The 72,089-nt window shown below is 46.3% G+C and overlaps 2 long non-coding RNA genes across 4 annotated transcripts; one reads left to right on the top strand and one right to left on the bottom strand.

Moving 5' to 3' along the window:
• Positions 1-31,046: 31,046 nt before the first annotated feature.
• Positions 31,047-48,422, bottom strand: LOC140629170 (uncharacterized). Of its 2 annotated transcripts, XR_012027045.1 has the most exons (4): positions 48,204-48,422; positions 34,431-34,632; positions 32,488-32,676; positions 31,047-31,540 (listed from the first exon to the last, which is right to left on the bottom strand). It is a non-coding gene; the product is annotated as an uncharacterized lncRNA (long non-coding RNA). The 2 variants fall into 2 exon arrangements; XR_012027038.1 differs by having other exon boundaries at positions 31,047-32,676.
• A 134-nt stretch (positions 48,423-48,556) lies between these two features.
• Positions 48,557-52,607, top strand: LOC140610581 (uncharacterized). 2 transcript variants are annotated; one of them, XR_012012189.1, is made up of 3 exons: positions 48,557-48,809; positions 49,324-49,431; positions 50,489-52,607. It is a non-coding gene; the product is annotated as an uncharacterized lncRNA (long non-coding RNA). The 2 variants fall into 2 exon arrangements; XR_012012215.1 differs by lacking the exon at positions 50,489-52,607 and adding an exon at positions 49,526-49,660.
• Positions 52,608-72,089: the final 19,482 nt, after the last annotated feature.

The following is a 72,089-nucleotide window of genomic DNA, read 5'->3' as shown; positions in this document are numbered from 1 at the left end:
TGGTGCTACTTTGGGCTGGACCAGACATTTCGTCCATGATTTGGGAATTAAGAGGTGAGGGCTTAGGGAGCAGGTGAGGGAGGACATGGGACAGGGACAAAATCCTGAAACCACCATCATGGTGAGAATGGGAAGTGGGAGCTGATGAGGGAAGCTGGGGACCCTGAGTTAGCAATGGTCCTAACTTTGTGGACAAAGAAAATGGATTAATCCAGGCTGGGAGTTCTGCTAGAAGAACACGATTACAGGTCAGCGGGACTAAGAATTGTTGAGAATAGTTGCATAGACATGCAAAGGGCATGTCTTCCAATTGCCAGAACGATGTGTGCTAATTTTACTTTGAAAAGGATATGCATCATAACTGCAACCCCCACTGATTTTTCTGTAGTCATGATATTTAGGGCCTGCCACACCCATTGGAACATGCATTGGGGGAGACACGGAAGGGGGACAGAGTGCCACAGACCGCTAAAGGGTGAGGCACAGGACTGTGGCCACCTCTACTCCCTTGGATGCAAAGTGCGCATGAGGCCCAGCCGTGCCAACTGGTCTGCGGCCACATTCCCAACCCATTCAGCTGTGCGGAGACCCTGAGGGGATGTCCTCTGTGTGTCTGATTTGTCCCTAGAAGGACCTTGGGTCCCAGGCCTGCCGAAGGGTGCTTCCCGCATCTCCCATGATCCTGTATACAGGGCAGGTGTCCATAGATGTGTGTCGAATTCCACGGAGGGATGCTATCTCAGGTTCCTGGGGTTTTTCCCAGGGATGAGGGAGGAGTGCTCTGAGGTTGGAGCACCGAGGGGAGAGATTCTGGAAGGTCATGTAAGTAGACAAAGAAGCTGATGGAGGCTCCCGGGTCTGGCCTACTGGTGGAGTGTCCGTAGGGATGCGGCACCTGCTGCCCCCTCGTTCCTCTGAGGGCTGCGCCGTGTGTGTCTATTAAAGCATCAGAAAAGAAACAAGGCTTAGGGTTGATCTTCCAAAATAGGTTCTCCTTCTTCTCTGGTTGGCCGTGGGAGTGCTTCTGTTTCTAAAAACACTTGTAACATTGCCCCAATTGTTTGGGAATCAATTAGTTTTCTCCAGGGACACATGCGTATTCAACAGTTGTAACTCTCCACATGAATGCAGGTAAAAATCCACCTGCAGCTTAACTTAACCTAAACACATGGGCGAAGCAGCAGCTATCACATTTCCTATGAAACAGCTGACATTTCACAAGAAAGGAAAACCGCGCGAGATGGACCATTCTTCGCGGATCCCTGGAATCTCACGGCACAGAACAGCGAGGCAGGTGTAAGATTCGGAACAGAAATGGCTCAGCTCGTCTTTGTTTTAGTGGATTCAAAGGAATGATTTTTGAGGTGGAAATCTGAAGTCACCTTAGCCAGGGGTCATCTCCCTTTAGTGAGGGAGAGGCGGAATGATTCCCTGCGCTCTAGCCTTGGACACATCCCGGCTCGGCCTGTTCGCCCTCACCTGCCATGTGACCGTGTGGACCAGGAGCCGCGCTTACACGGACACAGATCCCTCAGGAGGTAGGAATCTTGTCAGGCAACAGGCATCAACCTGCCTCCTGCTACGATGGAAATGTGTCTTCTCCCCCGTGGAACTGAGAAATTCAATTCTTGGAGTGTGAAAAACAAAACAAAACAAAGACCAGCATCTCACAATACAGCTCCCCGAGAATCGTCTGAGATTTCCATTTCCAGATGCCTCCACGATTAGCACCAGCTTTGCCTTCGATGAAGAGTGAGATGCAGCCTATGCAGGACACAGACCATGATGGGTGAGGCCCGCTGGAAGCTCTGGGCACAATGGTCACCCCCTTCCTGCCAAAACCATAATTACTTGGAAAACTGTTTCACTAACATCTGGCCTTTGGGAACATGGATGCAGTGTGTTTTACGGTGAACTGTAATGCAGGCCAAGAATATTTCTAACTATTATTTAGGAATACATGAAAACATTTGTGCAAGATCTCTGCTAGTTGGAATAGGTACAAATTGAGAATTCAAGTTCTTACAGACAGCCAGTTGTCCACCATGGGTAGAGTGTATGTGTACCTGGCTTAATAAGTAAAAATAAGTGCAATGTCTATTTACTACGTGAAAATTTCTTTATTGCTAATGTAGAAAAATAGATCTTTAACCTTTCTCATTTAGACCATTAGTCACTGAAATTCTGTTTTTTAAATTTTTTTATTGGAGTTCAATTTACCAACATATAGCATAACACCCAGTGCTCATCCCAAGTGCCCCCCTCAGTGCCTGTAACCCAGTCACCCCAACCCCCGCCCACCTCCCCTTCCACTACCCTTTGTTCATTTCCCAGAGTTAGGTGTCGCTCATGTTTTGTCACCCTCAGTGATATTTCACTCATTTTCTCTCCTTTCCCTTTATTTCTTTTCACTAAATTTAGATTCCCCAAATGAATGAGACCATATAATATTTGTCCTTCTCCTATTGACTTATTTCACTCAGTATAATACTAAGCAGATCCTACCTTAGGCGTCTGACTACTTGTTATCGGGCATTTGCTCCTCGTGGTCGTCACCCGAAGGGATAGTGACAAGTGAAGCCAGAGGGTGGCAGTGGGAACTCCCGCCGAATGATTTTGTCCAATTTTCTTTCACGTATCATGCATCACTCACTGTGAATGAAGGCAGTGGAGCAAGCAGAAATGCTGGATAATCCCTGTCCTAAATGGACTGTAAAAGTCTTTCAAAATTGCAGAAGAAAATAATATGCTTCTTAACTGCAGTAAAGTGCAAGGAATTAAAAAACTTAGAATTCTCAGAAATCACACAATCCAGCTTCCTCGACATAGATGAACAACAGAGCCGTCTCTGGACAGAAAGCTCCTGGTTTCCTCAGTGCATCTGAAGGAGCAGAAGTTTCTACACTGGGGCCTTCTCAGGGGTCGGCTTCCTTGGCAGCAAGCCAACGTGGAGCTGTGCCCGGCGTGGGAGGCGCACGGCCTTGTCCCTCCCTGGGCTCAACAGGCGTGGGGGCTGCACGAGGACTGTCCCCCACCTCGGAGCACCTGCAGTCCAGGGTGGGTGAGCCTGCAGAGCCGGGGGCGGGATGGGGGTTGTGGGAGAGCGAGCACCAGCCCAAAGGAGCCTCTGGGGGGTGTGAGGGGAAACCTGCTGTGGGTTTCCAAGGAGAAATCCAACATTCCAGGGGGCCAGGGACGCAGTGCCATTTGCTGGGGTTCTGTTACGTTCCAGGTGCTGACCCAAGCTCCTCATTCATGTTGTATCACTTCATCTCTTCCATCGACTTTTGAAGTCAGGGCTATTCCCGTCTTGGAGCTGGAATTCAGGTTGGTTGGTCTGCGTCCACTGTGCTGCCATGAAGGAGAGAGAGGTTACTGACTTAGCAAATGTGGGGGCCAGACTCACCTGGGATGCAGCATGCAGCACAGGTCACTGGAAGGCAAATACACTGGATCATTACAAAATATAGTCATGCTTCTCCCGATGGGGAGTGGAAGGGGGGAGATGATGATTCCATCTACAGGTGGCCGAAAGTGTGGGGGTGTCATTCAGCAGCATTTGTAATAGACACCACCTGCGACGGGAATAGGTGAACCTTGCCTGAATGGGTGGAAGCCAGGACAAGCCAACGGGGAACAGAGAATCGGGTCGGTGGTTCTCCGCCTTGGCTCCCTGGAGAGCCCCCTGCAAACCTTTGGCTCTCCCCTCGGGGCCACCCTACAGGCCAGTCACTCAGAAGCTGTGCAGGAGGGAGCAGGTGGCCAGTGTTTCCCGGAGCTCCTGGGGTGACCGCAATGTGTCCCTGACCTTGAGGCTCACCGAGTTGGACGGGGAGGCCCCAGCACCAGCAGGGAAGCTGGGAATGTTTTGGGACAGAGGCAGGTACCCACATTCTCACATTCTCAGAGGTGAGTTCCCATAGGGGTATCCTGTGGTTCTTGCCAAATACACAGCCCGGGCTTTGCTCCGGAAGTTTCCAATGTGTGTTTTCAAGATGTAACTCAGTCTCTCGAGGATTAGGGACACTCACGTGGTTTTCACATGGGGTTCTTAGGAGCATGCCCAAAGAAAGCCAGCACGGTGGGATCTGGCCCCAGGTGCAGGGCAGACCCCTGGTGCACTCGGGCTTTTGGACGGGGCCACTCAGCGAGCCTGCCGAGTGTAGCTCTCCCCACAGGGATGCGCTGTGGTCAGAATACATAGGACACAGCTGGTTTGGGTGTCAAAGGTATGGAGAGGGACCGTGCCAAGGCCGAGGGGTGGCTTGTCCCTGCAGCTGACCTTCATGCTTACAGCCTGCCCTGGGGGACAGTGAGCGAAAGCCTCCAAAGAGGGAGGAGTAAGCTTCATGCTCCTTGCCAGTGAGAGCAGAGAGACCCCCATCCCATGAGGTCAGAGTGGGTGCAGGCCCTGGACTGTGGCTGGTGGGGTAGCCCCGTCTGCTTCCTAACTCCCTTCCCAGGCAAGCTGAGCAGAGAAGCCCAGAGCACCAGCCCTCGAGAAAGCACAGAAGTGAATTTGTCACCTCGTCAGGGAAGGTAACACGCCAGGAAGAAATCCCCTGATAGGGGTAAGTCAGGGGCTTCTAAGTCCAACAAAGGAGTTTGTGCTGGCTATGCCTTTTAAACAGCGAGTTCCGGGTTGGGACAGGAAGGGCTAAAAACACAGCTATGCCCATGGGGGTTGCGAAAGGTATGGTCATCGTCCAGCGGCCAGGAGAACCTCCGGTTAAGGGGCTGGGGGTCTGCGTGCGGACCACTCTGAGGATGTGGTGCTGGGACTGGTCCAGTTACATTGGCACAGGCTGTGGCCAAGCACGGCCTCCAGGGTGCATCTCCTAAGCAAGCCCTGGTGCGAATGGAGGATGCTCCTTGCACGAAGCTACCATGTTGCGGGGTCTCTGTGGGCTCCATCCTGGGACACACTTCTTGCATCTTTCAGACTCAGGCTGAAAATAACAGAGAATCAATACTTAAGGTCAAGGAAGCTTTGGGTTTCCTGATGTGATTTCTTTGCTGTTGGGACAGACAGATGCAGTTATTCAGGCCTCTGAGATTTTTCTGATTTAAAAAAAATTTTTTTGAAAGATTTTATTTATTGATTCACGAGACACACACACACACACACACACACACACACACACACACACAGGCAGAGACAAAGGCAGAGGGAGAAGCAGGCCCCATGCAGGGAGCCCGATGTGGGACTCAATCTCAGGACTCCAGGATCACACCCTGAACCAAAGGCAGGCGCTAAACTGCTGAGCCATCCAGGCATCCCCTAAAAATTTATTTTGCCCACCAATTCACTGAATTGCAGAAATGAAATTTCTGTGCATAGCTTTAGTAATGTGACCCAGAGTCTCAGCCAAGATGTACTAAATCCGACTTCATTCTTCATCTAGCCTGATGTCGGACATCAGTGAGGATTGTCCACACCAACCCGTGGAAGTGAACTCCAGGTAAAACCACGCCGCCCCGACAAGCAGCTTTCTTACTAAGAAACCCAAGGGGTCAGTATACAGTTTTGGAGGTGGCCCATCCTTCTGATTACTGACTGTTTTGTGCTTACGTTTGGTATGTGGATCAACTAATTGCTAAAGCTCTGGGACTTGAGAGAATGCCGCACTTTGCCTATTAAAATAATTCTCTTTGCAAACTTTATTGTTGGTCGAGGAAGAAAATAGTCCCCTTGAAGAAAGTGTGTGGGGAGATGAGAGCATGCCCGGTAAGGCAGGAAGAGAGAGTACGATGTCCTTAGGAGGCAGAGCTCTATCATCAGACATTGTTCCTTCTCCGCAAAGGCAAGCCCAGCCCTGTCCAGGTGGCTTCACTTGCCCTCTGTGAGGCTGCGGGTTTCCTGCCCCTTAGGGGCCCTGCCGGGTTCAGACACACCTGCGAATCCAGAGGGTTAACAAGAGAGAGGGAAACGGCTCTGTAAGCAGGCACCTCGCCTCCCTCCCCGCCTCCCTCCCCTCCCACAAAATGTGCCCAGGGCTGATCTGTGCCAGGGGTGGTCCCAGGGGAGGCCTCACCTTCTGGGTGTGTCGTGTTGGAGGTGACCTCACTTCTGAAACACGTCTTAAATTCAGATCTTCTGAGATGCCACAGAGCTGGGTCTGGTCTTTTAGTGTTTACCTCCATTTACTCATAATTGCACCTGGGGGATCAGTTTCCATTGTGTAAGTGGATGTGCTTCAGAACTCCTTGCTTTAATATGGCCTTAGTTGAGTCTGTTGGCTTGTCAGTAGGGAATCCTAACAACTGCACAGGGTAACGGCCTCTCGCACTCCATCAGCTGGACCTCTGCTTATTTGCCACTAATATATCTATATTTGTTTGAATTTCAAGAACTGGCACTAAGTATCAGCCACGTGTGATGTTCTCAGCTTGTTCTTGATCTTAACAGGGCCCTTTGTGCAGCATTTTGCAAATTGTGTTCTGGCGTACAGACATAACCCCCCAAATAAAACATACATATTCTTAGAAAAATATTTTTGGAATTTATGAAATGAAATGGTAAATATATTTAAATACATTATGTATAACATACATATTTGGTTAACATCCGTATCAGGTCAGTTGAGATGTAATTTGTATGTAGTAAGAATCACCATTTTTAAGTTTATGGGCTGAAGAGTGTTTACAGATTTGTAGAGTTGGGTATGTGGCACCAGAGTCGTGAGCCTAACCACTACCTTCACCACAAATTCCCTCGTCCTTCATCCATAACCCCGATAACCACTGGTCTGTTTGCTCTCCCAGTCATTTTGCCTAATCTAAAATTCCACATAAGAAGAAATCTGAGGGGCCCTTGGGTGGCTCAGTTGGTTAAGCATCTGACTTTTGATTTGGCTCAGGTCGTGATCTCAGGTTTGTACAATCGAGCCCTGAGTCGGGCTCCACCCATGGAGCCTGTTTGGATTCTCTTTCTCTTCCTCTCTAAATTAAAACAAAAAAAAAAGTGATATTTGGTCTTTGGATTCTTCACTTAGCTTCATACTCTCGAGATTCATCCATACTACTGTGAAGTTCAGCAGTCTATCTCTCTTGATCGCTGAAGAGGACTGCACTGTGTGGATACACCAGAAATTGTTTATTCAACCCCAGTTCTGGTTGTACTTTGTTTTTAACTATTCAGAATGAAGCTACTATAAGCATTTGTGTAGTAATTGTGTATATACGTTCCTTTTTTCTAGTAAATGCCGGTATTTTCTCTCCCGTATTCTCATTAAAAATGCATGAGAGTTCCTGTCGCTTCTATCCCCGTCCACCCTTTGCAGTGCTGCTGGCTGTCACTGCTGTCACTGCAGCCGTCCAGGAGGGTACGATGCCTCTTGTGGTTTCAGCTTACATCTCTTTGTTCAGTGGCATTGCTGAGACTGTTTTCCTGTCTTATTGGTGGGTCACATACCTTTTAGGGTAAAGAGTCTGTTCAAATATTTTGTCCACTTATATGTAGTTCATTGTCTTATCTTTTAGTTATAAAAATTCCTTATATATTTTGGAATCAATACCTTTATTAGGTAGTTGTTTGTAAATATTTTCTCCCATTGTGCAGATTATCTTTTCATGTATTTACTTAATTTTTGTTGTGAAGAAGGAGATGTTTCCAATGTACATAAAGAATAGAAAGTTGTATAACAGGCGGGTGTGTTTGCTGTATCTTTCCACCTGGCCCTGTCTCACTTCACGCCTGTGTTCCCTCTTCCAGGATGGCGAAAATACACATCATCAATTGTGATTTTGTCAATTCTTCATTTACTTGGACAATTTTTGTTTTATTTTTATTTATTTATTTTAAAGATTTTACTCATTTATTCATGAGAGAGAGAGAGAGAGAGAGAGAAGCAGAGACACAGAAGAGGGAGAAGCAGGCTCCATGCAGGGAGCCCGACGTGGGACTCAATCCCGGGATCAGGATCCAGATCAACCCCTCAGGATCAGGATCATGCTCTGGGCTGAAGGCAGACACTCAACTGCTGAGCCATCCAGGCATCCCAATTTTTGTTTTAGATAGTAGTGTTCTACTCTGGTGCATAAACGCTAATAAATTTTATATTCGTCACTAGCAATTTCCTTTATTAATGAACAGGAACCAGCATCTTTGCCACAGTTGATGGCTTTGCCTTCATACTGTTGTGTCCACACTCACATATATCAACAACTTTATTGGGGTTCTCCAACTTTCCCTTAGGATATTCCACTTTACAAACACTGAAGACAGGCTGAAGTAAATTCAGTGCCACACAAGTGAAAGCTGATCAAACTGTTTGTTTTGATGAAATTTTGAGTTTGCACTATTTCTCTAATAATATTAGATTCAACAGTTTCAACAGTTTTAAGAAGATATGATTAAGCAATTTGCTTTTTTCCCCTTATTTTTTCCTGGTTCTCTGTGAGTCCTTTTCATTTGCAATCTCAATATTTCCTCATTTAGATAGATTTTAATGTTATTTCCTTCTGTAGTGCTTTCCCTCACTGGCTTCTGATCCATTGCTGTTCTATGTTTATATCCACTGAGACTTGTGATTTTATGGCCACATTTTCATGATTTCACACATTTTCCATAATCCTTTATTATGTGGACCTCTCCCCTCTCATGAGCCCTCTCTGTTATTTGATAAGTGTTGTGTCTTCCTAGATACTGCAGAGGACATAGATCCAAACCATATGTCCTATTCTTACTGTAATGACATTTCATGACACTATGATTGTCCTGAGTCTATTGCTGGGCTGCGGGGTCACCTCTTCTGCAAGTGATTCCTCTCTGTGTGGCAGTTGGGGTTAGTTAAGGTTCACAGTATGGCAATCCTGACTCAGGTATCCTTTGAGGAAAATTCATGCCTCACAGTTGGCTGGTCACAGATGATGCTGCAGGCACAGGTGGGGGGTGGGAGGGCTGCCAGGTGTGAGCTGGGCCTCCTGGGGTGCCCTGAGCAGCTGCCATGGGAGCCTGCTCTTTGTTGCCATGGTGGGAGAAGTTGGGGAGGCAGAGCGGCTGGGGTCGGGTGGGGGTGATGCCGTGAGTTGTCTGCCTTCGGTTCCTCCCGCAGGGACTGTCAGGCCCAGGCCTCCTCACTGTCCTGCTGGTGGCCTGCTGTAGCCTTTGTCCCACATTTCAGACACAATAGGACATTTTCTGGCCTCATCTCTGCCCACCATCAGGAGGGCTCTTTCTGCTAATGAGGGGCCCATAGGCCATAGGCCTCCTGCTCTGTGACTGGGAGAAATTCCCAGAACTCTGAGGTGGGAATGATTCCACACCTAGATTTTGGGGCTACTGCATGTCTTCTCATTATGAAGTGTTTGGTCATTTTCGTGAGAGTCAAACATAAAGCAATTAAATTCTGAGGGCTTTTCTTCTCTCAATTTTATCTTGAGCTCCTTATAAGATTGCTCATTTGAAAGCAAGTCAAATGTAACCTCATTTATTTCTCTGTTGAGCAGAGTCAAATGCTGTATAAAGAGCTCATGTGCCATACCTTGGAAATAGTAGCGTGTGTGGTTGTCTAAATGTGATTTAATTATTTTTATTATAATTTGGGTGACACTCTGGCCTCCAGTCCCTTCCAGTGCTCAAACTCACTGTGCTTCTTATGAAGGCCTAGACTCTCAATGGCTGCTTCCAGTCTAAGAGTTATTCTGGAAAGAAAAATTCTCCCAGTCATACCAGTGTCTCCTGACTCACTGAGATTTGGGGGCCATGGATGTGACTGAGGAACTGTAGGAGCACAGGTCCCCAGGAGCAGCATGTCTTATCAACTTCCCTCCTTTTCCTACACTTTCTTTCTAACAGATGTTCTAGAATCATCACGACTTCAAGTATATTAAAAATGGATTAATCTTGAAACACGGTGCCTCAAAAGCATTGACAGCATCACCATTGACGTCTTGGTTAAATATGCTCATTATGTGATTATGCCAAACTTTCCATGTTTACTTGTATTTCTATAATTCATGCACTAGTGTTGCTGGCAAATCTGTGCTCATCCTGTTGAGGAATGAGGATTCATGGTCCCTGGGCTGAGAATAAGCTTGCTCTCTCCATCTCTCCATCTGCGTCATTCCTAAGACATGGCAGGGGTGTGGCAGCAAGCACAGAACCTCTTGTAAGTGAATAAAAATGCCAAAACTCACTTGAACCAAAGCAGGATGTAAAGCCATGGCTGGCCTCACATCTGGCTTTGTCTGTGGCCCCATCCTAGCCATGAGAGCACTAGGTCACCCTGCATGGTGAACCTGGATAAATCATGTTCAATCCAGAGTGAAATGTTAACAGGGAGCTGTCAGTAGAGCCAGGCCAGGGGCCAGAGGGAATGTGAGGGCTGTTCCTAACCAGAAAGAGAACTTGATAAAGCAAGTGGCATTAAGGGTGAGATTTTAGGACATATTTAGAGCTTTGTGGATGAGCAGAGAAGGGGTCTTGGCCTGTGGAAGGAGGCCATTGGGTGAATGAAGCTGGCATGTGGACGGGAAGGAGGGAGGTCCCAGAGGAGAGGATGTGTCTCCTGTGGGCCTATTCCCCTGGGCCCTAGGTTTTCCGTGCACCTCTGCCTTAGGTTCTAGGCTCCTAACCATGCTAACCTTCAAAAGAACCAAGAGGTGACGTGTTTCCTCTGCATATAACAAAATTTTATGCTTATTCTCTGCATGCCATTGTGCCTTGATGGGGAGAAGGCAGGAGGGCAGCAGTCCTCTCAGGGCTGTTGAGGGAACTGTAAAACAAACAAAGTGCTTTTCCTGTGCCTGGCTGTCAGAGTGGCTTTGATGTCAATGGTTCCTGTGACCTAGTAGAAATCATGCTCATCTGATTTCAACATAACCCAAGGTATCATGAAGATGCTAAGTCTATACCTGGATGATGTTCTATTTATTCTAACCATAACCACGACACTGTGTTCCAAGCATCTTGTGAATAGTAGAAGTAACTCTGATCCCTCAAAACAACCTTAGGAGGTCATTACCATCCGACCTGCCCTCTATCGATTCCGGGAAGTGAGGCACAGAGGGGTCAACCGCTCGCCCCGATCAAGCTGAGGGTGGCAACCAGGACTCAGCTCAGGCTTCCTGGCCTGATGAGTCATCCTCTATTATCCGGGTGGGTGCTTTACGAACAAGCTGAAGAGACACGGTCAGTCTGATGGAATGCACCCGCTTCCTTGGCAAGACTTCACGTTGGTCTCCCAGAGGACACGTCACACAGCCCAACTCCCAGGGTGATGAAGCAGTGAGCCACCCATTTCCACAGTCGTCCCTGTAACCTGTGCTCATGGGTCCTGATGTGCCCCCCTTGCCCCGTGCCCCCCGTGCCATCCAGGGAGCCAGGCGTAGAGGGGAAGGAAGCAGGAGGCAGGGCTTCATAGCCATTGCACTCCTGAGGGCTGGCTCTGGGGTGGAATTGTGGCTCCTTCTCCAGAGGATGCTCCTCTCCTCTCCTCTTGGCCTCTTTCCTTTCCATTCATCTTTTTGATTATTTGGAAGCTAAGTCCTAATTATTCATTGAACTCCTGTGTCTGTTTCCTATGAAGAGAAATGTTTTTGAACAAACTACAAGATTCGTGGAGGCGTGCAGCTGTGGGCAGTCTGGAAAGGAGGCCGGGTGGAGGCGGCTGCCCCTGAGCATCCCTCAGGTCTGTCCCTCCAGATGCGGCTGGTTCCCGACCCCCATCTCCACTCTTCCTTGTTTCCTGGGTGTAACTTTTTTTTTTTTTTCCCCTGGGTGTAACTGAAATGATCTGAGACAATCAAACTCAACTGCCCTCCCGAATTAAAAGACAACACAGGTGTAATAGCCGACAGAGAAATAGTACAGGGGCAGGGCGTGGACATTGTAATATTAATTTATTCACCAGGGTCAAAAGCTCTTGCTAATCAAATTCTCTTTTAAATCGAAGATGTCCTTCTCCCTTACTCTGCCCTTGCTCCATCCCGTCCTCTCCCTAGGTGAGGCACTGGGTGCGAGTCCCATTCATAGGATCCTCTTAGAGGACAGGAAGCTGGGCTCCCCTGAGAAGGACCCCCCCCACCATTCCTCTGCAGGGGTTCATCGGCGGGGGAAGAATCCAGGTAGAAGTCGCTGCTCCTGCTGCCCTCTCTGCAGGTGTGCTGTCCGGAGGTCACTTCTTGAGAGCCCAGACAACCAGGGAAGGGATGCATCCGGCCATCGGGCAGTTGCATTGGTGGTGTCACCCTTGGTTTGCCTTTTTCCTTTGCCTTTTGGGGGAAAACCCTAACTTTTCTGAGCATCAGTTTCCTTTTCTGTAAACAGAAGTAATTTATCCCTGCCTCTCATGTACACATGGGACTTCAATGGGAAATGTGTTCTAAACACTCCATAGTGCGTAGCCCATCAGGAGGGCTCAGTACAGAAACATTAATATGATCAGCTAAAGTGCATTTTATGAAAGGTGTGATTATTAGAAACTGCTGATTTTTTTGCCATCTTATCTCTTCAGCCAAAATTAACATTAAGTCTCTACATCTGACTGACTGGATGTGTGTCTCCCCAGATTCATATGTGGAAGCCCTAACCTCAAATGTGTTACTATTAAGGAGGGGGGTGTTTGAGAAGTAAGTAGGTCTAGATGAGGTCATGGTGATGAGCACATCCTTATGAAAAGAGACCCAAGCCCTTGCCCCCTACCTGTTCCTACCACATGAGGACCCAGGGAGGACTGTGCAGGCATGCCAGTCTCCCCGCCCCTGGGACGGCAGGGGGCTGAGCTCAGTCCCTATTTCTTTACCCATAGCCTGAGCTGGTTGGCGTGTCTGTGTGTTACTTTTGTCTGCATTTATCTTTTGAAGATTCCCAGGATGGTATCTGTTTAAAAGTCCACAAGTCTGAAATAGCACCTATGCAGGCCAGCAGGCCACGGGGAATGTGGAGGCGGCAAAAGTGAACTCCAAGTAAGGGTGCTTCTAGTTTGGACCAGGCACTGACAGAAACGTGGCCTCCCTGCAGGTGATCCGAGCTCCTGTGTGCAAGGAGCCGACCATGTGCGCTCAGGAGTCAGACTGCAGGCTGGGGAGGGCCAGCCTGGGCGAGGAGAGGGTGCGACTCTTCTCAGCCCTGCTGAGCCTCCCTGATGGGGGAAGGGCTGGGGACCTGGCTGCTACGGCCTCAGTGCCATGTGGACACTCACTCCCTGGAAGCCCTCATGGTAGCTTGGAGGGAGGCACACAAATTTGAGAACTGGTTGGGCTCAGAAATGCTTGAAAGGAACAAAAGGTACATGAAATGCTTGCAAGACAACCTCCCCTCATGTGAGCCCTGGGGTCTTCGAAGGGCATTGCTGCATCTTCCTGTCCACTCCCCACAGAGGCACCCCCCTCTGGGCGGCAGAGGCCTACCCACTCTGGTGGGGGATGCAGAAGATGAGCCAGCTTCACCATCCCTATGAGTACCCTCAGCTAGGATGCCGTCCCCGCCTCCCTGCACCTGTCGCACAGCCCCCTGAGACCAGAGCCCTCCCCCTCCTCCCCTTCCTCCTCGGAGAACATCTTCCTTAACTCAGAGCCTGTACAGGTGATTGCCATGCTAGCTCACCTTGCTCACCGTGTGGTGGTGTAGAGTATGCAATGGGCCTGAGACTCTGCAAACAACAGACAATACCAAAAATATCAATGATAAGCACATAGGTTGAATAATCGATTCCCATTTTAACTCTATACTTTGTTATTTTATATTATATTATTTCTCTTTCTTCAGTCTCATTGTTAGTGTATAGAAATGCCACTGACTTCTGGGCATTGATTTTGTATCCTGCCATGCTACCGAATTGCTGTATTAGTTCTAGCAATCTTGGAGTGGAGTCTTTTGGGTTTTCTAGGTACAGGAAGATATTTGTTAATGACCTATCAGATAAAGGGCTAGTATCCAAGATCTATAAAGAACTTATTAAACTCAACAGCAAAGAAACAAACAATCCAATCTTGAAATGGGCAAAAGACATGAACAGAAATTTCACCAAAGAAGACATAGACATGGCCAACAAGCACATGAGAACATGCTCCGCATCACTGGCCATCAGGGAAATACAAATCAAAACCACAACAAGATACCACCTCACACCAGTGAGAATGGGGAAAATTAACAAGGCAGGAAACAACAAATGTTGGAGAGGATGTGGAGAAAGGGGAACCCTCTTGCGCTGTTGGTGGGAATGTGAACTGGTGCAGCCGCTCTGGAAAACTGTGTGGAGGTTCCTCAAAGAGTTAAAAATAGACCTGCCCTACGACCCAGCAATTGCACTGTTGGGGATTTACCCCAAATACAGATGCAGTGAAACGGCAGGACACCTGCACCCCGATGTTTCTAGCAGCAAAGTCCACAATAGCCAAACTGTGGAAGGAGCCTCGGCATCCATCGAAAGATGAGTGGATAAAGAAGATGTGGTTTATGTATACAATGGAATATTCCTCAGCCATTAGAAACGACAAATACCCACCATTTGCTCGACGTGGATGGAACTGGAGGGTATTATGCTGAGTGAACTAAGTCAATTGGAGAAGGACAAACATTATATGGTCTCATTCATTTGGGGAATATAAAAATTAGTGAAAGGGAATAAAGGGAAAGGAGAGAAAATGAGTGAAAATATCAGTGAGGATGACATAACATGAGAGACTCCTAACTCTGGGAAATGAACAAGGGGTTCATGGAGGGAAGGTGGGCAGGAGTCTGGGGTGACTGGGTGATGGGCACTGAGGGTGGCACTTGGCAGGATGAGCACTGGGTGTTATGCTATATGTTGGTAAATTGAACTCCAAAAAAAAAAAATAAAAATAAATAAAATAAAATTTGACATATCCAAACCAACAAACAAGCAAATAGTGTGGAGGATGGTCGGAAAGCCAGCCATCCTCGACGTTCCCACGGTGGTTTGGGGGCACTCCTGAGAGCACTGGCCCCATCGCGTTGTGTGTTCTCGCTGATGCAGCCGAGCCTCATCCGTTTGTGAGTTGGTACGTGGGTCCCAGAAAACGTCCGAGGCTGTGCTTGCTTCGGTGCCTCCACTGTGCCTGGTGTGGAGCAGTGTTTCTCGGCTGAGCTGAGGCTCCCGTCGAGCAGGCCTGATGGAGTCCCTACACCAAGTATGCAGCGGTGTCGCCAGCAGCTGCGTCAGCAGGACTGGGTGGTCGGGCACACACCAGTAGCCGGGCATCTGCCAAGGCGGTTTCTTTGTGTTTTTCAGAGGGGTTACACATACATGAATTATACCTGTGAGTGTGGCCTCCAGAAGCCTTCCTTCTCTGGGAAAAAAGGAGTGTGGGGCCCCCCCCAACGGCACCTGTGGGCTGCCCTGAGCCCCACAGACCCCCACCCAGGGTCCCCCAAGGCCTCTCATTTTCCGGCCGCTGCAAGTGCGCCCACTGTCCCCCCGCCCCGGCTGCCTGGGCAGCGTTCGCAGGTGCAAGCAGCTTCTAAGCAATTTTCTTGTGTAGACGTGACGTTGATAGAAAGAAGCAACGTGTGGGAGGGCAAAATAGATTTCCTGTGCCTCTTCTTTTCTCTGTCACCGAAACAGTGAATCCAATATCCGTGTTATTCGCAAAGGTCATTGACTCATCTGGTTATTCAGCACCAGGAGGAACTCGTGGGACTTCCCCCAATTCTGACCCTTCAGGGGCCGCGGGGACTCCCGTCTGCCCTAGAGCTAAGCCTCATCCTCTGGAGGAGCCTTTATCACCCGTAAAGATGAAATTTTGGTCCATGAGTTTCCTATTTCTCGATTTGCTGAGAACTGTCTACTAGAAACGTCCAAGCTATGACAGCCATGTGTAAGATCATCTCCGGCTCAATTTCTGACAGTGGCACTTTGAGTACAAAGGTTAGCTTATGCCTACATTTTAAATCATTACATTTTTGAAAAGAGATACATTTTTTCTTCTCGGTAATTGCACTGAGTTGTCACCTGTTCTCAAAAAGTTTTAGAAGAGACATAAATTTTAAAAGATCAAAGCATTCTAGCATCTTATTAGGAAATTCTATTTCCAGTGAGAAGATCTCATTTCCATGCTAAATAAAATCAACAAAGATTTACTGAGCAGCTTATTTCTTCCTTTGTTATAAATTATACATTGTATATTGCAGTCATTGTGAAAATTCAAAGAAAATGCAAGAACGTTCCTACTGAGAAAAAGTTTAGGGTCGATTCTATGATACAAGATAGGAATACATGATGAGAAAAATAACAAAATAGTTCAACATCCCTTTTTAACTCATTGCCAGATGAAATCTCCCAATATTATTTGCTTTAGTGATTCAGATGGAGGGACTCTGGAAGGCATTGGGGAGGATGTAGGACCTGAGTCCGAGTTTTGAGAGAGCATCTAAGAGGACACAGAGAAGGTATAAAAGCTCCCGGGCAGGTGATGTGGCTAGTGTAGGGCCTGGAGGACACCGGGGGTGATGCCCTAAGGCCAGCAGATCAAGGCAGAGGCAGAGAGTGGACTTGTTTGCTTGCTTGTCTAAAGGCCTGGAAGGATCTGGAAAGGGTGCAGCCCAAACTCAAAACAATGACTTTCTGGACTGGAGCTGACCTGGGCTGGACATGTGAATAACTGGTGACAGACCCAAAATTTTCATCTCCAGACCATTGCCTGACAGTGTGTATCTGCAAACACCCATCCACCTGTCCTCACAGCCCCACCCCTGAGCGTTTGTGGCCATGAAATGGGGGCAGTTCTGGTGAAAGATGTCTCATGAGCCAGAAAGCACCGTGAGGTCTTAGCACGCAGAAGCTGAGCCATCGGTAACAGCAGCATAGGGGGATCTCCCTCTCCAGCCAGTGTGGGCTGAGAGGGGGGAATTTTTTTGGACCAGCAGAGAGGGGTTAGAAGCGTAATGGGATGCACACATTTTTTTCAGCCTGACAGTGTGTGTTCCCAAGAGCTAAATGTGTTATTGCAAGAATCAAAGATGCGGGAATGAAGTTCGGGGTGTGAAAATATTAGGACTGGAGAAGCCTAAAATATTAGGCCCCAGGGTGGAAGGCTTCCGATGACATGTCCCCAGCTTGTGGGCGTGGGGTTCAACAGCCCTGCTGGCAGTTCACCCCATGGCTCGCCTCTGACTGCAAGGAAAGTCAGAGTAAATTCTCCTGCTGTGAGGGTTTGCAAAACACTCTTCCAGAAATTTATTTTTATGGAATCACAGGTGATGGGCTTATGTATCGGTTTCTTCTCCTGGACTTCAGTGGTCGGTGGCAGAGGCCTGAGTTAGATTCTTTGCTCATGGCTCTGTCCACGGAGCCACCCTCACATGCTGTTACTCTGTTGTCTTGTCCTAAAATTTTCGTTCGGTTGCCTACAACTCCTGTTTCTTCCCAAAGGATTTTCATTTTTTGGCTGAAGCTTCTTGTTTTCATCCTTCATTTCATACATGTTTGTAATGGTTCCCTGAGCTGTGTTTCTGGCGGCTGCACCCTGGGCTTTGTCAGGTAACCCGGCATCCTGTCTCAGGTGTTGGCATTGACTGACTGTCTCATCCCTTCCACGTTGGCATCTCCCTGCTTCCTGGCATAAGGAGTGATCATTAGTGGAAAGCAGGGCACACTGGGGACCATTTTGCAAGATCCTGTTTTATTTACCTGTGTGCACCTGCTTCGGTGGCGCTAACTTGGCCCGTAACCGTGCACCCACTCCACCTCTGCTAATGGGACAGTCCTCTCTGTGGTGTGGCCGGAGGGGGGGATTGCTTCTGAAGTGTCGTTTTGGCTGGTGCCCTGTCCTGGCCCTTTATGCAGAGAGCTCGGCCTCTGTTGGGGTTTCTTGTTGGCACCTCCCGGCAGTTGCCAGGCGCTCCTGCTCTCGTCCTGGAACACACAGGGAACCACCGTGTGTCCCTTGGGTGCCCCGCTCCCCAGCCAGCCCCCCTTCTCTGGCATCGTCCTCTGTTCATTTTATACATTAAGTTCAAGGCTCTCAGTTGTCCTTAGAGGGTGGGAACAGGGAAAAGTGTGCCTGTACCATCCTCCCGGGAGAGGAGTCCCCTCCCGTTTCTTCCTCAATTACTTGCTCATGTTCCCTTCTATCACTTACGGATTGCCAGGATCTGGAAAGGGTGCAGCCCAAACTCAAAACACGGTCCTAGACAACTATGGCTCAAGGACCAGGAATGTCCAAGTAGGGAGTCAGTCCCTTTGCTGCGTCCACCTGAAAGCTGAGCGCAGGAGCATGACGTCCACAGGAGCCCCTGCCTGTTCCTGGGTCAGTGTGCCATCACCTCAGCTGAGTGTCCCAACCTGGACGACCAAGCTGAGAGAGCAATAAAGTCTAAGATTATTGGAATTATATAATTTGAAGTATTTGTTTTTTTAAAAATAAAAGTATTACATATTTGTGTGCATTAAAGCAAAATAAAAATGGCTTTTTACATGACTATTCGATAAGTAAAAATCACTTCAGCAGTCACGTTTCTTGTCATATATTCACTTAATTTTAAAAGTTCCTGGCTGTGTCTACACAGACACTGTGTCACTCCTATTTTCTTAAAAAAAATAGATACTTTTGTAGCTTCATCTTTTAATTCTTTTCTTCATAAAATACCTGATTCGTTTTCAAAGTCGCAAATTCCAGGGATGTGTGTGGACACTTTTCAATGAATTGAAATTGTGATAAATTGTGAATTGACTGTGATAAAATATGGTTACTCACGCCCTGGTTGTGGAAGTGCCAGGCCCACGTAGGGGCGAGGGTGCCATACCTGGGCCTTTCCCATCTACATGCCTTTGTAGTGAAATATGTAAATATTTTAGCCGAAATATTTGATGTCCAGATATGTTGCCCCCATGAAAAGTACCCTTTTTACCTTTGATTTTTATAAGAGAAAATGTTTCAGATTATTTGATGTCTGGTTATGCCTGTTCACTGTTTCATTAAATGTAGACATTGCAAAGTCACAGGCTTTCTCAATTTTGTCCCGCTTGGGACAGAAGAGACGTATCCCAAACCCAACTTTTCCAGCTGAGAATGGGAGCTGTCCTGTCCTCCCTGATGGTGTGGTATTCACCAGAGTGCTGCGTGTGACCCGTGGTGACCAGTGGTGACTGGTGGTGAGCACACCGGTCGTGGCCAGCACCGAGTCATGGGTAGGATTCTTGGATGCGTGTGCCGTATGCCTAAACTAACACAAACCCATGTGCTAATTATACTTTGATAAAAAGAAAAAAGTATTTAAAAATGGGGATCTATTAAAGATTCCACGTTGCTATGTGTCAAATCACAGTTACCGAATTTCAGAATTAAATCTCATCGAGAAGGAGCTGTCCTCGTTGAGCTTATTCTGTTTCTCCATCACTTTGAGGGGACAGACGTCCCTGTGATCCCATTTCCATGGAGAAATTTCCCGGCGAATCCTTTCAGAGAACTTTGGTGAAAAGCCTCCTGCTAATTTGAATGAAATGATAGCGCCCGTCAGGGGGAGCTCAAATACATAAATGTCCACAGTCACCACAGGACATAGGGGGCGGTTTTGCAAAGAGAAAACTTCAGGCACTCAGGCGTCGAGATCTGCCCGGGGCTGAGCAGCAGCCAGCGAGGCCCGCGCCAGGCCCCAGGCCGCGCTCCCCTTCCGTCTGCGGGGGCTTCGTCCCCAGAGCAGCGGGAGCCAGTGCCTGCGGATGCGATCTCTGACAACTGCGCCTTGTTCTACTAGAACTTTCCTGTCCTAGACTTCCTTATTACGCTTTCTGCTGGGTGCGGGTTGGCTTCGGGGAATGCGGCGGTGGAACGTTTGGGGAAGTAATACACAGTCGACTTTCTTTTCTTGGAGAGAAATAACAGTTTCTTGGACCCATTAGAGACTGACTCCATCTGCAGGTGGGGCTTTGGACCCTCTGTTGGGCCACCCGCCACGCAGCCCTGGGAACACCCGCCTGCTCCCCGATTTTGGCTCACCACCCCCCCAGCCCAGCCTGGCCCCTGAGGGCCCCGCTGCAAGGCCCCAGGGTCACGAGCCACCTCCCTGGGTGCCGGGTCCTGCCTGGGGGACTGGGGACATGCATCCCTCACCCAGAGTGGGGGCAGCTGCCGAACAACAGGGGTGGCTTCCCCAGGTCAGGCCCCCTGAGCGCAAAGTTCTGTGTTCAGGTGTTGGCAGTGGTGGCCCTGAGACAGGCCGGGCCACAGGCCAGTCCTCCCAGTGGGCCCGGTTTCCACCTCGACATCCCGGGGGCTCCTCGACCACGACGTGTCCCCCCGCACTCCGGGCTCCGCTCAGATGCTTGCTCCTGTGGCCTCCTTGGCCACCTGCCAGCGTGGTGCCCCGAGGCTGCCCTGTGGCGAGGCCAGACCGGGAGAGGGAGGCGACTGCCCGGCTGCACCCCCCATGGGGACCCAAGGTCCACCGCCTCACTCGATTCTGGAATATTGCCAGGAACCCGGAGCCCTTCAGGCAGTATTTGTTGAGCTGAATTTTGTTGGATTAAACTGAATTTAGTGTTTCATAGAACATAGAAATGTATTCCATTCATCTCTATTCTGATCGTTTCTCTTTACTCCTGCGGCAACTCTCTGTATGCGTTTATATACCTACTTCCTCCTAAATTTTGGGCCAGGGGAAGCCATCCAGCGTCACCCACCAGTGGGTCCATGAGTTCCGTGCTCCTGAGCCACCACCGGTTTGCTTGTGCGTGGAGCCCCTCACAGCAGGAACTCAGGCAGAGCTCTGCGGCTGTGCAGCAGGGCCCTCGCCCCTGGGCCACCGCTCCCCCGCCACCCTGCAGGGCCTCTACAGGCCCCCTGCTCTCTGCCGCCTGCTGGCAGCCAGGCTTCAGGGTTTGGACAGGAAATCTCCAATGAACTGGGAGAACCACCTGACGAGTGAGGTGCTGGGGTAAGGGACCCCTATTCCCTGTGGGGGAAAGGGCAGGCCTGGGAGGGGATAGGGGACCTCAGCTCCTCCATCAGGGGGAAGGGGCAGGTCTGGGGGACCCCAGCTCCCTGAGGGGGAGGGGCAGGCCTGGGAGGTGAAGTGTCAGGGTTTCTCCCTAGCTCCGATGCTCTGCCTACGGCATTATATGGCTCTGGTGGCTCAAGCTGCTCACTGGCCTGGACAAGCACGCATAGATATTGCTATTTCTACTTATGTTACATTCCTTTCTGCATTTTCACAGGAATTTTACTGAGAAGCTAGGAATCCATAAAATGAACTGTGCAGCCCAACTGAGAAGTTTCCATACTGATCCAGAATGCTCTACAGCAAGTGTTACAAGATTCCCCGATTTCATTACAAAGCCAACATTCCAGTCCTGTCCACATCAACCTCTAACTGTAGGTATAGAGTCATCAGTACACATGCATCCATGTGGGTTTAGAATTTGTACGCAGATCAGTGTCTCTCTGTTTCTAGGCATGTGGAGAAACTTTCTGTCTCCCCCCATGATCCAGTGTACTCTCTAATTGTCCGCGAGAACTCCCACTGGCTTGTGCTGCACCTGCACCGGGGTGATGATGAGTCCCTGGTGAGGCAAGCAGCCTCTCCCACAGGCCAGCTCTGCCCCCTGCTGCTCCCTCCAGAGAGCTTCCCTTTACCCACAGCTCGCAGGAGGCTGCTTTACAGGCCCCCAGGAACCTGAGCGGAGGCCTCTCTTGGTGACTTTTTTGCCTTCTGTTTTTGAGACCATATAGACTGAGTGAGGATTTGGGGGTTTATTTTTTTTTAATCTTTTTATTAGGGAGTATTGAAAATGACTTTGGCTTACATTTGATTTTTTTTTCTTCTTAATCAAAAGTGGCATTAGGAGCTACTTGCAAGGAGCGGCATGATGCCGTAGCCGGGACCATGGGGATTGACAGCAGACACAAGTCTGGTTCCATCACTGAGACCTGGGTCACCAAGCCCTCAAGGAGGCCTGGAAGATGCAGAATAAGGCCAAGATGAGTCAAAACATACTGAAACAAGAAGTTAACGCAGGTTTCAGGTTCTGCTCCTAGAAGCTGTGGAGAAGTCCTGGGGGTAGATGGGATTTCTCCACCTGGAGCACTGCATGCCCACAAGAAATACAAGAATCAGGTAGGTAGGTAAGTAGTGTGCTACTGGGTGCATCCTAAGTGGTCAGATAACAACATAACCATGCTATTTAAAAAACTAATAAACCTGCTTCCTTAACCGCATGCTTCCTGGGTGTAGCCTCTGGATTCTGGTTGGACAGGAGAGCAAGCGCTGTAACCAGGAGTAGCTAGTTCTCTGGGAATAAATCCCCATGACCTTCCCCCCCCCCCCTTGAAATGATGGTAACAGGACATATATGGAGGAGATCACGTTCAAACATCCCAAGGCAAAGAGAAGGAGCCTGAGTAGTTGCCATGACCCATGGCAGGTGCTGGACAGAGCCGAGCTTCGGACAGAAGGATCCTGGCCTCACCTTGGGGGGGACCTTGAGCAGCCACGTGACCATCCATGGCTCCTCCATAGTAAATAGGGGTTGTAGGTAGCATTTGTGTCCGTGCAGCGGGTCACTTCGAGAACATTATGTAGCCCTTGCAGGATTGTTTTAGTGCGTGGACAGTGCCACGGGCCTGTCTCAAGGGATACAAGTCCCGAATTAAATACAGATAATAAAATCCTAACAGTGTAAAGTAAAACAATGAGGGAAAATAAAGCAGATGTGGAATCAGCCATGGAATCATCAACACACACTTCCCAGTGTTTCATCAGGTGTGTTTTCAGTGTTTGCAAATATGAAATGAATATTTTCCTGACCTCGTGAAGCTCGGCTGCCCTCCCGCTGCAGCCCCGCGGTGGCCTGCCTCGCACACACGTTCCCAGAGCTTGGGTCTATGAGAAGAGCCGAGAAGGACAGGGTGACGAGGCCTGGCCTGGCCGTCACGGGGCTGTGAGCACCGCCCTGAGGGCCACCCTCCCTCAGCCTGTGGGTCAGGGTCTGGGCGGGAGAGCGAGACTCCACCGCTTATGAGCCCTACTGTGCTGTGGGGACCCAGGGTCCTCAGGGTCCAGCCTCACTGGTTTTGATGCTGTCTAATTTACTTTTTATAGAGGCTCAGAGGAGTCGGTATTTATCAGGGAACAAATGCGAAGCTGTCTTCACAGACTCATCCTTTACGCCGTGCTGAGGCTGGCCAACACTGACCATGTCACCTAAAATACATGTTGTTGGGACAATCTGTGTCCCCAGTCACCTCCCGTCAGCCTCTGAGAGGTCATGGGGCCTGCGGGGGGGTGAGGGGGTCTGAAGTGCTTTCCAAATGAGTCAGCCCTGCAGATCGGTGAGCTTTCCTTCGTCTTCCTCAGCTTCTGTGCATGAAAGAAGAGCTCCTGAAATGCAGCTCTGTGATCGCTACACCCCGAGGCCAGCCGGGTGTCCTGAGGCTGGGGTGCTGGTCCCCTGTGAGTGTCCTCCCCTCCGGCAGGTGGCGGAGCCCCCACGGGTGACCTTTTCGTCCTGGACCCAGAGTGGAGGTCGGACGGGCTCCGTGTGACCTGCTGTCCAGCGCATCCAATGAGCAAATCTGTTACAATGGACATGGACATGGTACTGCCTCGGTCTCGTGTGTGCGAGCCCACCTGCGTGGGGCGACAGGAGGTCAGCCTCCTGGGGTAGGGGGCTCCCTTTGCTTTCTCTGTTCACCCTTCTGTGCCTTGGCTGGCCTTAAATAGAAGATGTTCCCATTTAATCTGCAGGTTTGGGAGGAACCACCCAGGAGAGTGGATCAGAGGAGATGGAATTACAACCTGTCTCATGTTTTGTCTCCTGCCCGTGGAACACGATGAACTGCACACCTTAACTTTGAAAGAACTAGATTTCTGCTCCTTTATCTGTAAGATTTTTCCTTCCCTTTTCTATCACTGGGGTTAATTCTACCTTCCATGACTGGTTTCTGGAAGGAAAAGCACATGCCATTTTATAAGGAGGGCCGAATGTCTTGGAAGGAAAACACAATGAGGCACAGAGGAGAGAGCTCTGCAGAGCCGCTGCTGCCCAGCTGGTGCAGCCAAACAACGTGGATGAAAGGGCAGCGGCCAGATGCCAGGTGCTTCTCCCATCCTCTGTGGCTGTGGAAGGCTTTAGGAAAGATTCACACACACGTGCTGAAAGCCAAGAGCATCACATGAAGTGTAGTGTCCTCCAGAAGCATCTCGAGATGTTTTCTGGGCCTGGTCAGCAGAAGCAAGAGCTGAACACTGGGGGTGAAAACACATGGGCCGATGAGCCTCAGCATGTGCATTCCCCTGTGTGCAGGGGCTGGAGGCGGGGGGCATGAGGCTGGGGGCTGATCTCATGGACCATTTCTTCTTCTCCAGCTTTCCTTGGTGGCCCTGGATCTCGGGACACCTTCCAAATGGTAATCTTTCTATGTGTGAAATGCATCACCCCAAATAGAGAAGATTGAGAGGAATTGTTAATGTATGCTGATCACGGGGACGTAGATCAGCCCCTGGCTCCCAGCAGAGCCTTGCCTAGTGAACATTTTCACGGACCTGGGTCAGGATGGCGACTGTTTTCACAGGCTTGCCTTGGGCTCCCCGGGAAACAACTCTGACATGGAGGTTTCCTGAGGAGGACACGGCAGGAAAGTGGAGCTGTTAAGGCAGCAGGGGCTCTGCCAACGGCTGCCCAGAGATGCCCCACGGGAGGTGGGCATTTGTGCTCACACCCACCCGCTGTCACGTAGCCCAAGCACAGGAAGACACCTGCAAGGCCTAGCATCCCATTACAGAGAAGAGGCACTGGTTCCTACCCTAGAGACAGGAATTCAGCTGACTCGAAAAGCAGTGTATGTGACAATAAGGTCCTCACAGACCGCCTAAAGTCCACAGCGCCTGTGGGATGCTGGAGCTCAGAGCCACAATCCTGATCCTATAGCAGGAAATCTAGCCCTTGTTGGTCTTCCTGAGAGCCGCAGTGATGGTGACCACATGGAATGATGTCCTTAATGCCCATGACAGGCAAGCTGCCCATGACACAGAAAACATGCCAGACACCCGGGCTCACTGTCACTGCCATACCCCCGATGGCATCTGTGCTGTATTTATATTTTACTCTGAGTCGGTTACATGTTTTAAAGGATTTCTGGAATGCTGATGTAAATTCTATCACACATCCATAAATACTCATGACTGCCGAAATAAATGTACCCCAACAGTGCTTACATAAATTCTAACTTCATTGTTTTTGAAAGCCTTTGGAAATTCAAATTTATAATCCTGAAATGTAAGAATTACAAATTTTTATAATTAAATTGGCACAGAAATACCCAATGCATGATTCTAGACTCTGTCTTCTGGATGGCTCTCTCTTCATTTCCAAAGAGGATATTTTGATGTGTCGATCCTGCAGTAGGAATTGGTCACTGCAAAGGTTGCCAAGCAAACTCCCCCAGATGCTCAGGGGGTTGATCGTCTCAGTGGGTCTTGGGGTCATGCGGACCGCTGCTCTGTGCCGAACTCGTGGTGTGGCTCAAGCCCAAGTGCTAGGGGCAGAGGTGAGCCCTGCAGGTCCCCGTGGGCCTGTGGAGCACATGGTCCAGCAGGAGAAAAGCACAGGTGCAGATTCAGGCACACGAGCACTTCTCCAGCCACGTGTCTTGTCTCTCCCAGCAGGGCTGTCCTGGTAAAGCAAAGCACTGGCCAAGCCCAGTTAGGGGATAGGAGGATATCCCTCTCGGTCAGTGAGAGGCAGGACAAAGTGACACGCTAGCGAGCACGGACATGGGCAGAGGGGGTGGTTTGAGCTGCTGATGCACCCATCATGGCTACCAACCTGCCCCTGCCCGCGTGCACAACAAGCTGACCTCGCTCAGAAGGCCTTCCTCCTGCAGGTCGGTGCAGACCACGGGATCCTGCACCGGCTCGAGGGCCTCCGTGGCCCCACAGGCTGTTTGACACTTGCTGCGAAGTCACTCATTTTTTCTCTCCCCTTTGTTCACTTGCAGCTTCCATGTTTGTCTGAAATCGTCGTAAGCAATAGTCACTCTGAGATCAGTTTTGGGATATGTATTATGATCAAAACAGATTTACCACTTGCCGCTGAGAAGCCTGAAAAAAAATTCCCTTGGCCAGGGCCACAAGTTTTCTTGCTACATTGTGATTGAATTATAACAATAATAATCTCTGTATTAAGAAAACACAATGTTTCAAAATTGGACATGAAAGTCTTAAAGACTGGTTCATTGTGGTGTCCATTTTTCCAATTTCTTTTGGGAAAAACATATTTTAAGCATTTTAAAATATTTAAACATGTTTTATTCATGGTTTAAGTTACAGGATAATAATAACATATTTAATGAAGATCTACTTACATGGGTAAATTTTATGGAACACGATGAACTGGGCACCTTAACTTTGAAATAACTAGATTTCTGCTCCTTTATCTGTAAGATTTTTCCTTAATTAAGACTCCTGTTACTTATTGAAATTATGAACAGCTGGAGAAAGAATACTTATACCTAAATATATGGCTAAATTATTTCAAGCCTCCTCAAACCTTATCCAAAGCCGGGGAAGCCCTGAAGGTAACATCACGCCTGTGCACGGTGGCCAGGGTCAAGCTGCATTCACTGTCCGAGCACTGCTGGGGAGTGGGGAGGTGGGTCTGTTTGAACTCATGACCGGACAATCGAGGCCTGAGTCAAGATCAAGAGTAGGACCCTTAACGGGCTGAGCCATCCAGGCTCCTTGAGACTTTAAATTTTGAAGTTTTATTGTGTAATGTTTGAATAATGCAGTAGAGAGAAGGGTACAAATCAGAACACCTATGACTTATCCTTAATGATTGTCAATATTTTTCCAATATTATTTCATCTACAACTCCCCATATTTGGAAACAAGATAGATGTTTATTTTCCTGCCCTGTAACAAAACATGAGATGGTTTCCAGGACTAGTTCCAGCTTTACTGATATATCTGTGGGTGGTGCAGAAATGAACGCACATCTCAGAATCTATTTTGTTATTATTCACATAAAAGACATCTGTCCAGCCCCAGTGCAGTGCCCTCCGCAACCCCAGCCAGCTTCTCCCAGTGCCCTGAGGCCCGGAGTGGCCATGCCCATCTCTCACTGCTCTCATTGGGGTGTGAGCAAAGTGTGTGCCACCTTCGTCCAGCCCCTAAAAGAACCAGAGACATATGTTCCCTCTTCTTTCCTACTTGTTCTGGGCTGACAGCAACCGTCGTGCTGGATCTGCTTCTGACTCTGTGGCATTAACCGTGGAGACTAATGGCTAAGGGCTGTTGCTTACAAAGTCCATTGGCTGAACAACACGGAGCAAATTACGTGACCTGACACTAGTTTCCTTCACTTGTAAAATGGCCACAACAAGTGGTTGACGTCTTTTAAAACTCAAAGTAGGTACCTGGAAATATCTGGCTCATAATAGGGAGTGGCTTTCCCCCCAGATTACTGCTAAATATTGCATAATATACAAAAGCTACCTCAAAGATAGCATTAAGAATGGAGGAATCAAAATCAAATAGCCTGAAAAAATATCCCGGGTCATTTCTAGTAGCTGTTCTGGAAGACCAAGTACAGCGCGCTAATTACAGTGTAACAGGTGAAGTGAGTAAACTTTGAAGAAAAGGATCTCTTTCCCTTCCTCCGAAAGTAAACAGAAAACCATTGCAATTCATGTTTATTTGGTTGTTTCTGGGACAAATGATATGACCATAGAGTGCCCCCTTCTAAAGAAAATTGTAATGGCCTCTTGTTTAAGTAAGAATAATGTGTCCCACGATTATCAATCTGTCTTACCAGACACAACAATTGGGCATTCATGGACACATCCTTTAAACTTTATCTCCCAGTCTGTCCTTCCCATTCACACAGGGTTTTGGAAGAGATACCTAAATGGAGAGCCAAGACCCCTTAGTGACCAGAGGAAAGGAGACAGAGTAATCCTATCTCAGCATTGCCTCTAAGACAAGACTATTATCTGGGGGACAAAGCGATAAATCCAATCTGCTTTTCCATTAGCACTTTAAGTAGCTGTATTATAAGTACGGCGGTCCCATCAGTGGTCCTGGAAATGACACCATACATACTGTTCATAATGCTCTTCTGTCCACAGCACTCATCTGTAAATATTTTAGTTTCTCAGGTGAATTTTTAATGTTGAAGACTTTTTAAAATCATTTTTTCCCTAAAATTATTCTTCTTAAAGATAATTCAGTAGTAAATGAACCAATCAACCTGTAAAAATCCCTCAACATTGAAGGACTTCTTCTATATTATGGGCCAGCATTTGCTGTGCCAATTCTCCTACGTTTAATCTTAAACATCATCCTATTTTCCCAATACATTATGAATCAAAATGTGTTCTTTACTTTTATAATTTTCTGCTATTTTTCTTCACACTGAATGAAAAGAGAAGAAGCGAGCATGGACAACCAAATGGAAGATTGAAGTGAGAAACTCTTTTATTCTCTAAAATGGAATCAACATGAAGGAAAAGAAGTTCACCTGTCCAGGGACGTGCTGGGTAAGATGTGTCTCGGGGGCAATTATGTTCCGTATGTAGCACACCCTACAGAATGCCAGTGAGCCCCATTGATAGGGACAGGAATCGTCCCACGGAGCCTTAATGGGCTTAAGCAATTAGATTCAGTGTCTGGCTCCTGGGAAGTGCTGTGATGTGGCTAGAAGGGCAGAGGCCGCTGCAGACTGAGGGCTTCCTGAGGCTCTCCCAGCGGGGAAGGGACTCCACCCTGCAGCTCACTCTAGCCTCCTGTCCATCCCCAGAGGGAGAACACTGCAGGCAGCACGTGCAGGGCTCTCAGGGGAGCTGCTGCACAGGGGAGACAAAGACTAAGCTGCATGGCAAGGGTTCTGGTTGGAGAAGCCCTCGGCTTCCCGCCACCACAGGACTGAGACTTTATCAAGGGACCCTGGGAAACGCCCCCACCTCCAACCCTCGGTGATGCCTGCTGGGCCATGACCATGACAGTGGGAGCCGAGAAGGGTGGCCCTTGGGAAGCCCCGGGTCAGGATGGGAGGCAGACCCAACGGAGTGCCCACCAGGGATCTGAGGTCCCTGGCACCCAGCACCACAGCAGCCATGCCACACAACCCAGCTCACAGCCAGATGAACACAGAACCTCACACGGAAGCCCTATGACCCCCAGCTCCTGTCACCGTGCCTGGCTCGCAGCAAAAATGGCAAGGCGACCAAAGGCACGAAAGAGTGGGCTGGAAAGCGAGGTGGCATGGAAATCGGACTCAGGGAAGCAGGCCCCAGGTCTGCAGCCGATGCGCAGGCTGAGATCAGGGGCTCAGGAGCTGGCGGAGCAGCAGACGCCGCTGAGAGGGCGGAAACCCCAAGCATCTAAACAGGTGCTGGATTCAAATATGGTGGCGGGACTGGAGAGGGCCTTAGCCCCTGACAGCTGGCTGGCATGCCTCAGGGAAGAATCCTTGACCTTGACGGCCAGTCAGCAGAAACGTCCCCACTGGAAGGCTGAGACACAGGGGAGCATGCTGGTAGCACACACACAACAGGTGCTACAGCAGAGAGGCTGGCAGAGGGATCTCCGGGCACAGGCCTGCACTTCCCAGATCCACCCCCAGTGAGCCAGTGTGCAACCTGAGCTTCCGTCCCACACCCACCAACAGTGGGTCACATGGTGGGCAGCTCCCACCCACATCCTTCTCCGTGCTGGCCACCAGCCCTGGCAGAGCTCTCTCCTCGGTCGGAAAGGGCCTTTCACAAACTTGAAATTGTTTTTTGAGACATTTTTTGGGAAAATCCTTTTTAAAAAACTTGACATGGTGATTCTAAAGCTCATTTGTAAGAATACAGGAGCCAGTTTGGCTGAGAAAATTCTAAAAATAAAAAGAAATGACAGGAGATCATGGTTCTTGATGCTACCAAAGTTCACTGCAAAATCACAGCAATTGAAACAGATCGATGGATCAGAAGAGACGGTTTAAATCAAGCTCAAGTATGTAAGAACGTAACATAGTCTGTGCAGTATATCCAAATGGTGTCAAATAGATGGATTATTCTATAGGTGGGGTTTGAACAAGTGGACAATCATGAACACAAAAATAAATGAATAAATGTTAAAAACGATGTATTAATTTCCATTTCTTTCCAAGTAATGATTTAAAATATTATTTGAATTAAAGATGTCAATGTAAACATTAAAGTCACAAAATTACCAGGAGAAAAACAGGAGGATATTTAATTATTGGTAGGAGCTGCAGAGGAAATTTAAGAAGATTGCTGAGGACACTTCCAAGGGCAAAATATAAAAGAAAAAACCACTAAATGTACCTACATTAATGCTAAAATGTTCCAAGTACCCAAACTTCTCAAAACAAAATTAAAAAAGACAGCAGACTCCCACATGCTGTCGGAGGCACGCTGACACCCTGGAGCAGCAGCGGCCACCCTGCAGCGGGCCCCTGGCTGCTTTTGCACAAGGGTGGTAGCGCTCAGAAAGCGGCATGTGTTTCACTTCCTGAGTTCCTATGTTCTTCTTGTACAGTTTCATAAAGCAAAAATCATACAAATAAATGACACTCTTTAATAGAATTTCTAGTCCTGGGTTTTCTTTCTTTCTTTCTTTCTTTTTAGAGATTTATTTATTGGTGAGAGAGCGAGATAGTAAGCAGGGGAGTGAGGGGCTGAGGGAGAGGCAGGAGGTGAATCTCCAGGGCACCCCTTGCTGAGCTCAGAGCCCAGCGAAGTGGGGCTCCATCTCACCACTCTGAGATCAAGACCTGGGCTGAAATCAAGAGTCGGGCGCTTACCCGACTGAGTCCCTCAGGCGCCCCTCCAGTCCTGAGTTTTCAAGGTCACTGTAAAAAAATTGTATGGGCATCTTACTACCTAATCATTAGAAAATTTTGATAATATTTTAAATGAGATTAAATGTAAAGAATTTCCTTCTAGTTGATATTAAGTATTTGTATTTCCTCCAACGAAGGCAAAAGTAAATAAAATGTCATTTCGTATGTAAATCGACTTTTAGGAAAGGCTTGAATACATTTCATGAGATAAAAATGAAATATTATGCATCAAACCAGAAAGATCATTTCTTTTTTTTTTAAGATTTTTATTTATTTATTCATGAGAGACACAGAGAGAGAGGTAGAGAGACACAGGCAGAGGGAGGAGAAGGCTTCTTGCAGGGAGCCCAATGCAGGACTCTATCCCAGGACCCCGGGATCATGCTCTGAGCTGAAGGCAGATGCTCAACCACTGAGCCACCCAGGTGTCCCCAAAAGATCTCTTCTTACTGATTCCAGGGTCTGTGCAAGACTTACTGCAGAAAGATTTGGATGCCAAGGCCGATTCTTGAAATAATAACCGTATGTCTTGTATTAAAGTGGTAACATATTCTAAAATGTTCTTTAAAAGTGGAGCCAAAAGTTGGAAGTCAGACCACGAAGCCTCCAGAGATGAAGAAATAAAACCGTTGTTCAAACTAAATCATAACTTGTGCGCTGCTGGCCAACTCAGGCCTTCCAAGAGACCAGGGTGGGGTGCAGGGTGGGGGTACATGCAGCATTGGGGCACATGCTCTGAGCAGCCGGCGGGGATGAGATCGTGCTCAGGAAACATCCACGTGGATAAGCTGAAGGAGGCATGAGCAGTGAGCAGTGATGGGCATTTCCCAGGACCATGTGTGTGTGGAGATGCAAGGAAGAGTGGACACCATCCAAGTGCACAGAATTGCGTGGGTTGAGGGGAGGCCCTACTGGTGGAGATGAGAAATGTTCGAGTTTTATTAATGAAGTAGAAAAGGAATGAAGCTAAATGAAATCTAATTAACGTCTAATATCGTAAAGGGAAATACTACTCATTTGTGAGTCTAGATGATGATTGTAAATAATTGTAATGGCCTCTTTGCTTTCAGTAAAAGCTATGCAAATAAGTCCCTTTCTCGTTGTAAAATTCTAAATGATATTAATAGAAATCAGTGTTTTAAATAAATATTAACAGCCATGGTTTCATTTTATTTAGCAAAGAATAATCATTGTCTTACATCTGGAATTGCTACACTTTCAGAAATTCGAAATGAAGATATGCTCATTCTGGGAATCATCCTGTCCGTGTTCCCACGCCCAGAATCCTCACACTGGCCACCCAGGGAACAGGACAGACACGGCGTTGCCCACCTGGAGCCGCACCCCAGCTGTGGGGGACACAGCTCACTTTCACACAGAGAGAAGACCAGTGAAGATACGTGCCATGCGGGAAGCCAACGGGATACAAATATTTTGAAATAAAATTGTTCTTCTTATTAAAAAAAAACAAACTAATTTTATATAATGTAAATAATGAGTATGCAGTATTCTATTCTAATGAAGTGTGTTGAAAACATTTTTCTTAACATTTTGGCCGTGGCTCCTTTGTCACTGACATTGACGCTTGGCCTTCCCATGGCCCTGGTACCCTGGGTGCTCTCAGTGTCCTCTGGCTGCCTGTCACAGGGGAGTGGATAGGTGTCATGGGCTCCAGAGGATGCTTAGAGGTTTGTATGAAACCTTACAGGTCTCCCTTTGTCCCTACCTGACCTACCTGGGGTCGAAAGAATGTCTTCCATTGTTGGCAACAAAAATCCTCCTGCAGGGAGCTGTGCTCACTTCTGAGGCTGTCGATTCAGTCTCACTTGTATATGGGTTTCCGTGGCCAGCAATTCAGTGGAGGCAATTCATTAACTCATGAAACACTCTTCAGGGATGTTCTCGTGATGAGTGGACATGCTGTCTGTAGAGGAAGATGACAAATAGCTGTGGGTCCCAAGAATGCTGGGCTTCTACTCTGGCAGAGGGTCCGCCCTGGGCCTATGGGAAGAGTGAGAAGTGAAGACACTTGGGGCTGTGTCTTCACCCTGCGATTCAGGCCTGAGCTACCACAGGACTCTGCCTCTCAGAGGGAAGTGGAGACACTTATAAATGTGAAGTTTTATAAGAATTTGGAAGTAATTTGCTCATGCAAACACATTGCAGCATGAAAAGGAATTTGTAGGAAAAGCTGATGGTACAGAAGGCTAGTCAGTCTCCCAGCATGAAAGAGATAACAAGAGTAGCTTTGCTGATAAAGATTATGATTTTGCTCCTTTACAACACGGAGTTTTACCCTTTGGATATTGCCAAATCCTTGGGCAAACATAGACATTTCCTTTCTTTATTTTTATTTTATTTATTTATTTGATATTTGGGGCCATCATGAGCCACTTACTGGGAAAGAAATCGCATCACAAGTGTGGAATCTAGGATTGCTGTGCTTCGGGATGATTCTGAAGGAATGACTAATCTGACTTTCTAAGATCTCAAATATTACCTTTTCTCATACCTGTCTAGGTGGAGGCAATTTTTTGTTACTTATTGTGATTTACCCCAAGGCAATCTATGTTTTGCTTATAGAACTTTAAAAATTTCAAAAAAGCTTAAATCATGGTAAACCTTTATTTTTAGCTAAAATCAGGCAGTCTTCTTAAGCTGGATTAATTAGAATCAGAGACACAAATATGAATCCAGAAACGAAGGAGTGATGTGTCCTCCTCACAAATGCTGCAGATAAGGGCAGCACGAGCGGTTTTATGAGCTCCTCAGTCTTTCTGTTTGATGACATCGTTGTAATGCTGTAGGGTCTTTGAAGGCCAGTGGGTGCTGTGCAGGTGGCGAGGACTGTTCTGGGGCAGGGCAGGCACTGCAACTTACGGGAAACTCCCCCAAACCTAGGCTATCTAATCTCTGAAGGAAAAGGCCATAAATAAACAATTTGTCCCCACAAGTGAAAAAGGGAGTCGTCTGCCTGAAAATCCTTCTGAACAGTGATTCTGCCCCGGGCTCCAGCCCAATGTGTCGCTCAGAGTGAGACACTGCAGACGTCCACGCACGGTGTGGCCAAGGCAAGACGGCTTTGCGGAGGGTCGGGGGTGGGGGGTGGCTTGTTCTCGGAAAGCCTGAAAGAATCATCCCCGTGCTCCACGAAAGTGGGGTGGGCTCCCGAGCCATAATAAAAGGCCATGCATCCATAGCATCTTCCAGCAGAAACGGGAAGAGAGATACCCCAGCCTCGCCAGCCTACGTAAGAGGAAGACGAGTATGCAGAGAGAATCAAGGTTTCCCTTGGGGAAGGAAAAGGGTGAAAATAACCCCTCATTCCCTGCGGGAAAGATAATGTTACAGGACAGGCTTCCTTTCTCTGCTTCTGCAGAACATCAGCGATGAAACCTCCGTGCAGGTGTGCAGGTGTGCAGCTGCTGGGGCTGCCCCCGGTCACCAAGACACAGGAGCGAGCGGATGGGTGGGGCCCACCAGGTGGGGTGGGAGAGGGCACAGCGGTCCTACGGGACGTGATAACTGTGCGATCAGCTGAGGCTGAAGGCGCATTTGCACGTGCAGCCAGCCAGCGCTGGAGATCGTATCAGGGATGTGGTGACCGGGTCTCGGGGCTGCGGCCACGTCGGGGAGCACGACTCACACCGTCAGTGCCAGTTTCCTCGTCTGCCTCACCTTGTACACACAGAGCTCCACAGGGCCAGGAGGGCCTCTCTTCAGTGTGGATCTCCTGCACCCAACACAGTGTGTGGCCCTAGCAGGTGCTTCAGGCATCTTCTGTGGCTTCTGGACTCCACTTCAGGTGGCCGATATTCCCCACTGCCTCCCTCGGAGACAGAGGACATGTGGTTGAAAAGGCAGTTCTCAGGCTTTTGTTCTGGGAAACAGCAGAGAGGAAATGTCACCATCAGTGAGGACCGCTCACCAGGACCAAGGCATGTGGGGATGACAGATCCTCTCTGTGCGGACCTTTGCTTGAAACCCACTCAGCCTCATGTAAAGAAGCATCTGACTCAGAAGCTATCAGCCCAAACTACGGAGGGTTTTTCGACAAATGCAGTTTACAAAGGACACACAGAAGATGTAGAAACAACTGCAAGGTCAAAGAAATTATACAGGTGTCTAATGTAAACGCAGAAGGACGATGTCAGGAGGGCACGTCTGGAGTCCGAAAGTGGTGTGGGCGAGCTGGGACCAGACCAGGGGGGTCCGTCCTGCTCCATGAAGGGGACATTGAATGACAGGGAAAATCATGCCCCGAGTGGCCTCATCCCCTCTCTGTAGATATCAGGAGGGAACCCATTAATGAAAACATTACAGGAATTTTTAGAAGCAAGAAAACATCGCATATAACGGGCCAAGTCTCCACAGTTCTCATGCCCCAGTTGATTCAGGGGTCATGGTTTCGAGGAGTTGTGCGGAGAGGGACTCCCCTGAGTCACTAGCTGCCTGCAACCTGCCCTGTCGCACCCTGTCTTGACCTGTCCCGTCCTGTTCCATCCTGCTCCTGGTTCTGGTCCTGCTCATTTCCTGCTCCTCTTTCTGCTCCTGCTCTCCTCCTGCTCCTCCTCTGCTCCTGCTCCTCTCTTGCTCCTTATCCAACTCCTCTCCAGCTTCCGATCCTTCTCCCCTCCTGCTCCTCTCCTGTTCCTGCTTCTCTCCTGCTCCTGCTCCTCTCCTGCTCCTGCTCCTCTCCTGTTCCTCTCCTCTTGTGCTCCTCTCCGGCTCCTGCTCCTCTCCTCCTCCTCCTCCTGCTCCAGCTCCTGCTCCTGCTCTTGCTCCTCTCTTGATCCTGCTCCTCTCCTGCTGCTCCAAATATCCTGCTCCTGCTCCTGCTCCTGCTTCCCTCCTACTCTTCAACTGTTCCTGCTCTCTGTGCTTCTGCTCCAGCTCATGCACTACTCCTGCGCCTGCTTCTCTCCTGCTCCTGCCTCTGCTCCTGCTCCTGCTCCTCTCCTGGTCCTGCTCCTCTCCTGCCCCTTCTCTTATTCTGCTCCTACTCATCTCCTGCTACAGCTCCTCTCCTGCTCCTGCTCTTCTCCTGCTTCTGCTCCTTTCCTGCTCCTGCTCCTGCTCCTCTGTGACTCCTGCTCTTACTCCCCTCCTGCACCTCCCCTGCTCCTGTTCCTTCTCCTGCTCCCATGCCTCTCGTGCTCCTCTCCTGCAACTCTCCTGCTCCTGTTCCTCTCCTGTTCTTGCTCCTCTCCTGCTCCTCTCCAGCTCCTGCTCCTCTCCTTCTCTTGTTCATCTCTTCCTCCACAACTGGTCCTCTCCTGCTCCTCTCGTGCTCCTGCTCTTCCTTCTCTCATGCTCCTGCTCCCCTCCTGCTACTCTCCTACCCCTGCTCCTCTCCTTCTCCTGTTCCTCTCCTTCTCCTCTCCTGCTTCTCTCCTGTTCCTGCACCTGCACTTCTCCTGCACCTGCTCCTGCTTCGGCTCCTGCACCTCTCCCACTCCTGCTCCTCTCCCGCTTCTGTCCTGTTTCTTCTCCTGCTCCTTCTCCTCTCCTGCTCTTGGTGTTCTCCAGCTCTTCTGCTCTTGCTCCTCTCCTGCTCTTGCTCCTCCTCCTGCTCCTCTCCTCCTCCTGCTCCTTTCATGGTCCTCTCCTGCACATTTCCTGCTCCTGCTTTTTTTCTGCTCCTGCTCCACTCCTGCTCCTGCTTCTGCTCCTCACCTACTCCTGCTCCTCTCCAGCTCCAGCTCCTGGTACTACTCCCCTCCTGCACCTCCCCTACTCCTTTCCTGCTCCTGCTCATTCTCCTGCTCCTCTCTGGCTCATGCACTAAGCCTGCTTCTGCTCCTTTCTTCTTCATTCAACTAATCCTTGCCTGCTCATGCTCCTTCTTGTCTCCTGCTCCTGCTCCTCTCCTACTCCTGTTCCTCTCATGCTCCTCCCCTGTAACTTTTCTGCTCCTGCTCCTCTCCTACTCTTGCTCCACTCCTGCTCCTACTCCTCACCTGCTCCTGCTCCTCTCCTGCTCTGGCTCATGCACTACTCTTGCTCCTCCTCCTCACTTGTTCATGCAACTGCTCATTGCCTGCTCATGCTCCACTCCTGAACCTCTCCTGTCCCTGCTCCTACTCCACTCCTGCTCTTGCTCCTCTCCTGATCTTGCTCCTGCTCTCTCCTGTTCCTGCTCCACTCCTGCCCCTTCTCTCCTTCCCTTGCTCCTCTCCTTCTTCTGCTCCTGCTCGTCTCCTGCTCCTGCTCTTGCTCTTGCTATTCTCGTGCTCTTCTTCTGCTCCTCTCCTGTTCTTGCTTCTTTTTTGCTTCTCTCCTGCTCCTGATCCTTCTCTTGCTCCAGCTCATGCACTATTCCTGCTCCTGCTCCTCTCTTGTTCATGCAACTGCTCCTTGCCTATTCATGCTTCACTCCTCCTCCTGTCCTGCTCCTTTTCCTCTCCTGTGCTTGCTCCTCTCCTGCTCCTACTCCTCTCCTACTCCTGCTCCTCTCCTGTTGCTGCTCCTCTCCTGCTCTTCCTCTGTTCCTGCTTGGCTCCTGCTCCTGCTCCTCTTGGGCTCCTGCTCCTGCTCCTTCCCTGCTCCTGGTCCTCTCCTGTACCTCTCTTGATCTTGCTTCTCCCCTGCTCTTGCTCCTTCTCCTTCTCCTTTCATGCTCCTCCTGATCCTGATCCTGCTCTTCTATGCTCCTCTCCTGCTCCTTTTCTGCTCCTGCTCCTCTCCTGCTCCTTTCCTGCTCCTGCTCCTCTCCTGCTCCAGGAAGATATTTCTGTCCCGCTGCTCTGCCCTCATCCTTGGCTCTCTCTTTCCCACACTCATTTTTTTCTGTCAACATTAATTTATCACCAATGGAAAATTTGCTTGTTCTCTTAAAAAAACAACCTAACGACAAGAAATGTGAAGCATAAAGCATGTAAGAAGCCAGAATCATGCTCATTAGATAGAAACACTAATAATAATTTGTACTTTAATAATTTAAATAATTTGTACAAATTAATTATTTCATAATTTCCATATGTGTACATATTTGAGATAATTACTAAAAAAGAACAATATGATCTATTCTCTTTTGCAAGTTGCCTTTCTTCTTGGTGTGCTTTGGCTCTGTGTTCATTTCATCTCCTCCATTATTAATCCATATGTTAGAAGAGTGCTTAGCATACAGTAGGCATTAAATAAATGCTTGTGGCGTGGGTGGATGCATGGAAGAGTGACAGGCACATTTTAATGTGTGTGGCCTAGGCAATGGCCCTGTGTGTGGACGGGTCTGAAACTGAGTTCTGGGCCTCCCCTCCCCACTCTCCGGGGTGCCCTGCACCTGGTCCTTCCTGACCTTCTGGAGGACTCAACTGGCCTAGTGCTCAGTGAAGTGCCCCAGGAAAGTGGCCCCCAAATGGCTGTGTGGGGAAGGATGACTCTTCTTCCCACCAGGTCCACTGGAGCTGGTGTTGGCCATTGGGATTCCGTTGAGATTTGGGGAATTATTTTTATAGCAGAGAGCCTATCCCAACTCATATAGTAACCATTCTACTCGTTCTCCAGATATTTTTATTGTTATACGGAAGTCCTGCCAACAAGGGTGATAACAGATGGTAGCCTTACACCATGGCCAATGCTCTATATTATTAAACTTGAAAAAGTGCTCACTGCTGTGGAACAAGAAATCTCACTGTGATTTCATGTGGATCTAGTCAGGGATTCTGTGTTCTTTGCTTATTACCTCTTCTGTGAGGTGGCTGGGGGAGCAGAATATGAAGAGGGGAGAGAGGGGGAGGGGAGGGAGAGGAAACAGAGACAGATGGGGAGATTGGGAGAGAGGGAACTCAAGGTCCCCTGCTGCCCTGGCCCCAGCTGTTTGAGTCTCCCCAGGTAGCTCAGCCCATGAGTGAGGAAGCCTGGGCTTGACCCTGAATTCAGACACCTTAGGGCATCTATATGGACCATTGGCTGGGGGAAGGAAGGCCACTGTCTGAGCCCAGGTCACAGCCAGAACCATAACAGGTCACCATGAAGGACATCATTTTGCTTCACCATGTCTGTAGAGGTTCATCACATAGCAACAGGTAACCCCAAGAGTTCCCATGTGATTTTTACCAGTATGTGAACATTTATCCAGGCCTGAGGTCAATCGTCCTCTCCTCACAAAGAAAGCAAACACTTTAGCAGTATAAGATGACCTTAGGAAAAAAATCTGCAACTCTGAAGACACTTTTTCTGGGCTGAGATGACGATACACCCCGTTTGTCTAGGGTGGCCCTAGTTTGCATATTTTGTATATTTGTGATTTTAAGGAGCACTTTTTTTTTCTCAAAAGTTTGGTTGATAAGTTGTAAGCTCCTCTGTTTTATGGAATCATCACCTGGTTAGTGGCTTCAAAAACCAGTACTTTGCACTCTGTTAAGCTACTTGGAGAAACTTTGACAGCAGACAGAAATAAACCAGTTGGTAACTGTGCTCCCAGATGGGTGTGTGTGTGTGTGTGTCCACCCCAGGCCCTGGGAATATGACCTTCTTTGGACCCACGACATTTGCAGGTGTAATCAAGTTGAGACTAGGTCATGGTGGAGCATGGCAGGCCCTGACACAGTGACCAGTGTCACAGGGAGTCCAGGACCAGAGTCATGGACACAGGAAGAAGTCATGCATCCTTGGAGGCAGAGCTTCAAGAGACACTGAGGATTTCTGAGACACCAGAAGCTGGAAATGCTGGAGCAGGAGGTTCTCCCCTGGAGCCCTCACGGGGGACTCGGGTCTGACTGTGAACTTCTGTCCTCCAGGCTGAGAGAGAATACACTTGTGGTGGGTAAGCTCCCCCATTTATACTGATCTATGACAGCAGCCAGCGGCCATAGAAAACTAGTGGAAGCAGCAAAGACATTCTCCATTAAGGCCACAGATCAATGAGGAAAACACAACCTGGGTGAGAGTTTTAGCTCTTGCAAGCATGAAGTCCATGAGGAGCAGGTGCTCCCCGGAGTGATGAGGAAGGAGGTGTGGCCCTCTAGTTCAAGCCTGCGCTGACCGGCGTGCCACTGGGATCTCTGTCGAGCTTCCAGCCCCTCACCCCGACTTTCTCCTGCCACAGATCCTGCCGTTTTCAGTGAGAGTTTGCAGAAACTGCCTTCTTGTCTTGCTTGGGGACCAGGCTGTCATGGTTCCTTGAGAATGGACAGCCAATGGTAAAAACCAATAGGTCTTAGAGCACCTTGCTTGTCATTTTCTCACTTAAAAGTGTTCTTCCATTTCACCAGGTAATTAAAAATGATACTAGGAAGGAAAAAAAGAAAGAAGAAAGAAGAAAAAAGAAAGAGAAAGAAAGAAAGAAAGAAGAAAGAAAGAAGAAAGAAAGAAAGAAAGAAAGAAAGAAAGAAAGAAAGAAAGAAAGAAAGAAAGAAGGAAGGAAGGAAGGAAGGAAGGAAGGAAGGAAGGAAGGAAGGAAGAAAGAAAGAAAGAAAGAAAGAAAGAAAGAAAGAAAGAAAGAAAGAAAGAAAGAAGAGTTTTGATTTAAAATTGCTGAACCAATAGGCTAGGGCAAGATGGTAAAAGAGTAGGGGTCTCCAACTCACCTGTCACCACCAACTTACCTAGATAACTTTCAAACCATCCTGAAAGCCTACGAATTCTACCTGAGATTTAAAGAGAGAACGGCTGGAATGTTATAGAGAGAAGGGTTTTTGCTTCCTTTTTAAAAAAGTATTATTTGTTTATTTATTCATGAGAGACACACAGAGAGAGAGGCAGAGGGAGAAGTAGGCTCCATGCAGGGAGCCTGACGGGGAACTGGATCCCAGGACTCTAGGATCACGCCCTGGGCTGAAGGCGGCACTAAACCGCTGGGCCACCGGGGCTTCCCCGGGTTTCTTCTTATAACAAGGTAGGAAGACAGAAAAAAATAAAAAAGAATCAAGTGGGGGGGGTCCCCATGAGGAGCCGGACTAAGGCCACAACAAAAGCCTCTGGACAGGAAAGCCCAGCCCCGGAGAAGCAGGAACTTTCAAAAATCCACAATGGATTCTTCCGGACAGGAAGGTGCTTAGCAGGAAAATCCAGCCGAATCTCAGGAGGGGCGGTGGGGCCTCCAGTCTCCCGGGGTCACTCACAGAGGGGGGCGCACGGGGGAGAGCGCCCCACACCGCGGGCCCAGCCATAAAGGGCTGGAGCACCCGGCGGGGCCTTGGGGAGAAGCCGAGGGTCAGGGGGGACTCCGCGGGGGACCTGCTGCCTTTGGGGGACCTGGCCTAGAGCGTGATCCCAGTGGCACAGGCCCTGGATCCCAGGGCGCCGGGGACACAGCCCAGGATCCTGTGCTCCCCACGGGACAGAAGGAGGCAGGGAGGGCACAGGACAGCTAGGAGCTCCTGCCACCAGGGCTCCCAAGCTGTGCAGAGCAGCGCCCCTCACCCCCAGAGCATCCAGGCCCCTGTGGACTGGGAGCTGTGGTGGTTACTGCAGCACCTGACTCCAGGGCTGGAGAGCTGGCCACCGCCAGTGTCATTGTTCCTCCTGGTGTCACCTGTGCCTGGGAGGGGCGGGGCCCTAGGGCACAGAGGCCTCACGGGGTAAACAGCTCCCACTGAGCCTCGAACCTGGGGGGAGGGGGACGGGGCATCTCCTCCAGGTGCACACACCTGAGAGTCAGCACAGCAGCCCCTCCCCCAGAAGACCAGCTGTAAGGACAGGGGGAGAGCAAGTTCTCCACCGAGCAGCGCTGGAAAGATCAAGGGGAAGTCGAGGGATTTACAGTATATAGAGCCAGAGGGTACTCTTCCTTTTTTTTTTTCTTCCTTTTTCCAGTATAACTCATTTTTATATCAGACTGTAAATTTCCATTTTTTTCTCTTTTCCCACCTTAACTACAATATTTTACCACCTCTTCATTTTTAAGATTCTTCCTTTTGACTTTCATATTTCTAAAATTATAGGTCCTAGATATATTTTCCTATTCTAGATTCTCTTCAAGATACTCAACTTAATTCTGGAAGATACACAAAATATAATTTTTTTTGGTTTTGTGTATGGTTTTTTTCTCTGCCTCATTTTGTTCTACAATGGCAGAAGTTAATACCTTCTATGACATGACCAGTATGCATCCAAAACCAAGTGGCATACCGTACTGGTTCATTCTGTGAGATTCCTCAAACTCATTCTGCCCCCCTTTTTTTTATCTCATTTCTGTTTTGGTGGTCAATGTTGGGGCCTTCTACAAGTATTTCTGGTTTATATAAATTTGGGACTGAGCATCTTCTAACATACATAACTTAATATATTCAGAACCGAGACAATGACTCTCTAGAACCACTCAGGTAGACTACATGCTGCCTCCACTACAACTTCCTCACCACCACCATCTCCCAGTCTCCCCTCCTTTTTTCTTCTAATTTTTTTTTCCTTTTTCTTTTTTTTTTCCTCTTCTTCTTTGGGATTCTTGGTCTTTTACTTTTTACTACTTTGTTTTAAAATTTGTTTTTCACTTTAGTGGCTCTTTTGCTTTATTTCATTCTGCTCTTTGTTTTCAATTTCTGGTCTCTGACCTCAGCGGAATCATCTAGGGTGAAATTTACTTAGGTCGTGGTTGATATTCTTGACTCAGCCCGCTCATACAGCCACTGTGTACTGAGCAAAATGACTAGAAAGAAGAACTCACCACAAAAGAAAGAATTAGAAACAGTATTCTCTGCCACTGAGTTACAGAATCTGGATTACAATTCGAGTCAGAAAGCCAATTCAGAAGCACTATTATAGAGCTACTGGTGGCTCTGGAAAAAAGCATAAAGGAATCAAGAGACTTCATGACTGCAGAATTTAGATCTAATCAGGCTGAAATTAAAAATTACATGAGATGCAATCCAAACGGGAGGTCCTAACAGTGATGATTCATGAGGTAGAAGAACGAGTGAATGACATAGAAGATAAATTGATGGCAAGGAAGGAAGCTGAGGAAAAAGAGAAAACAATTAGAAGATCATGAAGAAAGGTTAAGGGAAATAAATGATAGCCTCAGAAGGAAAAAATCTATGTATAATTGGGGTTCCAGAGAGAGCCAAAAGGGCCAGAGGGCCAGAAAGCATATTTAAACAAATAATAGCTGAGAACTTCCCTAATTTGGGGAAGGAAGAGGGATTCAGATCCAGGAGATAGAGAGTCCCCCCCAAAAAAAAATCAATAAAATCATCCAACACCTCAACATTTAATAGTGAAACTTGCAAAGTCCCAAGATAAAGAGAAAATCCTTAAAGCAGCAAGAAACAAGAGATCCCTAAATTATATGGGGAGAAATATTAGATTAAAAGCAGACCTCTCCACAGAGACCTGGCAGGCCAGAAAGGAATGGCAGGATATATTCAGGCACTAAATGAGAAGAACATGCAGCTAAGAATACTTTACCAGCAAGGCTTTCATTCAGAATAGAAGGAGAGATAAAGAGCTTCCAAGATCAGCAGAAACTGAACGAATATGTGACCACCAAACCAATTCTGCAAGAAATATTAAGAGGGACTCTGTAAAAGAAAGAAGCCCAAAGAATTAATCCACAATAACAGGAACTGAATAGGTATTACGAAGACACTAAATTCATATCTTTCAAAAGTAACTCTGAATGTGAAAGGGGTAAATTATCCCATCAAAAGATGCAGGGTTTCAGACTGGATAAAAAGCAAGACCCATCTATTTGCTGTCTACAAGAGACTCATTTGAGACCTAAGGACACCTCCAGCCTGAAAATAAAAGGTTGGAGAACCATTTACCATTCAAATGGTCCTTCAAAAGAAAGTTGGGGTAGCCATCCTCATATCAGATAAATTAAATTTTATCCCAAAGACTGTAGTAAGAGATGAAGAGGACACTATATCATACTTAAAGGGCCTATCCAACAAGAGAAGTTAGCAATAATGAATATTTATGCCCACAATGTGAGAGCCGCCAAGTATATCAATCAATTAATAACCAAAGTAAAGACATACTTAGATAATAATACACTAATAGTAAGAGACTTCAACACGGCCCTTTCTGCAAATGACAGATCTTCTAAGCACAACATCTCCAAAGAAACAAGAGTTTTAAATGATAGACTGACCAGGTGGATTTCACAGATATATACAGAACTTTGCATCTGAACGTAACTGAATACACATTCTTCTCAAGTGCACATGGAACTTTCTCCAGAACAGACCACATACTGGGTCACAAATCAGGTCTCAACTGATACCAAAAGACTGGGATTGTCCCCGTCATATTTTCAGACCATAATGCTTTGAAACTTGAACTCAATCACGAGAAGAAATTTGGAAGAAACTCAAACACGTAGAGGTTAAAGAGCATCCTGCTGAAAGATGAAGGGGTCAAACAAGGGAATTAGAGAAGAATTAAAAAGATTTATCAAAACTCGTGAAACTGAAGACACAACCATTGAAAATCTCTGGGAAACAGCCAAAGCAGTCCTAAGGGGGAAATACATCGCAATACAAGCATCCATCCAAAAATTGGGAAAAAAAAATACACAAGCTAACCTCGCACCTAAAAGAACTGGGGAAAGAACAGCAAATAATACCTACACCCAGCAGAAGAAGAGAGTTTATAAAGATTCAAGCAGAACTCAATGAAATAGAGACCAGAAGAACTGTGGAACAGATCAACAAAACCAGGAGTTGGTTCTTTGAAAGAATTAATAAGATAGATAAGTCATTAGTCAGCCTTATGAAAAATAAAAGAGAAAAGATTCAAATTAATAAAATCACGAATGAAAAAGGAGAGATCACAACCAATACCAAGGAAATACATATTATTTTAAAAATATATTATGAGCAGCTATACACCAGTAAATTAGGCACTCTAGAAGAAATGGGTGCATTTCTTGAAAACCACAAACTACCAAAACTGGAACAGGAAGAAATAGAAAACCTGAACAGACCAATACCCAGGGAGGACATTGAAGCAGTCACCAAAAGCCTCCCAAACACAAAAGTCTAGGGTCAGATGGCTTCCCAAGGGAATTCTATCAAACGTTTAAAGAAAAAAAATACCTATTCTACTAAAGCTGTTCCAAAAGATAGAAAGGGACAGAATACTTCCAAACTCATTCTATGAGGCCAGCATCACCTTAATTCCAAAACCACACAAAGACCCCCCCAAAAAGGAGAACTATAGACCAATATCCCTGATGAACACAGATGCAAAAATACTCAACAAGATACTATCCAATAGGATCCAACAATACATTAGGAAGAGTATTCACCATGACCAAGTGGGATTTATCCCTGGGTTGCAAGTTTGGTTCAACACTCGTAAAACAATCAACGTGATAGATCATATCAACAAGAGAAAAAACAAGAACCATATGATCCTCTCAATAGATGCAGAGAAAGCATTTGACAAAATATAGCATCTATTCCTGATCAAAACTCTTCAGAGTATAGGGAAAGAGGGAACATTCCTCAGCATTTTAAAAGACATCTATGAAAAGCCCACAGCAAATATCATTGTCAATAGGGAAACACTGGGAGCCTTTGCCCTAAGATCAGGAACAGGACCGGATGTCCACTCCTACCACTGCTATTCAACATAGTACTAGAAGTACTGATTGCCTCAGTAATCAGACAACAAAAAGAAATAAAAGGCATTTAAATTGGCAAATAAGAAGTCAAACTCTCCCTCTTCACAGATGACATGATACTGTACGTAGAAAACCCAAAAGAGTCTACCCCAAGATTGCTAGAACTCATACAGCAATTTGGCAGTGTGGCAGGATACAAAATCAATGCCCAGAAATCAGTGGCATGTCTATACACTAACAATGAGACTGAAGAAAGAGAAATTAGAGTCAATCCCATTTATAACTGCACCCAAAAGCATAAGAGACCTAGGAATAAACCTAACCAAAGAGGTAAAGGATCTAAACCCTAAAAACTACAGAACACTTCTGAAAGCAATTGAGGAAGACACAAATAGATGGAAAAATGGAATCCATGCTCATGGATTGGAAGAATTAATATTGTGAAAATGTCAATGCTACCCGGGACAATGTACACATCCAATGCAATCCCTATCAAAATACCATGGACTTTCTTCAGAGAGTTGGAACAAATCATCTTAAGAGTTGTGTGGAATCAGAAAATACCCTGAATAGCCAGGGGAATATTGAAAAAGAAAACCAGAGCCAGGGACATCACAATGCCAGATTTCAAGGTGTACTACAAAGCTGTGGTCATCAAGACAGTGTGGTACTGTCACAAAAACAGACACATAGATCAATGGAACAGAATAGAGAGCACAGAAATGGGCCCTCAACTCTGTGGTCAACTAATATTCGACAAAGCAGGAAAGACTATCCACTGGAAAAAAGACAGTCTCTTCAATAAATGGTGCTGGGAAAATTGGACAGCCACGTGCAGAAGAATGAAACTAGACCATTCTCTTACACCATACACAAAGATAAACTCAAAATGGATGAAAGATCTACATGTGAGACAAGAATCCACCAAAATCCTAGAGGAAAACACAGGCAACACCTGTTTTGAATTTGGCCACAGCAACTTCTTGCAAGATACATCTATGAAGGCAAGGGAAACAAAAGCAAAAATGAACTCTTGGGACTTCATCAAGATAAAAAGCTTCTGCACAGCAAAAGAAACAGTCAACAAAACTAAAAGACAACCTACAGAATGGGAGAAGATATTTGCAAATGACCTATCAGATAAAGGGCTCATATCCAAGATCTGTAAAGAACTTATTAAACTCAACAGCAAAGAAACAAATAATCCAATCTTGAAATGGGCCAAAAACATGAACAGAAATTTCACCAAAGAAGGCATAGACATGGCCAAGCACCTGTTGCTCCGCATCACTGGCCATCAGGAAAATACAAATCAAAACCACAATGAGATACCACCTCACACCAGTGAGAATGGGGAAAATTAACAAGGCAGGAAACCACAAATGACGGAGAGGATGTGGAGAAAGGGGAACCCTCTTGCACTGTTGGTGGGAATGTGAACTGGTGCAGCCACTCTGGAAAACTGTGTGGAGGTTCCTCAAAGAGTTAAAAATAGATCTGCCCTATGACCCAGCAATTGCAGTACTGGGGATTTACCCCAAAGATGCATATGCAGTGAAAGGCTGAGACATCTGCACCCCGATGTTTATAGCAGCCATGTCCACAATAGCCAAACTGTGGAAGGAGCCTCGGTGTCCATCGAAAGATGAATGGATAAAGAAGATGTGGTCTATGTATACAGTGGAATATTACTCAGCCATTAGAAAGGACACATACCCACCATTTGCTACAACATGGATGGAACTGAAGGGTATTATGTTCAGTGAAGTAAGTCAGTCGGAGAAGGACAAACATTATATGGTGTCATTCATTTGGGGAATATAAAAAATAGTGAAAGGGATTAAAGGGGAAAGGGGAGAAAATGAGTGGATAATATCAGAGAGAGGGTGACATAACATGAGTGACACCTACTCTGGGAAACCAAGAAGGGGTAGTGGAAGGGGAGGTGGGTAGGGGGCTGGGGTGACTGGATGACGGGCACTGAGGGGGGCACTTGACAGGATGAACACTGGGTGTTATGCTATATGTTGGCAAATTGCACTCCAATATAAAAACCACAATAAAATAAATAAAATAAAATCGCTGAGCCAAGGAAATTAGAGATACTGGAGCCACTGTGACTTGAATTATTGAATTCACACTGTGAATCTGAGTGTGAGCCTCAGATTCCTCCTGGGAATGGGGTGACAGGGCTCCCCACGGGGTGACTGTGCAGAGGGATGCCAACCAAGCAGAACCCCAACATGCTGTGTCTGCAACGCATTCATTTGACATGCTCCGTAATCTCATGGAAAATAATGCAACTTTCAAAAACAACTGACACTCAGCCCTCTTAAATACTGCCATACTTTTCCAAAGGATATGAATAAACAAAAAGTGGAGCGGTTGGGCTGCTTACGCATTTGTTCTGCTTCTGCCGTTGGTGAAACACCCATGGTCACTCTTCGGAGTGGCCACAAGGTTCTTGGAAGTTCACCTATAAAATGTTCCCCTTAGTTTCCCCCCAAAACCATTTAGTGTAACGTTCTTTGTGGGAGCATTCTGTACAAGAAGGATTGGTTTTCAGTCACTTTCCCTGACACAGTGAGTGGCTTCTCCCCCAACCCAGTCAGTGTGTGTGCTTATGTTATCAGGTGCTTCACCTCCAACCTCAGGGGGATGGGAGAAGGTTTGTTCTGTTCTGCAAACACCAGAAATACAGGGGTCGGATTTGAGAAGGAATCGGTCACAGAAGCATCCCTTGTCTGCTGTGTCCATTCCTCCCAGTAGTTGGGTGATTGGATGGGCACTGGGATGGGCCCGCATCCTCGAGGGGAAGTTACCAGGGCACCAGCAAGTGCTTTTCCTACCTCCCCAATATTCATGGAGAGGCCAGGAACCCTCTGTTCCTCCCTTCCCCTCAACCCACCCCGTTTAACCCACCAGCAATTTCTACCAACCTTTGCTGCCAGAGTGTATTAAAACCATCGACGTGACTCCATCTCCTTGTCCTCCGACCCTGGTTCAAGCTCCCATCACCACACGTCCAGGCTGCAGTGACTCTGCCTTTGCCCACATCTCTTGCAATCACATTTCCACCCAGCAACCAGATGCCTTCTGCAGGAAAACCCATCCTCTGTCTGCTCAGAAATCCCCAGAGACCCAGGCGCCTTGCCACTCCTAGGATAAAATCCAAATGATTGAAACATGTCCAGTTCTTGCATTGTGAGGCGGTCCCTTCCCACCTTTGTGACTCAAGGTAGACTCCCTCTGGCTGTCTCACTGCCTGTGTCAGGCCTCCTTCTTCCTGACATCTCTCCCCAGAATGGAAGGCATCAACCACACAATATAAAATAATACACCCATGGCCCTTGTTGTATTCTCCGCAGTATCTAAGCACAACTGAAGTCACGCTGTTCATGCATCAACTTGTCCTACTGTGCGGTTTGCTTGCTTATTGCCCCTCAGTCTCCCAAGGTCCCCAGAGAGAATTGGCTCTCCAGGCAAAGGCCCTTGTCTCTGTGCCTTGTGCTATATGACCACGGAACACAGCTTGAGAAATATAAGTAAGTCAGTGCTTACCGTGCTCAGCCCAGGGGGATTTCTTTCTTTGGACCAGTCCAGTTATTTTCAAGAGTATATTATAACTGGGCTGGGGGATATTGTATCAACTAAATAAAATGAACAAGTATGTGACATGCTTGTTTGCATGATGTTTATTTTGTGTGGGACAGAGTTGTAACAGTTGGAAATAGATTAGCAGCTTATAACCAGTGGTGAAAGGAGAAACTTTCTGTGGGTGGGAGGATTCTTGGTAAGAAAATCAATCCCAAGTAATCTGTGTTTTAATTGTTTCAGCCCCAGTTTTTCTCTACCTTGAGACCTCTCTTACATCTGCCATTTGCCGCATGTACGAGGGTATCTGTCTAAGCACTAGAAAAATGTGGCAAAGCTGAAGAAATAGTTTATTGGACTTCGCAGGGAAGGGTTTGTTTGTTTGTTTGTTTGTTTTTAATTTTCATGCAAGGCATACATTCCCGTTATGAAAACAATGAATCTTATTGAGATTTTTACCTTTAGTGTGTGATGGAAAAAGGACATGGACATCCTGGTGAAAAATAATTGGATGGCTGTTTCCATGGAAACTGATAGAGGGACATCACTGAATTCTTCTGAAGAATAGCAATTGTAAGTAGTCGACTGCCAATCTCCCACGTTTATGTGAAGGTCGTTTCTATAAGCCCCAAATGAATGGCCTAAAGCGAGTCCACCTCTTCACTAGATATGCTGATGATGATCAATATCCATTGTGAGATGACCTGACCTGACCAGAGCAGCAAGACCATTACTCGATGTGCTTTCAGAATGAGACACAATCCAAATGGGAGGTCAGAATTCTATGGCTGGAAGTCCACACATTAAGATGATTAATAATTAAATATTTATTAAACTTTGTGTCCAAAAGATTAATCAAATATATATATATATATATATATATATATATATATATATATATAAAGAATAAGCTCTTCCCTTAATATGTTAGATTTGAAAAGGACAAGATTCTTAATGCACTTTTTACATTTTTTTTATTATTTTATTATTTTTAATGCACTTTCTATGTTGAGTTTTATTCATCTTAATTAGAGAACAGAATGAAACTCAGCGTAATGGTGACTATAATATGGTTAACTATTTGAGTATCTTATGGAGAGAATTCTATGAACTTCTTTGGTGTTTTAATTAGATGTTTAGTATATAGTTATAATGTGTTCTCAAATATTTTTGTTTCTTTTACACTTCACCCTATAGACACGTGTTATTATGCACTTGTCCACCAGGCACTGTGCTGCATCAAGCAGTGGAGATTCCACAGTGAAAGATAGACAAAGGATCTCAGCTCTCATAAGACTCATAAACCTGAGTGTTTATATTTAATTAGCTATCTTTCTTGTAGCTGTCTTTTTATCACAAAGAATGCTATATTTGTTTCTTTTCCCTTCAAAAAAACCGTATCTAGTCATTATTCTAATTTTCCACAGAAAAGACAATTCTTTACTTTCAGAATGTTATGGGACAATAAAATCTTTTGGCAGATTCGTGGGTACAATGGAAAAATAAACACTGGAATAAGTATCAGAAGATTTATCCAGTGTTCTTCTCAGATAAACTCACAAAGTAAATCACTAAATCTAATTTGTACCATTCTTAAAATGAGAAACACGATCTCATACTCTTTTCTCAGGATAATTGGAGCTTGGAACTGCGTGCTCTGTGACAGTGGCTTGGATGGTGTCCTGATGTGAAGCATGTTCTTCTAACCTACAGAGCTCTCCTCGCTCCTCCCTGAACAGCCAGCCCTGGTTGTACTCAGCCGAAATCAATGCAATCAATGAAAACAGCACACAAGTTCCACTGAACTTTATAGTCTAACATAGGCCTGGAGCTTACAGTTTTATTTATTTATTTATAAGATTTTATTTGTTTATTCATGAGAGACACAGAGAAAGAGGCAGAGACACCAGCAGAGGAAGAAGCAGGCTCCCTGCAGGGAGCTGGATGTGAGACTTGATCCCAGAACCCGGGTGGAAGGGCGATGCTCAACCGCTGAGCCACCCAGGCATCGCTGGAGCTTATAGTTTATACGGACGTTTGGCAGGCAGCCCCGATGCAGCCTACCAGGCTCTTACTTGGGAGGCATCCTCCTCTATATTCGCCTCCCCCCGCCCCCCCTCCCCCTTGCCCCACGCTGTTCACGCAGGCCTGGAGCTCCTTGCCCCGGGTCAATACGGAGCGAGCCGGCTGCCAAACAGAAAGAGCAAGGACTTAAGCGTTTGTTTTCCCACAACGCCGTCTGGTATTTCCTGCAACTGCGAGTGAATCGGCTGTTACCCTAAAATAAGAAGTTGAAGAGATATGAATGTCTTGGACAGCCTGCGCGCACACCCAGGGCAGCTCTTCTGTCTTTGTGAAGATGCGCACAGACCAGCGAGCCCGTGATAACCACCTGCCGAGTCAGCCAACAGCTGCCAGGACTCCGCTCCCGCCGCGCCCGCGATCCCACCGCCTCGGCAGCCCCAGCCCGGCGCCTGCCCCTGCGAGCGAACCCTGCACCCTGCGCCTGGGGCTGGGGGTGTGAGGGACGCACTCCCGTCACCCACTTCTGTTGTAAGGCCCAGCAGTGTAACACGAGGAGGTTTTCTGGGCGCGCTTGACCTGTATTCGGGAGCCGCTTAGGACGAGGTTCCTCTGGCTGCTCACAGAAGGCGAAGCCAGGGTTGCAAAGCATCAGAAGGATTCAGGCACCTGGCCCTGAACTTGGAGGTGCGGCGTGGCAAGGGGCGTGGGGGCGAGCCAAGGGGGACGGACGTCGCCCTACAACCATAAAGAACGAGGTCCTGCGGCAGCAGGAATGGGTTCGGGAGGGAGCCCCAGCTGCACACGGCGCTGCTCGGAGAGCCCAGCTGGCCGTGCGCCCTACTGGACGGGCGCCCACTAATGCACGTTGTTGTGACCTCCTAATGTGTGATAACTTGCTCGCAACAAGAAAACAAAGAGTCTCATGGAAAACTGCAGCCCCCAGAAATGAAAAGGAGGCGGCAGGCACATGATGCCTGGGTATTCTCTGACTGTTGGGAATTGTGATCCTTTTAAACAACGCTCTGCAGCTGAGCAGTGAGGGTATTCGTTCTGGGGGTTTGACTTTTCATGAACAGAGTTCACACTCCAAAGTGGCCAAGAGCCAGAGAGGGGGAATCAGAGACTATCCCTTCTCTGCCCAAAGGAGTTGCCATAAAGGATAGTCGGGGTTGTGGGTTTGATTGGGGAGCATCTGAAGTCAACAGACCACCAGTGGTAGAATCAGAGGTGCTGGGTGCCTTCCTGCAGGAAGGTGAGGCCGGGCACTGCCGTTCACCTGGGCATCTGGGAGCCCTGGGCCTGAGGGGAGCACTCCGTTCAGTTATCAGCAAATGGAAAGCAAGCAATACTCAACCAATCTTTTCTGCCAAAAAGAGAAGGCCATACTACCCTGAAGGTCAGAAGAAAACCATCAGCAGACAGCTGGCTACTCTGCCTGACAATTTACCAATGTCCACTTTACACACAGCCTTTGAGAGACAGGAGGCAGAGGTCAAGGTGCAGGGGAGAGGCCAGAAGATGTTTCCTGGAGACCACACATGAGGGCAAGCGGCAGATGACGCAGGACTTATTCTCATCAGATTAAGCTTAATTAAAATCTGTCACATTAAACGGGCACAGGATTAATGCAAATGTTGAGGGGGGGGTCAATGCACCAAAGAGAGAACTGGAAATTTACTTTAGAAATTACTGCACTTTTTAGAGATTAGTGGCTTATTAGACATGAAAAAATAGAACATTCTTTTTGTGTGTGTATGATTTTTTTTTGTATATTTTTTTTAATTGAAGTTTGATTTGCCGGCATGTAGTATAACTCTCAGTGCTCATCCTGTCAAGTGCCCCCCTCAGTGCCTGTCATCCAGTCACCCCATCCCCCCGCCCACCTCCCCTTCCACGGCCCCTTGTTGGTTTCCCAGAATTAGGAGTCTCTCATGTCCTGTCACCCTCTCTGATATTTCCCACTCATTTTCTCTCCTTTCCCCTATAATCCCTTTCACTATTTTTTTATTCCCCGTATGAATGAGACCATAAAATGTTTGTCCTTCTCTGACTGACTTACTTCACTGAACATAATACCCTCTGGTTCCATCCACATTGAAGCAAATGGTGAGTATTTGTCCTTTCTGATGGCTGAGTAATATTCCATTGTATGCATAGACCACATCTTCTTTATCCATTCATCTTTTGGTGGACCCCGAGGCTCCTTCCACAGTTTGTCTCTTGTGGACATTGCTGCTAGAAACATTGGGGTGCAGGTGTCTCGGCCTTTCACAGCATCTGCATCTTTGGGGTAAATCTCCGGCAGTGCAATTGCTGGGTCGTAGGGTAGCTCTATTTTTAACTCTTTGAGAAACATTCTTTTTAAAGCATGAATATAGAGATGCCTGGGTGGCTCAGTGGTGAAGCATCTTCCTTCATCTTAGGTCATGACCCAGGGGTCCTGGGATCGAGTCCCACATCAGGCTCTCCGCAGGGAGCCTGCTTCTGCCTCTGTCTGTGTCTCTGCCTCTTTCTGTCTCATGAATAAATAAATAAAATCTTAAAAAAATAAAGGATGAGTATAGTTGACTATATTTATGGATAAGGTTGGAGTCTCACTGTTACATAAATACTTTAACCAACATAGATGTTCAAGAAATGTGAGTCAATCTTTCAGCTTCTACAATTATGAACATTTTGGCAAACTTGTTCTTCTATCATCCTACTTGTTTCTTGTGTTTCTTCCAGCAAATCTATTGTCATGCAAACCCTGAATATTTCTCCATTATCAACCTTGAATGGTGAAAACTTCTGAAGTTGAATTATCACACCATCATTACCCCTAACAACATAACACAAGCAAGTCTTTTATCTAACACTGAGATATTGGGACACCTGGGTGGCTTAGCAGTTAAGTGTCTGCCTTCGGCTCAGGGCGTGACCCCAGAGTCTCCCACATCAGGCTCCCCGCAGGAAGCCTGCTTCTCCCTCTGTCTGTGTCTTTTCCTCTCTCTCTCTCTGTGTCTCTCATGAATATATAAATAAAGTCTTTAAAAAGTAAAATAAAAATAAAAATAAAACATTAAAAAATAATACTGAGATATTAACCAGACATTTAAAAATGTTCTCTGTAACAACATAAAATATTTAGAATCCCATAAGTGAAAAGCATACAGTTCACTATCTTATCTCCGAATCAGAATATCATTCAGGTATGTACATATTTGCACAGAAAAAAAGAGATTTGAAGAAAACGAAGATGCTAATCATGGTTGTTGATTCGTAATGGGATGTGTGATTATGTGTTTTTCTTTTTATGTTTTTCTAACATTTCTAAATATTCTGAAATAAGCATAAACTTATTTCATCCTCAGAAAATATTCAAAAAAAGAAGATATGGGATCCCTGGGTGGCTGGGTGGTTTAGCACCTGCCTTTGGCCCAGGGCATGATCCTGGAGTCCTGGGATCAAGTACCACATTGGGCTCCCTGCATGGAGCCTGCTTCTTCCTCTGCCAATCTCTCTCTCTCTCTCTCTCTTTCTCTCTCTCTCTCTCTCTCTCATGAATAAACAAGATCTTTTTTAAAAAAGAAGATATTATTCATAAAAATGATTTTTATGTAAATTCAAATATGCTGCCAGGCATAGAACACTGTTCTTGGAAGAGACACAGTGATTTCAATTATTTATCAACATGAATGTCTCTGTAACACCCTAAATTTGTGGAATTCCCTTTAGACACTTTCATTGCTGTAGCTTGATACTGATGTGTGAGAGATATAGGAGGCTCACCTTCCTCACACTGTGTTAATTCGGTTTTCACTTGGTGACCCAATGGCCAAAGCGACGGCGTGGTGTCATTCAGGGAGTAATTGAGCAGGTGGCGAGGGGAGTTTCACATCTGCCCCAGGAGTGCTTACACACATCAGACAATTGATCAGAGCTCTCCACAGAGCAGATTTATCAGAAATAATATTAACAGCAAACTGGCCCAGGAGTGGGAGGCATCTTTCTGTACCCACAGAAGCCTGACCCATAAACTCTCCCTCGCCGGAGGAAATTGAAACATTTACTGGGACTGCATGTCTGATCCCTCCAGAGCTCACCGTGAAGCTCCTCACCTAATCAGTCCTCAAGCATTGCCATCTGCGCTGCGCAGGACGCGTCCATGCGGGTTATTTCAGGGAGCCTCACGCACCAGCTTTCCATCAATTTAGATCTGTCGCTGATTTTGTTTGATCTGCAAACGTCTACACCTGCCTTTACTTCCAGTGTGCTAATTTTCCCATTACTGCTGAAAATTCGTATTTTGTTCTGAAAAAGTGCCACTTCAGTTCTCCCGGTGACATTTATTCCTGTTCCATTTTGGTGTGTGGGTTCATAAAAAAAAAATGAACTTTTAGCTCTTACTAAAAAGGTAGGAGAATATAATCACAGATGAGTTTATAAATCTGCACAAAATGTGAATGAACTGGGATGTCTTTACGTAGCATTTTATTATATGATTATTTCCTAAAACCATAATTCTATCTTGGGTGGGTTTTGTCTAGATTTCAAAGAAAGTTTTATAAAGATAACTTGTAAATTTTAGAACTTAATTTCCTTATGATGTGTGATAATAATTTACTTAACGTTATTGTGTTCGTAAGATCTTGCTGAGAGTTTCAGACAGACTTGAAACTGTAATTTCCACTTTAACAATAACCTTTGACTGTAACACAAGAGTCTCTGGGATAGAGACCTCGTGATTTGGCTGCTTTGACTCAGACTCTGATTAATTGATGCAATGGCCCAATATTGCTCTTTAGGAAAGTTGTATTTATATAACTCAATTTTGCAGAAGCCAGCTAGTTTTGATCCTCTCTTGTTAGGAGGAAGCCATTTAAACATATAAAATTTAAAAATAAGGCTGATAGAGAGAAAAGTCATCACCTTATAGAAACCCTGAATAATTCCGTGGGGTCTAGGAAAGAGTTTCTAATGAACAGAGGAGAAATTGTTGCCGAAAAACAATGTGTGACTAACAAAGAAAAAAAAATCGGTATACATAATTATTTAATTTTCTAGTCTTCCAAAACCCTGATGGAGTGAAAGATTTTGTTTGTTTTTTAAATAGGCCTATATCAGGCAGCCTGGGTGGGTCAGCGGTTTAGCGCTGCCTTCAGCCCAGGCCATGATCCTGGAGACCTGGGATGGAGTCCCACCTCCCTGCGTGGAGCCTGCTTCCGCCTCTGCCTGTGTCTCTGCCTCTCTCTCTCTCTTTCTATGTCTCCCATAAATAAACAAAATCTTAAACTAAATAAATAAATAAGTAAATAGGCCTAAATTCTGGCTTATAAGAAGTGGAGGCCATTCTGGTGGATCTGCAGGAAAGGAAGGAACCTCCCAGGCAAAGTCATGGGTTGCACTAACATCATGGGAGTTGTGAGCTGCTTTAACTTCGGAGAGTTGGGTTCTCCTTTACAGAAACCGGCATGCTGCTCAAAATGGCTTGGTTCCTAACACAATGTTATAGTAATTTCATATTAATTTTCTTGCTTTTTCTTTGTATATGTTGGAATATATATATATATTCCCAATATTGCTATCAACCATCAGAACCACACCATGAAGGTCGCGCTGAATTGTCACTCTGTTTGACTTCAGAATGCATCCAGCCGTGGACGTGCACTCAGAAAACACCACATTATAAAGTTGTGGGCAGGTTCCTGATGCTGAGGAGATTGAGAACCATCGTCCTGAGACTGGCACATACATTTAGGTTCAATTATAAATTTCAGGGCTTGCTCATTTTCATTCTGATGAATCATAGTTTTAAATATGTGATAGTCTCCACCAGTGAGAGGGATTTTCCCATCCTTTACTTACAGCTCTATAGCATTTCACTGTCCCTTACCAAGGGGGCTATCGTCAGCCTTGTTACAGTAAAACAAAGTGGCAGTGAATAGTCTTTAGTATATGTCAATTATGATTTTTTTTGGCCTGTTATGCACTTAGCTTTCATCAGAGAACTGCAAAGAGCCTGTGAAGATTGTTTCCATATTTGCCGTATGGACACTGGCAATGACAAGGTTTATTACATCTTTCAAACTTCCCTCTTTGAAGTTCTATTTTAAAATACTCTTTAGAAATAAATGCTATGGGCTACAATCCAGTTTGATTTTACCAAGAACTATTGAAATATGTATATATATATATATATATATATATATATATATATATATATATATTCTTTAAACTAACAATTCTAAAATGCATTCCACTCTCCTCTTAAATATTGTTTGAATAGCTACATTGTTCTAGAACCTTATGATACACCAGTGAGTAACACAGAACAAGACCTTGGCCCAAGACATGACATCTGAGGTGGAGCTAACCAACAAACATTTGAGTGAGTGTGTTTCTCAGAAGGAAGTTATTAGGGGGAGAGAAGATGACCCATCTGAGAAATGACAAAACAGGCATTTTTTGCTGGAAAGGCGGGATGTTGGGGACACAAGGGCAGAGGTTAGAGGTCAGAAGCCAGCGCCCATTGGACCATGCTGAACATGAGTTTGTTCTTTCTCTGAAATGGAGAGCAGGGGACGGCTGGAATTTGGCTTACATTTCCCAGGAACCTCTCTGGCTGGTCTTTGGGAAGAGGCAGTAGGGCAACAAGGGTTGAAATGAGGACAACTCTCCAGATGGTGTGCACTAGCCCAGCAGAGCGTACTGCAACTGCATCCCTGTCACAGTGGGAATGGTCACAAGTGGTGACATTCCAGATGTTCCTTGAAGGTAGAGCAACAAGATTTCCTGAAGGGTTGTATATAGAATGTGAGAAAAAGATTCCAAAATTGTATGGAGATTGGACTCTCTGGTAGGGACAGGTGAGCATGCTGCCCAGGACCACATCTCTGGATTCAGAAACATTACAACACTTCCCAAGGAATTCAAGTAATAATATTTCCTTAGTTTCTGAGATTTAAAATGAATGATTAGATGGGTATTTCCTACGTTTTAGACCAAGGATAATATGTGATATGATGAAACAGACATTGGTATAGACTATTACAAATTGGAGAAGAGTAATTTCTAATCTATATTTATATCCTGTTTGTTTTTTTCTAACAAACACATTCCCCAAAGCTTTTAAAATCTTAGGGACACTTGAATTAATGTTCATAAACACTCCAGGTAAATAGGCTATTTTTGTTCATTCCATCAGCTTTGGTTCATAATGGAAAATACAAGGATATAATCAATACACAATTTTTATTACAGTAAAACTGATTGGAAGTTATATTAAGCTTATTAATCCTAAGATTTATGAGGTAACCTAAGTTTTGATGTTGTCCAAATATAAATGGGTTCTTGTGCTTGGAACATCCCAATTACACATATGGTAAACTCAACTTTTTAGTGGCAAGTTAGTTACAACTTTTGTCCACCTATAACATCCTCCTTGGCTCTGATGCTATCAGTTACATTCTCTGCCTGGGTTAAGGTAGGTGGCAATAGAAATTGGACATTAATTTTGACACGTTGACCATGTGGATGGGCTTTTATGTCACACTTATTATTGGTGTGGGGTGTGGGGATCAGGGTGGATGAACTTTAAAGCTGGAACATAAAACACTTGGATTTCAAATATATGGTAATTTTATTGCTTTGATACTAATCTCCCCCACTTAACATTGATCACTGAACAATAGAGGATACGAAAACAAAGAGTTTCTCTTGTACCTTATTTTCAAAATATCAACACTGCAGTTTGCTACATTTTAAAGAGAAACTCTGAAAATCTCAAAAGAATTAGAGATTATGATGATTTTTCTCATCAAAACTTTAAATTCTTTTCTAAATGAAAAACATTTTGAGATGATTAGCTCAAAAATGGGCAACTAACTTGACACGGAGAAGAAAAATACCATGAGGAAAACAAATTCAGACTCATTACTTTCCCAACACAGAATCCTGCAAATCGCCCATTCATTTCCCCGAGCTACAGATTTGACTAAGCATAAGAATTTGAATATATTCTTGAGTCAATTCAAGGAACGCTAATGCGTGTTCTTCCATTTCCCATAAGCGGACGTCGCTTCTCTGACAAGTGCAGATGAGCTCCTTCAGACTCGAGCTCTGGCTCAGTTTGTGACCTTAGGCAAATCACATTTTTTTCTATTATAGATTTCTCATCTGTAAAATGATTATGCCATGTTCCCTCACATCTAGACACAAATGACTGTCTTAATAGCTCTCAGGCACCATTACACTAAGCAGCATAAAATACTAAAAAGAAACAGACAACCATTCAAAACAAAAATAAAACCAAAACTTAAAGTCTCATCTGCAATTATGTCTGTCACTTCCTTCCCAACATTATCAAGCTAACAAAGTTGGTGGGAAAATGGAAGACGTGAATGCACCATTTTGTTTCTCTTCACCTTTCAGATGTGGATGGGTGCCTCAGGATAGGGCCTGCCCCCTGTGGAGGCCAAGGTCATCAGTTGTCTCAGTTCTGCCCTGGACCCTTCGGGCTGGGACCCATCTCTCTTCATTCATGGTGGCAACAAGCCAAGCTGCCCTTCTGTGAAAATACCTGTGTGTTTGTGGAAGGTGGTTCTTTATAAAGGCAACCAATGATTTCCCCTCCACTACTGTGCATAATGACCGGTAACGGGGAGCTACACCTATTGGCCGCTTTCTTTTGACTCACTGGGGAGCCAGAGTGACTTGAGGAACATAGGTAAACAGAGGAGCCTTGAGGAATGCAAAAGCAGCCGAAGGATCCCTATGTGACCCCAGGCTTACCCTCTATAATCCACCCCCTTGCAGATGTTTCTGTGGCCTCTGTCCTTTTAGTCCACGACTGGTCAAACACCATGGCTTGACACCCCTCCCCCCAACCATTTCATTTGGCAGAAGTCTTGGCCCCACCCCCACCGACATCATGGCAACTTGTTCGTCTGTGCTTCATTTCTGCCTCCTTTCTGCTCCGTGGAAACATTGTAAATATTGGGGCTGTTGCACTGCTATGACAAGCTGACTCTCTCTTTCTAATGGCCTATTTCATTTTTTTCCTAATAGTTTCTGATGTAATACAGTTTATTATGGATGTTAACCACGAAGTCTTTAGGACATTGTTCTCAATGTTGGGTTCCACTTAAGCATCTGGGGAATTTCTGAACAAGGGTCCCTGGTCTGCTCTGGACCATCTGAGTCAGCCTGTGGGATGGAGCCCCAGGACCCAAGCCTGTAAAGCCCCTGGGTAATTCTAATGTCCCTGAGGATAAATAACAACACCTTCCAGCCTTGTTTTACAAAGTGTGAAGCTTTGTAAACCATTATCAAATTCACCTGGGGACTTTATTAAAAATGTCAAATCCAAGGTCAAATCCAAGACAATCTGCATGGTGACAAGCACCCCCATGTGTGGCTGACAAGCCCATTTTAGGGTGTCCATAAAGCCCTTGTCCAGGCTTTACTCTCAGTCAGATTTGAGTCTTTTGTTGTGATCCTGGTTTGGTATAATCTCATGAAAAACTCTGTTCTGGTAGGGGCTAGGGCACATCAAGCCACTGTAGACCCTCCTCAGGTCCCAAACAAACACAAAGCCCCCTAGAGGTTGCGGGAAACACTGTCTCAACCATAAGTCTTTTGTTTCCAGACTCAACTAATTCCCTTCCTAGCCACCCCGGAAGGGTACAGCCCCCAGAAGGGAGCAGTAGATCAGTCCACATCCAATAAATGTATCCTAGAAGCCTTCTTTTCAAGGTCACTTGTGTAATAGAGTATTTGTAAATTTCTGAACATGTAAGAACACGTTTCCCATGCAGACTTTTTGATTTAAGAAGTATACACCATCAGAGGAAGCTAGCCTGGGATTCTGTTTCTGTCTCAGTTCCCAATTACCCACATTTTAATCCCATCTATACCATTTACTATCTTAAATTCTTCATCCTTGACATGCCTCCACCTGTAAGATAGAGATGTAGCGGTAACAACTTCATAAAATTATTGTAAACACTAAATAAAGGAATGCTACTAAAGCACATAGAGCAAATCTACATAAAATAAATAATTGTAATTACTGTCATTAACTTCATGACAAGAAAAACACATTCCCCAGAACTTGGATAGACTTCTTTTCAGAAATCTGGCACTTATGAGACTTGGAGTCTGGCAAAACTTCCCATCCAACATTCCAAAGTCTTGAGTGTGCTTCAGTTGGGTGGATATATATCTTTTCAGCTCAAAGGGCAGTTGGATCATGCTTAGGGCTCCCCAAACCATGCCTGATCTCCCTGCATCTTGAGCAACCTTTTCTAGTTACCCAGTACCTGCTGCAAATGTGATCATTTTCTACATGTGTTATAAGATCAAAAGGTCATGTGGCACCAGAGGACCAGTATCATCTGCACAGTGAAGACCCATGACTCCTCGTCAATCACAGATCCAGCGATTCTTACCTCAAGTCCTCTCTGTCACAATGCTGCATCTCAGCTATTCAGGAAGATCTAGTTAGAACTCTACTTTTCTTATACATTTATTATTCAAAGCTGAGTGAAGATTACAGGTTGAGCACTGGCCTCACTCACAGAAATGTGAGAATTCAATCCCCTTTTGTTCCCATCCTGATCAACGTCGGCTACACTGTAAACAAGGGCTTCCCTGTCTGCTCCTCTACACTGATTCCCAGACTGGCTAACTCTTCCTTATAGCCAATGCCATCTTCCATTTTTCCTGGTAGACCCTCCATCCTATAGCAAACAAGCTAATTACTTAAGAACAATGCCAGCAGAACAGCAAGAGAGATCAGTGTTTTCAATTTGTCGGTCAAGAACTATAAATGGGTCATAAAACTTGGTTGATTGGCAGCGACCACATCAATACAAATGAAGGGGAAGAAAATGTAAAACATCAGAATGTACCACATTGTGTGTATGTGTGTGCACCTATGTCCTGAATTGTAGTGTAAAAATGATTTCTTACGCTAGAGCAAAGTCAAAGCTTAAAATCCACTGTGATGTGTCACTTTCTATTACAGATATTTAGAAATAATACTCAAAACACACATCTAAAAACACATGTTAGTACATAGGTACATAAAAGGACACCTCTAGAAGCCACAAAAGCAGAAGGACCTGAGAGCTGATGAGCAACTCCTGGGCTTCCCCTGTGTGTGCAAGCACACGGGCACGTGGCAGAAACGGAGTGCACCAGGACTGCACACCCCAGAGCTTTTGGTTTGTAGCCTCTGGTGTTACACAAAACACTGGGCTTGGAGCCTGCGTGATTGCAGAAATTAGAACCAAGCTAGAGCTGAGAATCCTCCACCTCGGCCTGTGAACTCTTGGTTTAAGGGTAGAATAGAAAGAAAACAGGTGCTCCTTGTCAGGAAGAGAAGAACAGGACTCTGTGACAAAGATCATCTCGTGTGCACCATGCACATACATGTATACACACAGCCTTAGGAGAAAGCCTTCTAGAGATAAATACATGTATGGTCACTAAAATAAAGCAGGGCAATTAGAAACCGCTGGAGAGACCAGCAGTGAGAAGGACAAGGGAACAAGCTATGCACGGACTCAGTGTCTATCCCCAAACCCAGTGCCCTGGCATTCAGAGGTAGGGCCTTTGGGAGCTGATTAAGTGTAGATGAGGTCCTGAGGGTAGGGGCTTCCACCAGGACTGATGTCCTTAATGGAAGGTGACCGTGTGCAGGTGAGCTGGAGAGCCCTCACCAGGAATCAAGTGTGCCAGAGCCTTGATGTTGGACTTCCAGCCTCCAGACTGTGAGAAACATGTTCCTGTTGTCCAAGCCCCCCAGTTGTGATATTTTGTACTTCGAGCAGGCAAAGACAGCCTAGAGCAAAGTGCATCACCATAAAATATGATTGGAGATTGAATTAGGAGAGACAGTTTAAGAGCAACAGTGAATACAAGGAAAGGATCCAAAATCAATTTAGTGAGAGAATCAGAAGGGAAAAATAGTCAGAGTATGGGAGCTAGTCCTTGAGAATTTTCTGGAATTGATGGGAGATGTGATAATCCAGATAGCATAATGAAAACCAAAAGGGAGGAGTAAAGATAAATTAAAGGTCAGTACGCACAATGAGAACGTGTCTGTTATCAGAGATGGAGGACATTTGCAGCACTAAGATTTGTAGTGCAACCACTAAGGGCAGGAAGAAATAGAAAATTGTGTTCTGATACTTGCAGAAAATAGCTGTCATTCTAGACAAAGCCTTATTCAAAGTTAACACCATGCTCTTCTGTTGAGGGTAAAACATAGACATCTTCAGGTGTGTTATGTGCACAGATGCTCCCTGAAGGATCACAAAAGGGTACAGGTCAGAGAGAATGAAACTGAGCCCAGCAGCAAGCTATAAAGCTTGTGTGGAAGGACCCAGGGCCATGTGGTGCTCGGAGACCCGTTCCCTTCAGCCATGAGGAAGAGCAGACCTCAGCAATGGGCACGGTGAGTGCAACACTGAGTCCACAGAAGTGCCGGCCCAGCCAGCCATAGAATAGCCCAGAAGCTTGTGCCATGGGCCTGAGCCACTGAAAGCACAGCAGGTTTACCCTGTGGACAGGTGCAGGTGGAAATGCAGAAGCAGTGAGCCCCAGTCTGAGGGTGCTGCTCGCACTCCTGGGGCTGCAGTGGCTCTGGGCTGGCACCACCCTGCAGTCCATCCTGCAGCCTCCCTGGCAGCTCAGCACACAGACAAGGTGGCCACATGGCCGCGCAACGGTGCTCTTAGGGGAAGAAGAAACGCCGAGCATCACACTCACCCTCCGACCTCCAGTTTCTCCGTTTTCAGATAGAGGGTATAAAGAAACTATGTAAAATAGCTAAAGAAGGGAAAGATGGAATCTGTAAAATGAGCCAGTGGCAAAAACATAGGAACATAGGAAGAAGATCAGAAAAAAATGAAATAAAAATCTTAAATGATGATTTTAAGATTTATACAATCTTCAGTCTACACTTATTGAAACTGGAACCCCGATAAAAACACAGTAGACAAAGTTGGAATAGAGAATGGGGGGAAGTAAGGAGTAAACACCCCGCCCCAAGTTACAGAGTGGCACGGATGTAAGTTACAGAGCATCCTTCCCAACTAGGCGCCGGGGAAAGATGAAGGAAGGTGGGCTGGCGACACCTGCTTGCGGTGCGATAAGAGGGTCGGGCCCCGCTATGTTCCTGGGAGCCTGGCTGTTAAAGGGCAGACATCAAATAAGGCCAAACAAACCCAAATCGTACACATTGTAGCGAAGTTTCATGGTCCTCATGACAGAAACCTAACTTTACAGCTACCGGAGAGAAAGCAGAGAAGGCTCAGAAAAGCCCCAGAGGCTGAAGCAACGGGCGGACTCAGCAAGGGGAAGCAGAAATCAGAGCCCGAGGGGGTCACCAAACAGTTTGAGTTCAATAAGAGCTGAGTTCATAAAAAGAAATCTTCTCTAAAGTAATTTTTAAAGATATTACCTGAAAAAGAAAGCAGCTGATGGCAGTGAGGTGATCCAGGGAGACAAGGAGAGAAACGATGAGAAACGAAATTAGGAAATAGATCATAAATCTAAAGAACCTTTATCTGTATTTGGTAATACTGTCCGATACATTCTATTTTGGGAAGGAGAGAGCTGAAATGCTAACATATTTCGGTTATGAGCTGGGAGCAGGTGATTAGATGATTATATTTTCAGGAAGAGAATGATGATTGATTAAAGAATATCTTATATGTGGTGAAATAACACAGTGTGTCTATCAAATGGAACAAACATCACATACAGCATTCAAGCCTAAAGGGTAAAAAAAGGGATAAGATAGCTAATTGATTTTTTTTTTTTTTTTAGCTAATTGATTTTTTAAAAAGGCAAACAATGAGCTTAAAAAGATGCATAAAGCGGGGATCTCTGGGTGGCTCAGTGATTTAGCACCTGCCTTTGGCCTAGGGCATGATCCTGGAGTCCCAGGATTGAGTCCCGCTTCGGGCTCCCTGCATGGAGCCTGCTTCTCCCTCTGCCTGTGTCTCTGCCTCTCTCTCTCTCTCTCTGTGTGTCTCTCATGAATAAATAAATAAAATCTTAAAAAAAAAACATGCATTAAGTGGGGCAAATGTAGAATACAACACTGATTATAGAAAGAAATTCACATTTATCAACAATGAGAGTGAATCAGAATGGATTTCCAAACCACTTTATATGATTTATAAGTACACACACACACACACACACACACGGAAACTAGGTATTTCATTATTTATTTAATAATTATATTTTGTTATTTATTTAAATGCATATTTAAGACAGAAGTGGAATATTTAAAACCAGTTGAAATGTAAGCCACACAAATAATATCACACAAATAATATGGAACTCAAAGAAGAGGTACCACATGGACACTAGCGCTCCAGATCTTACATGGCTGTCTGTCCTTGGCAGAACTGAACCTAAACCATCAAGGAAGAGGATCTACAAATCCAGGAACTGACTCTTCCCCCATTGGAAGGATCTCTCCTCTTCGCTCACACAGGGACCGTGGGTAGCATTGCTTATGTTTGCTGCCCGATGGACATGCTTTTCCGTTTTGTACACATTGGTTTTGCCATGACCCCACTAACTCAGGACGGCTGTGCCCCTTCTGTGTATGTTGGCTGGTGTGCTCACAGGAGTGGTTCCCAATGGCAGTCATGTTCCTAAGGGGGAGCAGACAGGTAGTAATCCCAACGCAGGACTTACTACTGACAGAGATCTCTGGTCGGTGGACAGATGCCAGCATGGCTTTGTACCTGGTTTCTGTTCACCTGCTAGCTTTTCTGCTTCCGTGTTCACAGTCACTTTGTCTGTCTCAGCCTGTCTGTTTCTTCTTCCTGGGAGTTACCACTCACACTTCTATAAAGTTTATGGCAGGAAATAATCTCTATTTTTGTCGCCAGAAAATATGTTTATTTCACACTCATTTTTGTCATCGTCTCTCTGTGGGTTTATTTATTTATTTATTTATTTATTTATTTATTTTTTAAGATTTTATTTATTTATTCATGACAGACACACAGAGAGAGAGAGAGAGAGAGAGAGAAAAGCAGAGACACAGGCAGAGGGAGAAGCAGGCTCCACGCAGGGAGCCCAACATGGGACTCGATCCTGGGTGTCCAGGATCAGGCCCTGGGCCGAAGGCTGTGCTAAACTGCTGAGCCACCCTGGCTGCCCTCTCTATGGGTTTAGAATAGCAGGCTGGTTTATTCGGTTCAGTATTCTGGAGATACTATTACACTGGGATCTAATTTCCCTAATTTCCCTATCTACTATTGAGAAGCCAGCTGTGAGGTATTTCTTTTTTAGGGAAAATCATCTTTTCTTTCAAGCTGTTATTAAGACCTTTGCTTTGAGTTTGGCATCTTCTGAAGTTGCATCAAGTCTTCTGGCTGTGGATTTCTCTTGCTTTATCCAGTGAGGGATCTTAGATAAATCTGAAAATCAATTATTTTTTATTAATTCTGGAATACTCTCAGCATTATTCTTTTAAAGATGACCTCTCCCCACTTCCATTTTCCCCATCAGCACCTATGGAAGCTCTGATTAGACATGAGTTGGACTTTCTTACTCTGTCTTCTGTGTCTTCAGATCTCAACTTTATATTGTCCCCCCCCCCTTATTTATTTCTTTTGCTTTGTAGTCTTAGAAACATATTCAGATTCATCTTCTGTTTAACCAACCATTGGTTTTAATTTTGATGTGACAAAGATATAGTAAAACCTATATGCGTTAATACAGATAAAAGCTCAGTCAGCACATAGAAAGATGTCAAATTCCTACACGACAAAATATATAAAATTAAAGACAATTGGTTTAGATTTATCTCTGATCAGACTGACAGGCTCAAAATAACAAGGATTTCTGTGTCAGGTCATATGGCGACTAGAGGTATGCTGAACCCTTTCCAATACAGAATACTCCTAATTGCTGGGGGGAAAATATGAACAAATTTTTAAAAATGGGTTTGTTTTGAGTTAACCTGATAACCAATCTAGAGAAGTAAATAAAATCTACCAGAGGAGGCACTCAGATGAGGAGAAATAATGCCCAGAATTAAAGGCTAATGAGAGCCAAATTTGGGGGGTGGCATGTGCAATTCCAGGAAGTTGAGGATGAATGATGGTCCAGCACACTCCAGGGAAAATGCATTGTCTGCCCTGAAAAACCAGAACTTCCTCTGGTTCTGTGATCTTGTCACTCCAACGGGCGAGTTCTTCAAGGGCACAGCAGTGCTACGGTTACTAATTATTTTTAGAATATGTATTAACTGCTCCGCTATAATAAATCTTATACTTTGTCAAGGTTCTTTGAATATTAAGACATCATTAACGAGACAATCGATCACAGCAAGGCTGTCTAGATCTCTTGAATACTCAGGACATATTTTTTTAATGATTATTTCCCTAAATTGCTTATGACCTACAGCTGCATAAAAAGCAGATTTGGAAACAACTCTGGCATGCACCATCGCGTACAATGCAATTGCTTATTTTGATAGATAATATGATTTCATGCAGACACTAATAGTAAATATTGCAAAGTTAGAAGATAGGTGGGTTTTAATCATTTAATTTTATTCCAAGATCATGGAAATTTAGCACATAACAAACAGCCGTGTAGTTTGACAGGTGCTGGTCTGTAATTTGCTGCTACACAATTCCATTAGAAAAATTAGCTGCAGTCTAAATGGCATTGAAACTTTCTGGGAAAAGGCAACTTCATCTCAGGTCTGATCCCAAGGAGAGCAGGGTCTTCACTCCAAAACAGTGTGAACCTACTGCCATCTGCTGGCTTGGGAGCACTTGATAAACACACTTTTAGATTTTATTTAACTTCCAGAAAAATCTAATCCCGGTCTTAAACACAGTGGCCTTAATTTTTCTAAGAATATAAACATAAAGTGTATCCAAAAATAAAATAAAAAATGCAGGAATATTGGCTCTCAGTGCCATTTTTTGATGACGGAGTAGCTATTTCAGTATTTCCAGTAGACTCGAGGTTACCCTGATGAAGCCCTGTTATCATCACACAGGCTGAAAGATGGGATCAGAAGTGACATTTCAAAAAAAAAAAAAAAAAAAAGAAGTGACATTTCATGTAATGCACGGACATGCCCCTAGAATGAAGTATTGTACTTTTTAGGCACTTAATATGTCTTAAATATCAGGGTTAAATATTGTAAAACATAGCAGGACTCATTAGACACAGTCTATTTCTTCACTGCGAGGCAAAAAGGTGTAAGAGGACCTCAGGAGAACAGGGGAAGTTAGGGTTCATCCCAAGGCAACACTGCCTGGGATGGTAGGAGAGGGTGTGTTCAGGCTGGGAGGGCTTCCTGGGCACAGTGGTGATGGGCTGGGGCCTGAGTCCCAGGAGAGGCCCCCAGGGTAGATGCCGTGAGAAAAGTCCTGAAGATTGGGGAGCTAGGGAACAAGGGGGGCTGGGGTTTGCAGAGCATGGGGTGCCTGCAGAGAAGTTGGGGGGAAAGCCAGAAAGGCAGGTTGGGGCAAATGCATAGAGTTTGAAATTGGGATTCATTTGACCCAGTGGAACCAGTTCACAAACAAATCCTGAATGAGAGCATCCTCTGTTGGGAGCAATTTTATTTTATTCAGCACCTTCCAAGAGCTAGGTGGTATTCTAAATTCCATTCCCTGCACCTCCCTCCTACCTCTGGGGGGCTCACATCCCAAGGGCAGGCCTGGGTAGACAGGTAGACAGATGTAATAGTATGTCAGGAGCTGTGCAGACCTGTGCACTTGGGGCCACTGTAGGGGAAGTAGTTGACTCGCCCTGGTGTGTGGATGAACATGGGTGCAGGAAGTGTGTGAGACCGGGTCCTGTGAGATGAGTGGAGGCATTTCAGGCCAGGAGGCCGGGAGCAAGCTCTGCAGACCCAGGCTAGGAGCAAGTGCCCCAGACAGAGGCCGGGAGCAAGCAGGCCGGGCGAGGCTGGAGGTTGCAGACACCATGGAGTCTGAGGGCGGGCACCACGCTTGGGCAACTGGAAGCCAGACGAGCGGGCATCTGCAGGCTGCCCTTGCAGGGTTGAGCCCTGTGTGTAGAGTCTGGGGAGTATCTGTGGAGAATCATTCTCTCTGAGACTTACAGGTTTGGGAGCACCAAGCTGGGAGGGGCAGTTGCAAAATGCAGCTGGCAGCCACTGGGAGTGGCTTCAGAACACTGAGCACACAGGGCAGGTAAGCCCCAGGAGGGGTGAGCCTGGATGAGTGGAGCCCAGGTCTGTGGCACCCTGTGAGCTGGGGCTGCTCTGGTGAGGGCAGTATGACACCCCGAGCATCAGCCCAGGTGAGGCCACATCGGTGAGGCAGATGGCCTCTGTTTGCTGGCCGGTGCTAGGAACCCCTTCTTCACCACCTGGGCCCTGCCGGAGTCCTTCTGCTCCAGGTAGAAGGATGGAGAGGCAGTCCATAGGTGCCGGTGCCCACCTCTGTGCATCGTCCACCCCACCCCGAATCACCGACAAGCCAGGGTATGTGACAAGCCCTGCTCACAGCCTCATACTGGGCACCTCAGGCCGTGCTCTGTCCTTGCAGACGCGAGCCGGTAAACTCAGTGGAGATGGAAGGCAGCTGGGTGGGTACTGGTCTGGAGGCCATAGCAGGTGTGCACCCTGTTCGGGACCCAGAGCAATACCAGCCCTTCTGGGGGAGCAGAGCAAGCAAAACTGCTGAATTACAGTCGGTAGACTCACTGCCTGCTTAGGAGGGATAGGAGGAGGAAAAAAACTTCAGAAGGTCTGTTGGCCAAGGGTAAGGACTGCTGATTGTGGAGGTGAGGGTGGAGGGAGACAGAGTGGCAGGTACGGACTGGTCACACAGCAGCCCACTGGCCAGTGTCTCTCTGTCTGCATTTACCTGCTCCATGACACCAGCCTTAACTGCTGAAAATTCTCAGATGTTTATCAAATATTGACCTCTCCTCTGAGCTACAAAAATAGGCATATTGCACCATCTGTGTGACGTTTCTACTTTTAAGACTCAACAAAACCTTCAATGCAGAGTCTCTGTCTAACTGAATTCATCATCTGTTATCTGGGTGACAAGCAATCACCCGCTCAGTCGCTTCATCTGGCTCATTAGAACGTGTCCTGGGAGCTGGGCCCTCCCTCAATCACCCAGGCAACCCCACCTTGGGCTAATTGTGTCCACCGGGAATCTGTCCACCTCCTCTGCTTTGCTGCCACCCGCTGCACATGGGCTGTGATGGTCTCCTACCAGGACACTAGGGACCCTCCTAACTGGCCTCTCTCCCTTTCTTCCTACCCACCTCCACTCAGTTCTGCCCTCCACACCACAATCATCCTTGTAAAATGGAATCTATTAGGCCAGGAACCATGACAGGAGCAGAACACAAGCATCAAAAGAGGCTTAATGTAGAGTTAGGTTCTTTCAAGATTGTCGCAAAACCTGGAAAGCAGACGTTGGGGCGAATCCACACTGTGGTGACCCGGATATCTGAAAGCAGCTGCTGTCACATAGATCATATTTGGGTCCCCACAGGGAGCTGTGGGGAGTGCCATGTGCACCACAGCCACCCCTGGTGGTGGAGCTCACTGACCGCTGCCAGAGCCTGCCTCCCTACCACATCCACACGCCATCACCCTGAAGCCTGGTCCTAGGGCCATGAGAGAATGCGTCACCAGCTTTGTCCCTGAGGGGAGAGCAGAGAGGGATACCTACACAGGTGTTTGCTCTGTTCTATGATCATCTCCCAGAAGTGCTCTTTAACTGGGAGTTTGGTGAAGACGAGGGAAGAATTTGCTAAGAGTGATGAATCCACACATGGCATGAAAATGTGGATGATTCAGAAGATGCCATGAACCCCAAGGCTGGTCTGCAGTCAATGATGGGCTGGTGGCGAGTGTGGTGAGGCAGCTTCGGGAATAGTCTGGGACTGCTGTGCACCCCCCCCCACACACACACACCTGGGCAAGGAGGCCAGCTCCCACATAAGGGCCCTTCTAGCAAACTCATGTTCCGTACTCGTGTATCTTCTCCCTGCTGAATCCTCCCCACCCCCCATGGCTTCTGTCTAAGCTGTTGTAGGTGGCGGACAAGGTTCTGATACCCTATAGCTCCCTTCAGGTCCTCTGTGCCCTCGGGACCTGCACCCAGGGTCTGGTAGACAGGTGTGCGTCCCCTTGCTGGAGTCAGTGAGTTCATGCTGTGGTGAAGGAAGCCTGGTTGCCAAGAAGTGTCTCTTCCTGATTGGATTCCAGAGAGAAAAGAGTTCTATTTTGAGTAGACCCATAAATGCTCTAAAGCAAGATGAGAAATGCCTTCTATTGGCTTCCTGAGGCAAGGCCAACTTTCTCTGGTAATTCCCTGTATGCCCAATATTTGTGGACATCAGCAGACAGGGGGCATGCAGGACAGTACAGGGTACCACCTCCATCCTTCCCATGTGGCAAAGGAGAAAGGCATTTACAGAAACAACTCTGACCGAGAGCAGGTGTATACTGCCGGGGAGCCTAGGCCGACTCTGCAGGCCCAGCGAGTCACCGTCAGAGGGATTGGCAAGGCTCCCAGAGCTTGGAATAAGTGTCGCTCTGTCTTCAGACAACATACATGGGGGAAGGAGATGAGGAAATATTTTTCATTAATTAGCTTATGATAAATTCTAACAGGACTTCAAATTATTATGGACTGATGGAGTGGATAAATTAATCATTCTTGAACTTGGTTAATGAGTATGTGGAATGCTCTGCATGCTGGAAGTTTTCCATGATAATAGGTTAAAAATAAATACGTGAAAAAAAAATTAGAAGAAAAAATTCTAGTAGGAAATTCAAATATTAACTCAATAATTTTAAAAGGGTCAGAATATTTATCGCCTGGTGATGTAGGAGAGGTGCCTTGTGCATACTCAATGCCATGAATATCCTTTGTTTTTAAAAAACACTACGAAAAATTATCAATAGGAATCTTACAACTTAAAGATTTCTAGGAAAACTGAAATGTAAAACAATATTTTAAGATCTTTCTTATTATATGTTCATGTGCTATATCAATAGTATCTCTTATTCTAAATGATATCAATTTTTATCTAAATTAACATCTTTTTTCTAAGGAAATCATTGTTGTTAAGGAAAGGGTTGACACCAGGAGATGCTTACTTCTAGAGAGGTCTCCCAAGCCCAGATTTTGTGTTCATGGGAAATAAAATAAGGGCATTATGCTGAG

Source organism: Canis lupus, chromosome 1 (genome assembly GCF_048164855.1).
Source record: "Canis lupus baileyi chromosome 1, mCanLup2.hap1, whole genome shotgun sequence".
In the NCBI taxonomy this organism is placed as follows: Eukaryota; Metazoa; Chordata; class Mammalia; order Carnivora; family Canidae; genus Canis; species Canis lupus.
The sequence above is the reverse complement of the archived record's forward strand: the minus strand, read 5'-3'. Positions and strand labels throughout refer to the sequence as shown.